Consider the following 72,089-nt stretch of genomic DNA (forward strand, 5'->3'; position numbering starts at 1 on the left):
AATAGAGATGGCACCGTCTTCCTTCCATATGTCACAAGGATGTGCTAAAGGTCATATATGATAATGTATCTGACTGCAATTTGTAAATTCCAGTGTGAATTATATAATTGTTTTGAAAAAAAAGTTTTGCTTTTTCATCCCAAAATCTCAACTTCCATTTAAATTTTCTTGAAGCCTATTTAGTAGATATTTCTTGAATATCTTCCTCATTCGCATTGCTTTCCTTAAATTGTCCTAGTCTCTGATGATGAAGATAAACCTAGAACTCAAAGCTTGCACCAAAAAAAAAAAAAAAAAAGCTTGCAGCAAGTGACTAAACTGAGTTAGGCATACAGTCCAGGCAGGCTCTGTGATCTTTCTCTCAAGAATTTGAATTGAATTAACACAAAGTACTTTCCAGATGATGCCCCTGGAATCCTAGGACTATATAAAGTCATGGTCAGAGTTGGCTCCATGTTTACCTAAATTTTCTGGTAAGCCAAAATCATGAGGACACTGAAACTAAGAACCTTGAGGATGAATGTCTTCCAAACAGAAGGGGAAAGAGCAAATGGAGAGATAAATAGAGACTGGCTGCCTGGGGGTGTAGCCTAAAGAGAACTGCTGCCCCGTGACTGTCTACATTTGGGTTCTGTGAGCTGTCTTGCATTTTTAACATAGCTTCCCTTTTACTTAGGACAGCTGATATGGGTTTCAGTTCTTAGCAACCAAATGATCCCTAGCCGAACCACAACAGTTACTCACTGTACAAAAAATCCCTTGAATCAACACCAATAAAAAATAAATTTATTATAAAAAAATCCCTTGAATCATTTCAACTTTCTTTGATAAAAATATAGCATTAAACTTATTCTTTCGCTCCACTCATATAATTACTACATTCACGTCGCTGTACCTTAGGTTTAAGCTTTTACTTTCAGTAAGTGTTCAGAAAGAAGAGTATTGTCCATTCTTCCATATAAATCTGTGGCACAGACGACACTTAAACTATTATCGATATATGTATCTTTCAAATGATTATTTTGGTGTACGCAGAAAAAAATGGATTTCTTGGAAATAAGAAAATATTAGGATTCCGGTATTTTTTTCCTAGTAGGACAACTTATTTCTCCATTCCTAGTTTTCTCTTGCTACAAAGTTTTCTGTTTTAAAGATTGCCCGGCTAATGCAGCACTTGCTGGGAAGTTGAGGCTTTATCCATGCAGCTTAAATATTTATGAGTAAAAAGAAACTACAAGCTAAGGGTGTGCCATTTATGAAAGCTGTAATGGATGTCGTTTAGCCCAAACTGAAACCTGTTTGGGGAGCACAACTGCATTTGTTTAATGATACATGAAAATATTAGTCTATACTTGGCATAGCATCAGCAAGTAATTGGAAAGCAGAAAATGCCTAACTGTAGTTGGTGAGACTTTTACTGCTGGAAGAAAAACTGCTATGATTATAGCAGAGGACTATGTTAGCTAAATAACTGTGCTTCTGGGGCTTAAACGCAGGGAATATTATTGCACATATGTCATGACAATGCAGTCCCTGTCTTCTTAAGTGTGGGTTTGGTCCCACGTGGGCAGTGGTGAGCAAATATTGGATAACATTGGCACTTGGCAGTGACACCTGCAAAACACAGACGTCACTGGCAAATGTTGCACTTATTCTAATTCAGAGCCACGTTGGCTTCTAATTAGACTTCTGAGAAACAGTGGGATGGTGGATATTCACAGCTCCCAATTAGACTTAGGAGAAAAGGGAAACAAGAATGTAGAGCGATTATTTGGGAGCCTTTGCCTTTGTTGCGTTGGCATACTCTATCCACGCCCTCCTTCCTTTTATTTCTATTCGGTTACTTGAGAGACAAAGACCAACTCAGGCTGAGTGAGTCTCAGAGATTTGTTGCAAGTGTGGGTAGTTCCTAGTCACAGCTGATTGAATTTGCTATTGTGTGTTGGTGGGTTGGTTGGAGGCTGACAGATGATAGAGAAAAGAAAGCAAGAGCCACACTGCAAGGGGCTGAGGGTGAGAAGTGTCAGCTGGGATTTCCTTTGCAGTCTGAATGGAAGGAGATCACCTCCACCAAAACCTTCTTCTATTGCCCAGGAAGAGGAACATTCTTGAAGTACATCAGACCAGAAATGTCAGGTCAATTCCCCTTACCTTGTCAGCTTCCAGTCTTCTAGGACGAACTGAAAAGCATGTAGCTAAATACAAGACATCTATCCTGGGAACAGCCTAACTCTTCATTAAATGACTCAAAAGCTCACCCTAATTTAGTAACTAAGGATTTAAACGTGATAAACAATGATTTTGATTTGATCTATCCAAGCATAAAAACCCTATAGATTGTAATCTACGCGTGTAGATATAAACCCACATGTTGAAATTTTCTTTTTCAATTCAGTATCAAGTGCACGAAAAAATATTAAAGTTACAAAAGTTATACATACACATAGTTTCAAATAATTCTGCAGGGTTTTTGAAAAAAGAAGCAACAGGACCTTTGTCCCCTTTCCAATAGTAAATCCCAACTCTCCCCGCCTCCCCTTACCTCCAAGGGAAGCCATTTAATTGTCTCTTTAGATATTTACTTCCATGTGTTTAAAAACATGCTAATATTGCTATGTTTTGATTATTTTTTAAGGCATATTGCTTTCCCATGTGTAAGATTAACATTTATTTTCATATATGCCCATTAAAATGTATTCTGATACTCATTGAAACAGTAAGGAAGAGTTTTTCCAGGACTATTGCAATAGGTGTCAAGACCATCACAATAGGGAAGAGACATCCAGCTTCACTCTGAATATAGTGAAGACAGCTGGGGGTTTGTAACCGAGGAGCAGAATGATGGAGTCAACAGATAGAAGATTACTAAAAGGAGACACGGAGTGTAGGAAGTTTATTGCTAAACTAAGTTAACAGGACTTTTGCTGAAGGCAGGCCAGGGTGACCAAGTGTCAAGAGTGGGGATTTGGAATTTGATCAAATATCAAGAGTAATAAGACATCAAGGATGGGAGGAATTCTTGCAAAACTGACTTAGGGATTCTTTCTACAACTGGACTAGGCAGGCTGAGGACAAAGCTAAGGAGGAGGCCTAGTAGAAAAGAGAACTCCGAGGAGCCTGCCTACACTTTGGCCCAGAGAGCCTTTGTCACACTCTCTTCCCTCTTACACCTAAAGAAGTCTTCTCTTCCCACGTGGTTATGTGATAATTTTTAGTTTAATCACTGTGTGCCTTATGATTTCACAAATGTGCTTGATGGCTCAGCTATGTCAAATGGTTTATTATGATAATATTTCCTTTCTTTTACAAACCTGTTGATTTCCCTACGGTTAATAATTACCTCATTTTTTTCTATAGTCAAATTATTCCCCAATCTTCTTCATAAGAATAAGTCTCCCCCCAAAACGTTCAAACATGATTTTCTCTCTCTTTCCTCGCCTTCCTCCCTCCCTTTTTTTCTCTTTTCTCATCTTCCCTTTCTTCCTTCCATCCATTTCCTTTCCTTTTTTTTCTATTTTCCTTTTTTCTTTTCCTTCCTCTCCCTTCTCTTTATTTTCTCTTTCTTTGCTTTTCTCTTCTTTACGTGTAGTAATGCTAAGCATTTTTAATCACAAAGAACAGGGACCCTGGGACCCCACTGAGTAGGGCCCAGACCCTTCTTGATGACACAACAGAAGCTCACCCTGCACACAGCACTGCTTTTGTTCCATGTCTATTCTTGTGGACACTTGGGTGCAGAGAACAAGCTGCTGTAGACAAACATTCATCCTGGACCTTCTAGATGCACAGCTAGAATGTGTACTCCACATCCAAGGTGTTATGTGCGGCCAAGTGATAGGCTCAAGGTCAGAGAAAGTGAGCAGGAGAGATGCTTGCCAGGGCTGACCTGTAAAGCCTCCCATGAACAGCCTCCCACTGTGTTTGGACTTTCCACCAGCTTGACTCAGATCACCAGGGAATTTGGAGGCCAAAAAAATGGAACTAATGGAACCATAAGAAGTAAGTGACTTGGGCACCTGAGTTGTCCCTGGAAAGGACACACCTTCAATCAGGAGCTCGTATGGTGGACTTTGAGTGACACATAACTAATTTCTTGTTGACCACTAAATAGGTGAATGTTCATTCCAGCAACTTGCGCTGCCTTAACTTATTCATTCCACCCCACCATGGTCCGTGGAGCAGGATGGCTTTTAAGGGGTTCAGGGTTCAACTCTTGACCACATTCCACTCTGGGTAAGACCAGAGACCGGGGACCTGGCCAGAGTCAGATCATGTACGGATATGTCTGACACCATGTCAGAATGTCCCAAGCAGGTCTTAGCAGTAAGTTTTATGGAACCTACCTTTCACAGGGAAAAGACTTTGCTAGCAAAAATGGATTTGTACCCAGTCCCAAGGATCTTATAACATCTTGGGACTCCAGCCTCTGAGCATAGGAGGTCCCACTCAGATTTTGTGTGTGGGCTCCTATCCTCGTTCTCTGCCTGTTGTTTTTTTAATTGAAATACCATCACCTGTTAGATCATGGGACAAGGTATCTCCTTTATGGGCTATAGACAGACTACCCATTGCAGGTTGATGTCAGACTGTAGGTCCTGAAGACCATGTGGGACATGAGGAGCTGACAGGTGACATCGGAACAGCTGGTTCAGGATATGATGTGGGACGTGCAGATTTGGCAGATGTAAAGTATGGATAGGACAGTGATTGTGGGATGCAAGGATCTGACAATGTTGGATGCAGGGATCCAGGAGATGATTTGGGACAGTTAGATCTGAGAGACATAATGCCTGCTGGGAAGAGTAAAGATCATTGCTGGCAGAGTGTTTGCTATGCAACAAATATCCTGATCTTATAACCTAATCCCACAGCCCCCTGTAGGACATAAGGTAAAAGTAGATGCACTGACTGTAGGAGCCATTGAAAGTTTTCTGGGCCAGAGTGTAAGGGTTAGGGGCTATGAAAGGAAGCATTAAGAGCTCTTTTTTTTTTTTATTTCCAACCAGCCAACTGTGGATATGGCTCAGTAAAGGAGTCAACATGGAAACTATTGGCCATTCCAGGTCTTTGGACTCTTTGAGGACTAAAGTACAAGCCAAAGTAGAGAATGTGGGAGAGAATAGGGAAGGAAGGGAAAGAAGGAAGACATATGATAAACAAAAGGAAGATGAAAAGCACATAGCAGAATAATGTTCCTGTGGACCAGGGAAAATCATGCCATGCCATTGAATAAGAGTTCAAAGAGCTGCATGATACACACAGCCTCTATGAATCATGGACTGATGATGGAGACACAGGCTTAAAGATAAAATAGAAGACAATCAGAGATGATGAAAAGTAAGTTGCTGGCACTTAAGAAAGAGGAGGAAGAAAAAAAATTGAATAAAAAGTGAGGTGAAATTAACTACCGAAAGAAGGAGAGAGGATATGGATGAAACTAGAGCAGCAACAGGGAGAATGTATTTGAAAAATGGGCTAAACAAAAAATAATTTTAAGAAGAATTAAAGAGAAAGTCATTGATACGAAACACAAGGAGTTACAGGGTACGCATAGTTTGTGTCCCTGAAGAAGGGGAAAAAAAGAAATGGAGAAGTAAAATATTCAGAGATATAATTTAAGGAAGCTTTTCTGAAATCAAGGAAGGGTTGAATTCACAGATTAAAAAGGTATAGTGTATTCAAATAAAACCAATATGGATTTATTAACCCCAGGATATGTCCTGATTTTATGAGACTTCAAAGAGAAAGAACTACTCCCATAAGTTTCAAGCAACAATAATAACAGCGAAAATTACAACAAATATCACATTACTTTTAGGAAAAAATTCACTTTTCCAAGCAAGATGAAACACCTGAAATGCAACCATTGTGGATGGAGGGAAGCAAGTGCAGGACATAAAGAGAGGGAGAGGTATAGAATAAATGCATAGAAGGGCAGGACCCAGATTATGCTTGATTTTAAGTTGCAATAAGAGATTTAGATTTTAATTTTAAGTGCACTGGGAAGAATTTGGGAGATGCTGTTGCGGTTGTCCAGGGGAGAGATGGAAGCAACGGAGACTGGGGAGACAGCAAGGGTAATGGAGAGAAATGGATGGATGAAATACATATTTTGGAAGTAAAGTCAACAGGAATAAGTGGTATACTGGGCGTAAGCAGCCATAGAGACAGTAGAGTAAGTGAAGAAATGAGGGTGAGCAGGTTTTGGGATTGAGCAACCAGGTAGTGGTGATGCCATTTCATTGTGATGCAGAGACTGGAGGAGGAACAATTTTAAGAGTGAAGAGTTTGGTTTGGGACATGTTAAATTTGTGATGTCAGAAGTGATATTAAAATAGTTAATAAAAAATAAAATAAAATAGATAATAGGTGATGTTTTCATAGGAACTGTTAAGAAGAAGGGCCACTTTCCAATGAGGACCGTATAATTCAGTATACATAACTGATTTGTACAATGGCTGGAGTTTCCTAACGGAAATTACACTGTTATATTGAGTAGACACTATGTGAAGTGAATAGGAAACTCAGGACAGAGATCAGGGCCGAAACGAAACAAATGTAGGGTTTGTTGGAATATAGGTGATGTTTATTGCCTCAAACTGGTTGATATTTCTAGGGGCATAGAAAGGAAATTCAAGTGGTCCTAGGACCAAGGCCTTGGGGTACATTAAGATTTAAAAATCAATAGAGGAATAAAAGTAAACCAAGGGATAAGAAGAAAACTAATTATGAGTAATCATGGAAAATAGGAAGAGACAGTGTTTAGGAAGATCTAAGAGTAGTCAGCTGAGTTGAACTGTGTTAAGAGCAATAGTATAAAGACAGGAGGAAGTCATTCGTTTGTCAACATGGAAGTCCTTGGTGACTTTGATGAGAGTAGTTTCAGCAGTGGAATGTGGCTAGGCTCTCTCTCTCTCTCTCTCTCTCTCTTTTAAAGATTTTATTTATTTATTCATGAGAAACACAGAGGGAGAGAGAGGCAGAGACACAAGCAGAGGGAGAAGCAGGCTCCCTGCAGGGAGCCCGACATGGGACTCGATCCCAGGACTCCAGGATCACACCCTGAGCCAAAGGCAGGTGCTAAACCACTGAGTCACCCAGGGATCCCCCGGGTAGGCTTTCTTGACTGAAGAAGGTAAAGGGGAATACACATGAAGTAAGTTGCAGAGGCAGTCACTAGACAATTTGATCAAGAAGAAGAAATAAGAAATGGGGTGGTATGTGGAGAGAGATTAGCGAGCGAAGGAGATTTATTTTTTTTAATATGGCAGATATTGAGACACATTTGTACACTGGGTGGACAGGTCCAGTATATAGAGAGGAGCTGATGGTGCAGTAGATATAGGAGAGGGTCACCAGAGAAGGACCTGGAATAGGCAGGAGGAGGTGAGATCCAGGACAGAAGTGCAGGATTAGACACTGACAGGGGAAGGGACACATCAAACATTGCACCAAGACAGAAGGCAGAGGGCATGGGTGCAGAGATTGCAGATTTGAAGGTTGAAGATTTGATGGTAAGACAGTGAGGAAGCTATTGTCTATTTGTTTCTGTTTTCCCCATGAAACATGAGGTCAGGCCATGAGCTGAGAATGGAAGGAGGCAAGTGGGAAGCTTGAAAAGAGAAGGCAAAGTGTGAAAGCGTCATTTTTGAGAATAAAAATGAAGTTCACCGGGAAAATATGGTGGTCAAAATTAAGATTTTGAAGACTAGAGCTTCAATTTCTAAGAACATCCCTCTCTCTTTTAAAAAATAATATCCTGTTTCTTTTCTATTGTCTTCAACACATTCTCTTATCTCTGTAAGTATGTTGCTTTTCTTTTCAAATTTTAATCTTTGGGCCTAGTATTTTTCTTCCAAATTTCATATACCCATTTGCTTGTTCTGGGTTCTATCTTTCATGTTCCTGGCAGTCTTTGAATGATTAAACTTACCTAAGAGTGGGAAATTAAAAGACATGCAAAAATCTATAAATGTCTGGATGGGTCTTATCAACTGTAATCTTCACTGTAGGGTGATATTCCCAGACGTTCAGTTGGGATTCATCCAAAGTCAGAACCTTTATATTTCCTCCTGAGCTGTTTAGATTTCCCAGAGGGTGAAATTCCCAGCAGTGTTCTGGGACCCAAGGGAAAGAGCCCTTAGGATGGGCTGAGGTCCCATGCACCAGTGGTGCATATAATCACTGAACATCCCTGCAGTATAGTACTTCTACTCTCAAATAAACGAGGTGTCCACAAGTCCAGAGATCCTTTAACAAATGCTCAGTCTACTTCCAGAGTGCTAGAGGGCAGTTTGGAAGGGAATCTGAGAAAGTAGTTTATTCTCACACAGACTTTCAACTTTGCCTCTTATTATAGCTTTCTTTTTTCTCGATAATCCCTTCCTAAGGTAATGGTGCTACCACTTTGTGAGTCTTTTGGGAATTCTGAATTGCTCATAAGATTATCTCTTGGTCGCTTTTGGCTTAGAATTTAGTTTTCTCGTGTTTTTTAAGCTCCTAGCTATATCTTTTTTTTTTTTTTTTCCAGCTTTAAAAGTCCTATCATTCCTTCCATCCTCTTTCCATCCTGTAGTTTTCACGAGTGAAACAAAACTGGCTTAGTATATTTTGGTAGGGAGCATTTATGTTGTCATTTATACCTGGAAGTCCTATCCACTCTGCTTGATATTTCTGGTCCAATAATAAGAGCTATGTAGTGTCTCTCTTCATGCTTTTATACTAAATACTGTTGGTCGCCAGACTTAGCGCCACAGGGATTTTTATTGCTGTCTCCTTATTCTCTCTCACTCTTGACTACATTGATCTTCAGGGATTATATGTATATAAATAAGGGCTTTGCAATTAAAGTTCTTTTTTAAAAAATATTGAAGTTCAATTTGCCAACATGTAGTATAACATCCAGTGCTCATCACATCACATGCCCTGTTGAATGCCTGTCACCCGTTAACCCTATTCGCCTAACCACCTACCCGCCTACCCACCTCCCTTCAGTATGCTATGAAAGTTCTATTCAGTTTCCCATTGTCCATTCCCCTCCCCAATTTACTTATATAGTGCTTCTTGTCAAATTTTTTGTAACACTAAAACTATCACTGATTTCATGTTTAATGAGATTAAGATTTACTTAATAATGGGATTTGCTTTTGTAAAGCCCTTTATATTGCATAGGATGTGTGTGTATGCGCGTGTGTATATGTGTGGGTGTGAAATCTCATTTAGCACTCAAAATATATCTCTAGGGCTGAGAGGTTATTATTAGAGTTATTATTCCAATATTAAAAATGAGGTAACTGGGTCTTAAAGAGGATGGTAGTTTCGCTCAAAGTTGCAGTGTCCAAAAAAACCTAGGACTTGAACTCAAATCCTTTGATTTAAAATTACATCCTCTTTCTACTTAATTAATTTACTTTTTATTGTTCAACAAATATGTCTTTTTGTTCTTGTTTCTATCTGGCAGACATTAGAGTAGTTTACAAGATTGTTAACTTCTGTGATTTTATAGAGCTTATTCTTGGTGAGAGTCAAAATCAATGATTTTACAAATAATTATTTAAGATATCAACAGGCTTTCAAGTAAAGATAACAATTTGAACACATTCATCTATTTTCCTCCCTCCCCACATTCTACAAATTACTCTGTGTTTTGTTGTTGTTGTTGTTGTTATTGTTTTTTGTTTGTTTGTTTGTTTGTTTGTTTGTTTTGGAAGACTCCATGGATGAAATTTGAATTAAGACCTGAATATGGCCACTGTGACTGGCCTATATAACCAGCACTATAACTCTGAGCTTAAACTTATATGAAAAATCCAGGTATTCTAAAATTCAGGGGAAGAATATTCCAGGGAGAGGAAATAGTATTCTGTACAAAGGAGAAAGTTTCTCCTAAGCTAAGATAGAAGGAATGTCAGTTTGATTGAAGCACAGAGAGAAAAAGGTGCCCACAGAAGTAAAAACACGAAATCAGGATTTTGTAAGCCAGAATCAGAAATTTATTCTAAGTAAATGTAAACATTCTAAGCACAATGTAAAGATTCTATGTGATGATAAGGGGTCGGTCACTGAAGTAAAGTGTTTAAACTATATGTATGGCTATATAATGGGGCTTGGCTTAAGTTTTAAAAGAACGCTCTCCCTGCTAGGTAGAGAGTTGAGTGAAGGGAGACTATATTGTCAGGATACATTTTGGAAGTTACATCACAGGATTTGCTAGTGGATTAGATACTATGATGAGAGAAAAGAGAAGAATCAAGAACAATTCCTAGTGTTGGCTTGGGCAACTGGGTAGGTAATGGTGGCATCAAGTGATACAAAGAAATGAGCAGAAGATGCATGTTTTAGAGTAACAAATATTTTTGTTGGGTCCTATTAAATTTAATATGAATACGTCTCACCCAAGGGAGATAATTGGATGGACTGCTTGGAAATGAGATTACAGACTTTAATTATGGAGAAATAGATTTTAGATCATATTGATATTATTTAAAGCCATTGCTCTTGATGAGATTAGTTATCTAGAGAAAAATTTATTTGAAGCAGAGAAAGGGGCTTAGAACTGAGCTCTAGGTCACTTCAACATTATGTATCCAGTAGAAATACAAGAAAGTAGCAATGAGATTTGAGAAAGAGAAGCCAAAAGAGAAGAAAAAACTCCCAGGAGAATAGTAGAACTGAAGTCAAAAGAAGAAATTAGTTTAAGGCTTATCAAGTGTGTTGACTGCTGTTCAAAGATCAATATAAACTCATACAAATGATAATAAATTTTGCAAAGCTACTGTTATAATAGTAGCTTCCATGAAAAGTAGAATGTGGAGTCATTTGGGGATGATTTTAAGAAAAAAAAATAGAAGAGGAAGTGAAAATGTGATTGAAGACAATTTTTTCAAGTGATTTGTAAAAAAGAATAAAAAATGTGAAGACAATAAAAATATAGCAGTAAATGGGGAAAGAGATGAAAAGAGGATTTTTACTAGTTTGTTTGTTTGTTTTAATCTGAGCTTCTGTACATATTTCCATGTTAAATGAACTGGTAGGGAGGGTAAAGAGAAACCAATCTTGAAAGAAAGAGGGGTAATCAAGAAGCGAAATCCTTGAGAAGGAAAGGGGATGGCATCCAGAGCAAGAGAGGTTAGTATTTGATAAAAGTGGTAACATTTCCTGCAATTTTAACTGGAGAGAGCCAGAAAGTATACAAATGCAAACGAGCTGGGAGATTTAATGGAGATAAGTGAGCAAATTCATGTTTGATTGTTTGTGTAACATTAAAATAGGAACAAGTTTATCTGCTCAGATAGTGAGGTGAGGAGCATATTGGAATTACTGCCTTTAAACTAAAACAGACTATGTTAAAAAAATTACAAAAGCTGAATCAAAATGCATTTCTCAGTATTATTTTAGCATATGCCAGAATTAAAAAATGAAGATTGTGATTCTTGAAATACATATCACTAATCACAACAACTTCTAACTCAGATATAAGTCCTGATATGCTGCTTGTACTCACTGAACTCCAAAGTTTTCATCTTGGGGTCAAAATATAAGGATACTGATATCATAACCACATTGAGTTATGATCACTGGTAGAAATTTTTTAAATAGTCGTACTTTTTGTGCACCATGTAAATCAACATTTTCTCAGATTTCAGGCATATCTATAAGTGTATAAATATTTCCCACAGTGTGTGTAGGCAAGTAATGCAACAATAATAGCTTAAATCCCCACTGTGGCCTATATCAATCATCATCATCCACTTGTATTTAATAAGCACTAAGTGCTATATTAGAAAATACTTCTGTTACTATAGCCCCAAAACAATGAAGTATATAACTATTTAATCCTATTTGAGAAAATGTTTCATTTTCCCAATAGAGCCTCTCAGGCATTGCATTAACAAGAAGAGAATAGATGCCTAAGGATATAGGAAATAACTTCCGTGTATCCTATTTGTAGGTTAGTTGAATAAGATGCCAAAGCTGTACAAAACAGAAGACCATATTGAGCTTCGAGATTTTGCTAAGTAATATTTGTTTCAATAAAAATACATACTCATCCATTTTTACTAATAATGTTTGTTTTAAAATGAAAAAGTAGAAGATAGCAACTCACGTTGTCTAGATCTTCTACTTAGGGAGCCTTTTAGCAGAAAGTAATTTATTATAATAAAACTGTACCATTGTACATAATATCTCACTTAGTGTTTTAAGGAGAAGGATATTGTCTGGGAGAAAATAAAACAAGTGTAATAATTTGTATGAAACTTCATCTATATAATCAATTAGTTAATAATAAATGCGTGAATGACTTTTTTCCCCTTATAGATCAATAGTGAATTGTCCTCAATTCCAACATGGAGATTATCATTTTTTGTTTTGTTTAGTTTTTTTTTTAATAAAATGAGCTTATGGGGTACACAGCATTTCAACTATTCCTAAACATGGAATTTTAAAAAATGTTCAATAAAATTTCTCTACAGAAAAGTTATCACTTTGACATTGAAGACCTTAGGAGTACAATAATTAAGTAGGTAAACTGAGGCCATAAAAAGGTGAGTTATGCAGCATCACTAAAGAAATATTCTCTAAATAATTTTCTTAGACCCGTTAATGTTTTACCTCACTTTCCCTCCAAATAATTCTTCACTACATTTCCCCCAATCATTCTTAAAAAAAAAAACAGGTAAATAAAGTAGAAAAGAACAAATAAAAATAAGTTGAACACATCATCTTTAGAAAGCCATTCCAGAATGTACTTATGTTGCTTTAATGCCCTTTAACCCTCTTTCATGAACACTTATCATGAATAAGTTTACTGATTGAATGTGCACAGGTCATCAAATTCGATCATATTTTCTCCAATTATAAAATGAGATATTTGGAATCTTTTATCTCTAAGAGCCTTTTGAGTTATTAGCTTGTATTTTTTGAATCAGATTACCCAGTGGAATGATAGGATTACAGTAGGGCTAAACTAGAATTGGTTAGGAGGAGGGGGAGGCAGCAGCAATCACACAGTTATAGCACTTACCACGTTTCATGAGGGTCAGTCCATTCACATGTACACAGCATTTTGAGAGCTGTCATTCACTCCCTTACACAGTCTTGCATATGACTACCACAAAATCTAGGGATTTCAAAAAAATGCTCGTTGGATTGGATTGGACTGTATCTGCACAATACAATTTTCCCAAACTGAAGAGGTCAGATTCGAGGTCAGGGAGCTCCAGGGGGAGAAGACAGCATCATAACCAGTGGTATCATTACCCTCTTGAAATGTTACTTTCTCCATCTAGTTATGAAGCCATGTTAATCTAGTTATGGAACCGATAACACCTTTTGAACTTTCCATGTACATAGATTTAGCCTTGCACAGAGAAGTGAAGCTTGAAATGAGTTTAAAACACAGACTCGTAATTCTTAGAAAGGTTATTTAAAATCAAATAAAGGGATGCCTGGGTGGCCCAGTGGTTGAGCACCTGCCCCTGACTCAGGGCGTGATCTGCGGTCTCAAGATCGAGACCCACATCAGGCTCCCTGCATGGAGCCTGCTTCTCCCTCTGCCTATGGCTCTGCCTTTCTCTCTCTGTATCTTTCATGAATAAATAAATAAAATCTTAAAAAAAAATCAAATAAAGAGATTGTTGCTGGGGAATAGAATAGGAGAGGTGGTAAAGTGAGGGGGAGGACTGTCACTTTTACTGTATATACCCCCTGTGTTGTTTGGTTTCTCTTTTTCTTTTTTGCAACAAGTGTGTTTTCATAACTAAATAATTTACCAAGCTCCTAGATGACAGATAGACAGATAAATCATAGATTAGATGATAGATAGATAGATAGATAGATAGATAGATAGATAGATAACAGGTAGGTAGCTAGATAGATAATAGATACATACATACATACATACAAAGATACATGATGGATGGACGGATGGACGGATAGATGATAGGTAGAACCAAAAAACAATCACTGGAACAGCAAGTGAGTAAAGAAATTACAGAGGAGAAATGACTTTAAGAACTTTGACCTAAAATAGTCATCTGTTCCTTATTCATCATCTGTTAACATCTTTAACTTCCCTCTCACACACCTCTCTTTAATTCCTTCATACTCTTAGGTGGTCAGGGATCCTTTTTCTGTAATCCTTCTTAGTTGTATTTAATGGAGGTGAAACCAGCCAACCTTCCTACCCTAGTGAGTATTTGGAAACTTGGTTTATGTGTTGAGAAAGGGCATTTTTCATCACTGACTATGGAACATTGGCTGTTTAATAACAGGAATGTCAAATATCCTGCAATGCATGGGAAAATCCCAGAAAATGAAGAACTTTTGTGGCCTACATGCCTACTGCATACCTTTTAAGAAACAGTGTGTGATTTTTTCTAGTATAGCTGTTGTCCCTCAATGCTGTGTGATTTTCTATAAAGATCCAAGTTTATGATTTAGGTGAATATTCCTTCTTTGAAGTGACCTTAGGAAAATCTATTACATCAAAACTTAAGAGTATTCTTTTCCTGTGTGTAAAACATGCATCTTTATAACAAGAATATTTTGTATAGTTAAAAACAAGTTCTACTGTCAGAGAAAAGAAATTAAAACATTTAGAATAAATTCATAAAACTGACAAGTATTTCTCCATGCTTCCAAGTCCCTGATTTTTGTGCTTCACTTAAGATAACTCACCTGTTCTATCCTACTACCTGTTGGAACCTACCACCTCCACAGATAGTATTTTTCATCTACTGCTCCCAACTCTAGCTTCTGTTATGCCACGGGGCCTCTAGTTTGAGGGCATTTGGGAATATGCAAACTGCTCTGGGACAGTTCACTCATTTTCAGCTATGTATTCACCTTCCTCTATGATTTCAAGTGTAAGAATAGCTTGGAAGGGAGAAAGAAAAGGGCATAGGGAGAGAGAGATGACTAGGTTTTTTTACATTACTATTTATAATTTATTTTTTGAAACAGCAGGACCACTATTCTAACATTAAATATCACTTTTAACTTCTTTTGTAGGTCTTCTCCTTCATCAGGTCAAAGATCTTGTTCTCACTTTTTCCCTCCTGGTCCAATTCCATTGACACTTGTGGTTAGGCCCATCAACATGCTTGATCTTCCCTGTTGGTAAGATGATTACAATTGCAATTTAGCATTTATCAAATCTTCATGACCACAGCCTTTCCATGTGGTAAATATGTAAACTTAATAAAATGACAGCTTCCCATTTACTCTCACTTTATTTCAGGACAAAATGGAGTATCTTCATGCAAAGTCTGGTTTCAACGTTCAGTCAAGATTTTTTTTTCTCTGTCTGAATTTTGTTATGCCAAATAACTGGCTATATGAAAACTTTTATTTTTATTCAGTTTGGCTTTGCAGAAATCCAGTTATAGTGTACATCTGTGGTTGAAAATACATTTACTTTTATATTGCAGTTTTCTCAAATTGTGTTGAAAACCATTCTTTACTCAAAACATCACAATATGTGCTCTTTGGTTCTTCCAGGAAGAAAAATATATCATTGATTTTGGCAGCATATATACGTATATAAATTTATATGCGTATATATTAATTTATATATTTGTATACATTATTTATATTTATATTTATTTATATATATTTATATTTACATATATAAATATATATGTACGCTTAAATTTAGTGAACTTTACTTGAGTATATTTTGTAAGTATTTATAGCTATAAAAAATCAGGAAAAATCTAATTTAGGTTTTATTATAAAAATAAAACAGGTGAAGATGCCATGTTTGTGATCATAGTGAATTGAAATGGTATAATTTCACAAAATAATGGATCTGGAACTTGGCCATTCAGAACTAAAAAATTTAGAATTTATCCCATATAGTTTTATGTTGGTTAAAGATCATGTCTCTTCTATCTTCAGTATCTTGAAAATCCTGAACAACTTACTTTTTTTTTTATGATACCCTATGTTCCAAGGCAAATGTTCAGTGCAAAATTGAGTGATGAGTGAATGAATGAATGAATGAATTATGGACCCAGAAAACAACTAGAGAATACACAGGTCATTGGACAATTCATAAGTATTTAGGCTTGGGGAAAGACACATCAATTCATTATAGAGACTTAAAAGGATGCCTAGAAAAAATGAAAGGGCCTAAACTTTGTAAAAGTAAGGTGCAATGCCTTGAGTCAGGATCTGAATTTGTAACTATGAGAGACCTTTGGATGATGCCAGGCACCTTAGAGTAATGCTGTCCAATGGATCTTTTGATTATATCAAAAATATCCTACAACTATGCTACCCAGTAAGGTAGCCTCTAGCCATATATAGATATTGAGCCCAAAGTAACCAACACTGGAAGTAAACAGGAGTAACCCTCCTCTATTTCTCATCAATGTTGGCTGTTTGCTCTTCAATGAATACACACAAATATCACACATCATGTGCAATGACAACAGAAATCAGTTATTATATACACAAAGACATAGAAATCATGCCACCCATGAATATTTTCTGAAAATTTTGCATGATGAATACTCCAGCTGGGAGATGAGTCAGCCAAACAAGCCAAGATATAAAAAGTTTGCTGCTACTAATGAAGCAAGTAACATAGCTTTGTCCAAACAATAGCTTTCTATTTAGTGATGAAACACTACATATGCCAAATGAGCTTGCTTTATATTTATAACCAGAAAAAAAAACAAGATTGTAAATGCTTAAATAGTAAAAAGTGGTGCTACATTTTAGACATATTATATTGAGTGAAATGAAATTATTGTATTCTCTGAAGTTATTCTAGCATAAAACTCAAATTTTAGGCATATAAAGGGGACTTAATTCCCATTTCTTTTATAATGAAAATATAATATTGTTTGAAGTGTTTTATGATGCATTTTTAAAATTGATTGTTGTAAGACTGTGAGTTTAGTAAGGCAGGCATTATTATCACTATTTTTCAGAAACAAACAATGCAGAGGATTTATGGACCTAACCCAACACCCTGTAGTTATAAGTGAGTAGAACCAGAACTTGAAATGGGTTCTTGGGAAATGAGTGCAGTGTTTTTCCTACTGTATATCCCTGGCACATTTTAATGATGATGATAACTATAGTGAGAAAATCATGGTATTAATGATTAACATAATTTATAAGGTCTACAGATGTCCTTATAAAGATATTTACACACATCATATTATTCTTAAATTGGGGCACTTTCTTGAACTGGTTGTATGATGTATCATTTGTCACATTTGCTATGTTTGAAATTATAGTCTCCTTTAAAAATTTTATGTTGTATTCAGATAAGGTTTTGAAGTACTGTTATATTTTTCTCTACCCTATGCTATTTTTTCATATTCTGATTTGCAATATTTTCTTTCTTTCTACTTTGTTGTACTTTTTTCTAATGATTTTAATAGTCAGAAAGGTGTTTTTTTTTAAAAGCTTAAGTATAACTCAGTTTTACACTATTTGTTACAGGGTTCAAAATATAGAGTTAGTGTCAAATATTGTTGTAATCCACTACAATTGGTGAATTATATTTTTAAATGTATTCTATTTTTTAAACTCAAATATGACTTGAACAAATCAATTGTGAATGAGAATTTTAAAAAATACTCAAGGCACATAATTCTCATGCTATTACACAGATAATTATCTTTGTGATGAAGCTTTTTATCTTTACCATCTATTTCAATAAGATTTAACATTAGTTTTGCTTTACATCTATTCTGACACAGGGTGCTAAAATTAATGTAATTAGCAAGTTGAACTGATACAATTAAGGAACAGAGATTAAGTATTTTATCATTATTTTTAATAATACAATGATTTTCCCCAAAAGAGTTTTCTTGATTTAACATATTTTATATTCTGAGTAGTTTTAAATAATGGCTTATTTCCTAAAATATCTAATAAAATGCAATTGCTAAAAAAGTTCATCTGTTGAAAAGTAAGTATTCTAATTAGGTTTCATGTATGGATTTATTGAATGTTTGTATAATTATCAAATAATGAGACTATTACACTGGCATTTCCCATAGTGGAAATATTTACTGTGTATGAAAATATTATCTTGAAAACATTTGCATGCAGGATCATTCTTCAAGGATGTAGAAATCATTGAAAAACTATTAATAAAATCACATTTTTTCAATAAAAACCCCAAATATCAGAAAAACTATGAAGATCAGATTTTTTTCAATTAAAAATCATCCCAAATCAATAAAAAACTCAAATCAGGTTAAAAAAATCATTAAAAACGAAAGGCAGGCTTATATTAAGTTTAATATATTTAAAGAAATAAATGCTTCCCACACCCCAAAGGAGTAATAAAACAATAACAAAAAGAAGTGGGAGAAAGTCGTTATATGAAGTTGGTGAACCTTAGTCACTTTCTACTTTCTTAGTACAAATATACATGCACCCCCAACTATTACAAAATAATTCAATATATAGCTGTGAATATAATATAAGGGAACTCCTGAATGCCTGAAATAGAGGAGGATAGAGAAGGCAGTCCAGGAACCTACAAGAATGGACCAGATGTTGGCCCTCATAAACATATGCTTCAGTGCCTACACAAGGACTGTAAACTGGCCATGGGCCCAAAAATTAGGAGCAGCTGGAACTGAAATCCTCATCTAGCTCCAGCACACTGGAAGAGATATCAAAGGGTAAGTAGTGAACAATGAACTGGAGAACTCTTATCTGAGTACTAGAGAAATGGCTCAGGGCAGTAGCAGGGATGTCTCCATTCATGGTTGGAGACACAAGTGACTAAAAAGCTCAGGCCCAAACTACATGTGGATTTAGAATGTAGAGTATCTTGAGGGAATCCCTAGCCTAAAATCAACACCATCAATAAAATAGATCAAGCCAAGTTTAGGACAAACCCTCTGAGATACTCTATAGAAATAAATGTAAATTGCTTTTTCAGGGAAAGTTCATCATCCCAGGTTTCATGTGAATCCCACAGAAAACAAAATAACAACTTATCCTTCTCAGGCCTGGTATGCAACTCTACCTCTCAGGCACACATTCACGTAAAAAGTAGCTGCTAATGAGCTAAAAGAGGGGAAGAGAGAGAGAGAGAGAGAGAGAGAGAGAGAGAGAGAGAGAATGTATAAATATTGTTTTAAAATGATTAAAGATATAAAAAAGAAATATAAGCTATGATGAAAATAAAACCTGTTATGAAAAAAATAGCAAAAGGATCTGGAAAAGTACCTACTGGAATGTCTAGAAATAACATATGTAGTCATTGAAATTAAGAACTTAGTGCATACTTTGAATAACTTAATTTAGTTAGGCTGAAATGGATTATGAAATAATAGTGTTATTAATAAGCATAAGTCTAATGATATACATGTATTCTATGTGAATGTACACACTGCCAACAAGACCGTTTCCCCAAGGCCTTCAACCTTATAACCACAGGGATCCAGGGGAGACCCAAGCTAAACAGATTACATTTTCCAGATGTCCTCAACTTCATCAATCATCTTTAAGAGGGAGTCATGTTTTCTCCAAGCAATCCTGCCAGTCAGATCAGCAGTTAGCACCGTGGGATTAAATCAGCATTTAGCACTGGGATTAAAATCAGGTTTCCCCAATATAAACAGCATAAATCAAAGGGGGAAACTTTTAATAAATCTGAGGCATTCCTACCAGAGATAAAGAGTGGACCCCGCATTTGGGACCAAGACCACTCCTCCTAATACTATTTTCTCCCATCACCAGGGACCAAAAGAAGACAATGCATTCAGAATAAATTCTAACTTTCCCACATATTCTTAACATAGGATGAACACAGGTTCTAGCTCACCTGAAATAGTCTCAGTTTGAGCTTCTTATCCCAGGAATTATAATGCCTTCTTCACTCCCCAAACTATCCAAGAACTGTCAATATATTATTTGATTACCCTATATAAACTTCATGAATACATCCTTGTATTTGTAGATTTGTTTCTTCCCCAAAAGCAACAAGAGTGATTCCCAGATCATAGCTTATCTTCTGGATTTCACCCCATGTAGGGATTTTCATATTTCCTATTTTGTCCTCTTCTTTGACTCTTCCTCAAATTGTGAAACTCACCCATAACATCCTCTAGAATTCATGGACTATTATTATCAAAATTCTGTATATCCTCCACTACCTCTCTGAAACTCTGAAAACCTGTATCTCTCCTGACAACACTACTCCCTCAAGTGGTGATTACTCTACATTTCCATTAGGTTACCTAGTACATGCAACTAGCAGATGCATCCAAAGATTAATTTCTGACCTTACTCTCAAATCTCTCCTCCTGCAGCCTTCTTCCAATGCTCAGTCCAAAACTTTGGAGTCATCTTTTCTCCTCAATTTTTCTCTTATACTAATTCTAAACTGTCAACAAATTATGTTGGCACTATCTTCAAAACATACCCAGAATCTGAATATGTCTTGCCATCTTCTCTTATATCACTCTGGTACAAGCTATAATATCTTCCTCAGCTTTCTATAATATCTGTCTGATGTGTTACCCTTATTTCACTCTTTCCCAACTCTGTAGCCAGAGTGGTCCAGTTGTGCATTAAATCACGCCACTTCTCAACACTCAAACCTGAAATAGTTCATTTCATTCAGAATAATTTGTAACTTCCTTAAAAATCCCACATGATATTTCCATTTACTCTCTGACCTACCTTCCCCTTCTGTTTTTTTGATTCAACTATGGACACATGGACACACCTCCTTACACTCTTTAAATGGCTATTACTTCTGCTTCTTGTGCTCTGCTTTGCATATTAACATAACCAACTTCCTACCTACCTTAAGTTTTTGGTCAAGTGTTCCTTACACAATGAAGCTTACCCTGAAGACACTATTTTAAAATAGCACTTCAAGGATACTCTCAGTCTCTTCTATCCTGCATGATATTTTTTTCTTTTACATCACTTGTGGTGACTACTCCCTAAATATACCAATGTCCTATTCCCTAGAACCTGAGAATACCTTATGTAACAGAAGAACTTCACAGATATAATTAAATTGAGGATCTTGGGATGGGGATATTATCCTGGATTATTCATGTGGATCCAGCCCTAAATGCAATTACAAGCATACTTATAAGGAGACAGAGGGATATTTCAATACAGAAGAGAAGATGTGATGACAGCAGAGATTGGAGTGATATGAGAAAGGGGTCATGAATTAAAGAATGTAGGTCATCCCCAAAAGCCAGAAAAGGCAAAGAAACAAGTTCTCCGTTAAAGTTCTGCTGACACCTTGACTTTATCCCTTCAGACATCTGTTCTCCAGAACTATAAGAGAATAATGTTTCAAGCCACCAAATTTGTGGTAAATTATTACAGTGGCCATAAGAAACTAATATACAACCTAACATAGAAATTACTTACTGTCTTTCTTAGTGTTGTGCCCCTCTCTTCACTAGAATGTTCCAAGAAGATATTTTGTTCATGAGTGTAGCCCTATTTGTCAGAAAGTTCTTGATGCAAAGAAGCTGCTCAATAAGTGTGAATGGAATTTTTTAAAAATCCCAGTGATTAAAACCATGAAACATCCCTAATTTTAACTTATCTTGTTTATAGAATCCTCAACCATATATTTCTGGAATGTCATGTTTGTTATTCAGTTGTGTATATTCTTTCAGTACCCATCACATAGTTTCTTTAAGTCTAGTTAGTTTGCAAATCAAGCCAGACTTAAAATTTTTGGCACATCTAGATTTATAATTTTGTCTCAATTATCTTAAATTTAAATGATATGTTTCTTTCAGTTAGTATCATCACTTCAATCACTTCATTTTCTATTTCTTAATTATTTTACTAAAATGAGTTTCTATGTTCCAATGCAACATATTAAAGGAAGGCTGCTCTGGTTGAAATCAGGTAGGGGCACTTGAATTCATCCAGCTACTACTTCATGATATCCACCAGACATTTAATTTTGATCTCAAGATTCTAACACTTCGTGTACAAACTTTCAAATTCCTTGCAACAAAATATTACTGACGCTTGCATATTTCTCTGTACATATGATGATGCTGTTTGAAATGAACCTAAGGGCAAGGAAAATGGTGAAGTAGAATCTTGAGCTCACCTTGTTCCATAGACACACAGAGTCAACAACTATGCATTGCAACTAACTCTGAAAACAACTTGAAGACAGGAAGAACAGATCTTCCACAGCTACTTGTACAGAGAATGCCATATTGAAAAGGGTAGGAGGGGTAGAAGGGTGGAGGTGCAGCAGGGATCCAAAACTGCTGGCATAACTAACCACAGACATGAAGGACATCACAAGTGTGGAGGACTAAGAGGATCATAACCCCACACATTGTGCATCCTCAGCCTTGCGGATCTGCAATGGGAAGATTAGTCTCTGTAACACTCGGCTTTAAAAATCAATGAGGCTTAATTCTAGGAGAGCCAGAGTGCTATAGGAAACAAAGTCTCCACTCTTAAAAAACTAGAACACTAAGTAACTTAGCCTATACATACCACAGAAGCAGAAGTTTGAAGAGAGCCTAGGGTACACATAAAGAAGATTTATTAATTTTAGTTTGTGTGTTGGTGGGGCAAGAATCTGTAGATTTCTCTAGGAAAAGGAGGGTTCATGGGTGCCATTTTCCTGCTGTCCTCCAGACTAGATGGCTGGAAATTTGCAGGAATCAGTTCTAACACTCTTCATCTATCTTGCTAGCACCATGTGCTCCAGCTCAGCATTGTCGCATGGCCCAGCTTCACACAACCTAGCTGCCTCAGCAGGAACCCTTGCAAAGTGACCCCTGCCCTGGAGAGAGAACCTATAACTTCACACATAAACATGTCTATACATGCTTACAGTCCCTGTAAGTATGCTTAGTAGCTGGCTGCACAGAAAGCAAGCCCTGCCCTTAAGTGTGCTCACAGCTGTTGCAGCAGCTTATTGCAGATAGCAAGGTTGAGGGCAAGGCAGATATACCCATTGCAACTTCAGTCAGGCTTCCCAAGGGCCCAGGGAGCAACCCATGTTCAGTGTACTCACATCATGTTAAACAAGTCATAGCAACCAACTGGGCTGAGAGTATCCTCACCCAGCAGTATGCCTACAGAAATGGTAGCTCAGCTATACAGGAAGGTTTACAGAGCCCATACAGAGGATACCCTTGGAGCATCTGGTTCAGGTAATCAGGAGAGTTCAGGGCACTACTGAACATCTTCTACACAAGGCCACTACTTTCAAGATCAGGAGATCTAAGTCTAGCAAACTTTCTACTCAAAGCCACTACTTTCAAGACCAGGAGATCTAACAAACATAGTGTTAGAAAAAAATTAGGGGACAGTAAAGTATGTCCCAAATAAAAAAACAAGACAAAATCACAGAAAATGAACTAAACACAATAGAGATAAGCAATATGCCTGATAGAGTTTAAAGTAATAGTCATAAAGATTCTCGCCAACTTCAGAAAAAAAATTAATTCAGTTAGACTTCATTGAAGAGATAGAAAGTGTAAAAAAGACCTAGTCAGAGCTGAAGAATATAATAACTTAAATGGAAAATACATTAGAGGAAATTAATAGCGGATTAGAAGATACAGAAGAATGGATCAGTAATCTGAAAGGCAAGGTAATAGAAAGCAACCAAGCTAAAGAGAAAAAAAGAAAAAAACCCGAGAATAATAAATAAGAAGAAATTAAGGGACCTCTGTGACAGCACTAAGCATAATATCATTTGCATTATAGAGATCACAGAAGGAGAAGAGAGAAAGAAGGGGACAAAAGAACTTATTTGAAGAAACAATAGCTAAAAAATTGTTTAATCTGGAGAAGAGAACAGACATCCAAGTCCAGTAAGCACAGAGTGGTGAGCAAAATGAACTCAAGGAGATCTACACCAAGACACATAATAATTGAAATAGCAAAAAAAAAAAAAAAAATTTGAAATAGCAAAAATTAAAGAGAAATTTAATAGCAGTTACGTTCAAGGGAAACCCCACAAGGCTATCAGCTGATTTTTCAGCAAAAACTTTGTGGGTCAGGAAACAAAGGTATGAGAAATTATGAGAAATTCAAAGTCTGAAAAGGAAAAAACCGGCAACCAAGAACACTCGACCTGGCAAGGTTAGCATTTAGAATTGAAGGAGTGGTAAAGACTTTCCCAGATGAAAAGAATATTAGAGGAGTTCACCACCAAAAAACTACCCTTAAAAGAAGTGCTAAAGGAAATTCAAGAGGAGATAAAAGGCCATAATTAGAAGCAAAAAGGAAAAAAAAAATTGTAAGTAAAAGCAAACATATGAAAAAGATAGTAGATTAATCACTTATAAAGCCAATTTGGAGGTTAAAATCAATTATATCTATAAAAGTTAGTCAAAGGGCACACAAAATGAAAAGATGTAAAATATATCCTATACATAAAATGTGGAGGGAGGAGTACAAATTTAGTGCTTTTAGAACATGCTTGAACTTAAATGGCCATCAATTTAACAAACTGGTATGCACAGAGAATATTTATTATATGTGAACCTCAGATCATAACTCAAAAACCTATAATAGATACGCCAAAAAAGAGAAAAAAATCCATGTATAACACTAATGAAAGCTGATTCTTTGAAGAGATAAATAAAATCAATAAACATTTAGCATGACTCATAAAAAAGAGAAAGAAAGAGGTTTCAAGTAAATGAAATTAGAAATGAAAGAGGAAAAATAATAGCTGACACCACAGAAATACAAAGGATTATAAAAGACTACTATGAAAAATTATAACAAATTGAACAACTTAGGAAAAAAATTCCTCCAACACTGAATTGGACATAAATAAAAAATGTGGACAGACCAAATTCTAGTAATAAAATCGAATTAGTAATCAAAAATCTCCCAACAAACAAAAGTCAAGGACCAGATAAATTCACAAGTGAATTCTACAAAACATTGAAAGAGTTAATACCCATTATTCTCAAACTATTTCAGAAAAATAGAAGATGAAAGTAGGAAAACTTCTGACTCATTATATAAGGCATACATCACTCTGATAAAACCAGAAAAAGATACTACAAAAAAGAAAACTACAAACCAACATCCTTGATTAACATAGATTCAAAAATCCTCAGCAAATTATTCGCGAACCACATTTAACAATACATTAGAAGGATCATTGGCCACAATCAAGTAGGATTTATTCCAGGTATGCAAGGCAGTTTATTATTCACAAATCAATGTAAACACATTTACAAGAGGAAGTATAAAAACCACATGATCATCTCAAAAGATGCAGTAAAACCATTTGAGAGAATACATTTGTTCATGATAAAAACTCTCAACAAAGTGGGTTTAGAGGGAATGTATTTCGACATAATAAAAGCCATATGTGACAAATCTAAAGCTAACATCATACTTAATGATAAAAAATTGAACGTTTTTCTCTAAGATCAGGAACAAGACAAGGGTGTCTTCTCTCACCACTTTTATTCAACATAGTACCGGAAGTTCTGGCACAGCAATCAGGCAAGGGAAAAAAAGGCATTCACATTGGTAAGAAAGAAGTAAAACTTTCAAAATTTGCAGATGACATGACATTATATATAGAAAACCCTAGAGATTCCACCAAAAAAATTACTACATTACAGATATTACAATAAATGAACTTAGTAAAGTTGTAGGATACAAAATTAATATACAGAAATCTGTTGAACCTTGATGTATCTAACAATGAAGTAACAGAAACAGAAATTAAGAAAAAAGCCCTCCCATTTATAATTGCACCAAAAAGAATAAACTATATAGGAATAAATTTAACTAAAGATGTAAGAAACCTATGTTCTGAAAACTATAGAACATTGATGAAAGAAACTGAAGACACGAATGAATGGAAAGATATTCCATGCTTATAGATTAAAAGAATTAATGTTGTTAAAATGTCCATACTATCCAAAGTAGTCTACAGATTCAATGCAATCCCTATCAAAATACCAATAGCATTTTTCACAGAACTAAAATAAAGAATACTACAATGTGTATGGAACCCAAATGACCCTGAATAGCTAAAGCAATTTTGAGAAAAAAAGAACAAAGCTAGAAGTATCACAATACTAGATTTCAAGGTATAATGCAAATGCAAAGGTCTAGTGGTTAAAACAGTATGGAACTAGCACAAGTATAGACACATTGATCAATAGAACAGAATGGAGAGTCCCTAAATAAACCCATCAATCAATCAATCCATGCTTATGTGGTCAACTAATCTATGATGAAGGGGGCAAGAATATACAATAGGGAAATGACAATATTTTCAATAAATGGTGTTACAAAAACTGGACAGCTACATGGAAAAGAATGAAACTGGGGATGCCTGGATGGCTCAGTAGGTTAAGCATTGACTCTTTAGCTCAGGGCATGATCTCAGGGTCATGAGATTGAGCCTCAAATTGGGCTCCACGCTCAACCTGTACTCTGCTTTAGATTCTCTCTTCCTCTCTCCCTCTCTCTTAAATAAATAAATAAATAAATAAATAAATAAATAAATAAATAAATAAAATAAAATCTTAAAAAAATAAAAAAAGTGAACCTGGACCACTTTCTTACACCATATACAAAAATAAGCTCAAGATGGATTAAAGACCTATATGTGAGACCTGAAACCATAATATCCTAAAGGAATGCATAGACAGTAATCTCTTAGACATTGGCTTTAGCAATGTATTTATGGGTATGTCTCCTCAGAAAAACAAATCAAAAGCAAAAATAAACTATTGAGACTACACCAAAATAAAAAGCTTTGCACACCAAATGAGACCTTTGGCTCAGGTCATGATTCCAAGGTCCTGGTAACAAGTCCCTCATCAGGCTCACCACAAGCAGCCTGCTTCTCCCTCTGCCTATGTCTCTGCCTCTCCTCTGTATCTCTTAGGAATAAATAAATAAAATCTTTAAAGAAAAAAGACAACCTATTGAGTGGGAGATGATATTTGCAAGTCACATATACAATAAGTTACTAATATCCAAAATATATAAAGAAGTTACACAATTCAACACCAGAACAACAATAAATATCCAATACAAATATGAGTGGAGGATTGAAAAGATAGTTTTCCAAAGAAAACAATCAGATGGCCAACAGGCACACAGAAAGATGCTCAACATCACTAATCACCAGGGAAATGCAGATCAAAACCGCAATGAGAGGGCAGCCTGAGTGGCCCGGTGGTTTAGCGCCGCCTTCAGCCCAGGGTGTGATCCTGGAGACCCGGGATCGAGTCCCACATCGGGCTCCCTGCATGGAGCCTGCTTCTCTCTGCCTGTGTCTCTGCCTCGTTCTCTCTATATGTCTCTCATGAATAAATAAATAAAAATCTTAAAAAAGAAAAACGCAATGAGATACCACTCCACACCTGTCAGAATGGCCTGTATCAAAAAAGGCAAGAAATAAGCCTTGGCAAGGATATGGAGAAAAGGGAATCCTTGTGCGCGCCGTTGGTGGGAATGTAAATTGGTTCAATCACTCTGGAAAACAGCATGAACTTTCTTCAAAAAATTAAAAATAGGAATATCATATGAGTAAGCATTCCACTATTGAGTATTTATGCAAAGAAAACAAAAACATTAATTCGAAAAGATATATGCACCCCTATGTTTATTGCAGCATAGTTTACAATAGCCAAGAGATGGGAGCAACCTAAGTGTCCGTTGATAGATGAGTGGATAAAGAAGATATAGGGTAGATACATAATGGGGTATTACTCAGTGACATAAAAATAATGAGATCTCACCATGTGCAACAACATGGACTGAGAGTGTTCTATGCTGAACGAGATAAGTCGGTTACATAAGGAAAATTAACCATTAACTTATAAGTGGAATCTAAAAAGCAAACAAATGAACAAACAAAACAGAAACAGATTCATAAATACAAAGAACAAAATGGTAGTTGACAGAGGGGAAGGGGTTAAGGGACAGGAAAGTAGGTGAAGAGGATGAAGAGGTACATGATTTCCAGTTATAAAATAAATGTTACAAGGATGAAAAGTACAGCACAGGGCATAGAGTTGGTAATAACGTAATAACACTGCACGGTGACTGGATTTGCCAGGTGAGCATTAAGTGATGTATGGAATTTTCAGATCTCTATGTTGTATACCTGAAACTGAAGTAATCTTGTATGTCAACTCAACTTCAATAATGATAAAAAAATGAATCTTTGGAAGAAAATGACATCATGAATAATGCCTACATCTTAGGATAGCGTCATGTGATGTTAATGACATTGGCATTCAAATATGTAGAACTAAAGATCACATACAGTAATTTTGAAAAATATTCTTTCTTTAGAATCCCTAGTAAGTTGTCTATAGTTGACAGAAGCAATACAATATAAGCTGTACTACTGAAATTTTAGTAGAGATCTTCAGACTAATTTTGTAGTTTCTTTTTATTTAATATTTTTTAAAAGATTTTATTTATTTATTCATGAAAGACACACACAGAGAGAGGCAGAGACACAGGCAGAGGCAGAAGCAGGCTCCATGCAGGGAGCCCAATGTGGGACTCAATCCTGGGACCCTGGGATCATGCCCAGACGCTCAACCGCCAAGCCACCTGGGCACCCCATCTTTGTAGTTTCGAGTACATTTTTATCTTGTGTCTTTATTTTTAATATTCAGATGGAAAGAATTATTTGTATTTAAAAGTCCAAATTGTTTATGTGAATTCTTTAATGTCTTTCTCAGTGACTTCATCTCCTCTGCAAATTGAGCAGAATTTATTTTTGTTCTCATTTTCCCAGACTCTCTTACTGTAGCTCTTGACCCAAACTTCCTTTCTTCAAACCTGCTACCAAATTCTCAAACTAAATCATTTGATATTATATCCCATCTGTTCCACTTCCTATTTTGAAGAAAATATATTCAATGAGGAAATTTTTAACAACACTGCAACAGAGGCACTTGAATGGCTTGGTCGGTTTAGGCTTCCAACTCTTGGTTTCCACTTAGGTCATGATCTTAGGGTTCTGCGAGGAACTCTGGGCTCAGCATGGAGTCAGCTTGAGATTCTTACCCCTCCTCCTTTTCCTTCCCCCCAGCTCCTTCCCCCTGCTTGTGCACTCTCACAAATAAGTTTTTAAAAAGCTTAAAAAAAAAAAACACTACAACATAGACAATAGCATCATTGATTATTTGTTTCCATTTTAAATTGGAAAGAACATATTTTGAGAATGTGCAGTCCTGGTTCCAGTTCTGGTTGCACCTCTCAATAGTTATTTAGCCTCAAAAAAAGCATCTGATCTTCTCTAACATCTAGTTTTAAAATCTTTTTTCACAAACCATTAGCTTCCTGAGACCATGAGTTATATCTGTTTTGTTAAACTAGTGCCATAGCTCTCTCCCTCCAACACATATACAAACATCTTCATATACCACACTTGAGTCTGGATATTTTATTTGGGAAGGAGCACACTAAGGAACTGGGGAAAATGACATAAAGAAGGAAGTTCTTTGTAGAGTTGGTCACTGATGTGGACAACTGAGGTTCAGTAAATGCCAAGAGATTCTAAAAAGCAACGTTATGTTTTTCAGAAATGTTTGCTGCATTTGGAACTTTTACCCACCAGCTCCCAAGCTCCCTTGGTCAAAGGTCACTCCATAAAATAAGGTAACTTCTCCACATTTCCAAGATTGTACCTGCATGAGTGTGAGGTATCCAAGGCTGCTGAAATGTAAGTAGTTGTCAGGTTCCACCATCTAGAACTCTGTTGCCATTAAAATGATTATTGTTACGAGGTAAGGCACAAGAGCCTATTACTATTATTATTATTATTATTATTATTTATTTTTAAGAGCCTATTATTAGAGGGAGTATCTAGAACCTCGTGCAGATTTAGGCACCTGATGCCCTAATACATTTTTAATTATGAATGACTGAAAAGCAGGGACCACTAATACCTACAATATGGTTTTTGTGAGGTTAATTGAGACTGTAAGTATCAGCTCTTAACTATCCTAGAAGTCAGTATACAGGTTTGTTGAGTTTGAATAGCCAAGGGTGCAATTGAAGTTATTTTTTTCTACTTTGCAACTGGATTTTTAAAAATTTTCAAGCCCTATTCTACTTGATGACCAAAAAAAAAAAAAAAAAAAAAAAAAAAAACCCTAACTCTACCATTATGCAATTCGTTTCAGTGCAGGGTCAGTTAGGTCTGAGGCCATGCTCTGACTTGCTGGAGTCCGCGGAGTCTATAGTTTTGAAGATGTAAAGGACACTTGTTCAATTTTGTATTTGTATTTGCTGCTGTTTTAGTTCACCCTCATCATATCCTCAAACCTCCCAATAGTTTCTTCCTCTTATTTTTTTAATCTTCTTCTTCTTAATTAATGCCTGAAAATTTGTTGGAGATATTGCAAAATTTGTGGGGTTTTTCCCCCCCCCATGATATTCTGGGATGCAAAGAATGTAGAAAGATCATCTATTCCCATATGCTTTCATCATCCCAGTCAGGTATCCTACTACACTACTGAAACTTGTTCTATTTCTACAAAGCCCCCCCAGAGGCTATTTCTTTTACTTTTTTTTTTTTTTTTTCTAACCTCTCTTCATCTCTCCTTAGAGAGAGTATCTTTACCTATTTTGGGTTTGAGAATGAAAGGTTTGTAGAACAGGTGGGAGTCATTAGGTTCCACAAGTAGTTTTTCTTGGAAAAGTCATGACTTCCAATGCTTAGGCTGAGAGATAAGATCAACCTAAGTAAAGGAATTCCAGGAACCCAAAGTATGAAAACTTATCAGTTATTACTTTAAGATTGTTTTCCACTATACCTGATTACATTTATTTCTTGTATTTTCAATACTGAAAGAATGTATGACATGTAAAAGTTTGTAAGATTATTTACTGAACAACTTAAAGACTTTCTTGTGACATAGAACACCTGTTCACAAGTATTTTGAAGCACAGGAATTTAATGTAATGTAATTATGACTAGTTCATAGGCTCATTAATTTCTATCAATATACACACATGGGCAACTATTCTCAAAATATCAGTTTGCTGTTATGTAGGTGAGATAGAGGGTTTCCATAACATTCTTGGTAGTTCCAAGAATGTTATTATTCTAATTTACAGATTAGCTCATAATGCAAGACATGTGGGGGAAAGAAAGTTAATATTATCTTCATTATAATACATCTGTCCAAACTAACTCTTAATGCCTCTTTTTAAAGTTATTTAAAATTCTTGATTTTAATCTTGATTTTAGATCTTGATTTTAATCTTGATTTTAGAATTTAAAAATGCTAAAAGAATCTTACAACAAATAGTTGTAACAGCACTATTTGTAGTGATGGCAACAGAATAACTTTCACTCCCTCTGTGCTCTTCTGTATTTTCTAATATTATTTGTCTTTTCCCCTTTTTTTTGCACGGAACATTTGTTACTTCTAGTTTTTACTTTGGGCCTTTCACCTCTTTCTCCTTGTGTCTGGCTCCTTTGTATTTCTATTTCCCACTTGCCATAACTTTAATAAGTATCTGTGCCATCCACCTGCCTGAAATTCCATCCTCTGCAGTCTGCAGCCCACATTGCCCTCTCATGGCTCATGTTTTTAAAGACAATGTCTATGCTCATAACATTAAATATGCTGATGAGTCCTGGTACTCAGTGGGTTGACAATCCCCTGGCAACATCAATTGGCAGACACAATGCTCTCCATCCTCTCAAATGGCTCTGCCTGCCTCCCCATGCGGACTGAAACTGTCATTTTCACCAAACCCCCATTGTTGCAAATTAGCTGTTGCTGGCAAAAGTTCATGGTCTGTTTCCAGGCATTAATTCATGATCTGCGCATCTATTTCTCCATTCAGACCAGCGTAGCACAGAAGCTCTTCTGAGTTTGAGTCATTACTTATCTAGGCAACTTGATTGAAGAAACAAATCTATGTTGGCTTTTAGCAACTTCTACTATCTTGCAGTCATCTTCACAATAAGAGGTAAGTATGTCTTGGCTTTATTCCCTAAGTAGGCTCATTTTTATTCATTGCATTGATTGGGATTATACACAGAAAGGAGGCATTTTTTTTTTTTCTGTATCTAGATTTACCTCAACAGTCATACTGAATGACTGACAAAAGCATTAATAAGACAAAGAGTGGGGATGAGATCAAGACGTCAACATTCTTCTGTCTCACCTATTATCTTGTTAATTGTTAGAGACCCAAAAAAGAAAACTATACTATTGTAATGGAAAAGAACTAACTAAATCTAATAGCAGTGCTTTCACTCTAGTGGCTTTTTTTTTCTTTTTAACTCCTTAGGAAATGCCTAAAAATATTACTACTTGCTGAAGCAGTTAGTTTTAAGACAACATTTATTTATCATACCATGAAAATAATGAGATAAACATACAAGCTTTTCCACCTTATATCCTTAGTCCCTCTCAGAGTCCCTGTGGGCACACAGCAGATGTTCAATAAACACTGTGTTGATGCAAACTCTGGGAAGATGCAACTATTCAACAAAGAAACTCTATCAGAATTTATCATCTCAATATTATCAACGCAATAATTCTCAACGCAAAGATTTCAGAGAACCTTTGAGTAAAGAATAGCTTTAAATGTTAAAAAAATGGATCTCAGTGAATACTCAGTTTCTCTTTATCTCTCTTTCAACACACATGTGCATACACATATTCATTCATACAAATACTCTTTGAAATTCTAGATAAATATTTAGATTTTCTTTTTCACTCACTCACTCACTCACTCACTCACTCATTAAACAGATATGGATTGAACCAGGTAGCATCCTAAAGACTTTTTATATAGACATGATTATGCTGGGCAAGGCCCCTGCCCTCATGGAGCTTATATTTTGATGGGGAGCTTTAAGATGACCTTGGTGTTGGGGTGAGAAATAAAACTTTTTAAAAAAGTATTTGATTTATTTATTCATAAGAGACAGAGAGAGGGATCCCTGGGTGGCGCAGCGGTTTGGCGCCTGCCTTTGGCCCAGGGCGTGATCCTGGAGACCCGGGATGAATCCCACGTCGGGCTCCCGATGCATGGAGCCTACTTCTCCCTCTGCCTGTGTCTCTGCCTCTCTCTCTCTCTGTGTGACTATCATAAATAAATAAAAAAATTAAAAAAAAAGAAGAATACACATTAACTCTTCTTTAAAAAAAAAAAAAAAAAAAGAGACAGAGAGAGTGGCAGAGACACAGGCAGAGGGAGAAGCAGGCTCCCTGAAGGGAGCCCGACGCGGGACTCGATCCTGGGGTCCTGGGATCACAACCAGAGCCGAAGGCAAAGACTCAACCACTGAGCCACCCAGACGTCCTGAGAAATAATAAAAAATAAAAATAAAAAATCACATTGAAAATCATTGATTGGTTGAAAGCCTTCCACATTAATACTGCTTCATCTTAGAACAGCAGAGATTGTTACTAGATAATACTTTATCTGTTACACTTTGGGTGCTAGAATTAGATTACCCCACATATCTCCAAATCATTCAATCTATGGTATTCAAATAAACTAAGCATGAGAATGAGATTATTTATAAATAGCCAAATGCTGTCTATACATGTTACACAAAGAAAAAAAATATAGTTTCCATTAATAAAACAGCTTGGCCTTTCGCTTGGCTGGCAGCACAGAGGCCACATGATGCCTGGAGTTACTGTAAAAGATGTAAACCTGCAGGAGTTCATCAGAGCTCTGACAGCCTTCCTCCAAAAGCCTGGGAAGCTGGAAGTCCCTAAATGAGTGGACACTGTCAAGCTGGCCAAGCATAAAGAGCTTGATCCCACAATGAGAACTAGTTCCACACAGGAGCTGCTTCCATAGCATGGCACCTGTACTTCTGACGTGGTGCTGGGGTGGGCTCCATGACCAAGATCTATGGAGGATGTCAGAGAAGTGGGGTGAGGCCTAGCCATTTCAGCAGAGGCTCCAAGAGCATGGCCCACAATGGCCTCCAAGCCCCAGAGGGGCTGAAAATGGCATAAAAGGACCAAGATGAGAGAGGCAAAATGACATCTGAGGGACAAAGATCTGGAAAGAATAACTGGACAGGTGGCAAATGCCAATAAGAAGCATTGGAACAAATGATGATGGGTTAATAAATTGCCTTATTCATAAAATAGATAAATGATGGATTGATAGATAATAAAACAAAACAAAATAAAATAGCTTGATAAAGGTGAAAATTATTATATTTTTCAGGTTGGCAAATACTATCTAAATAATGCAGTGATGAATTTACAAGCAGGATAAATCTGTAATCCTATTCACTCTGTCTCATATGCATTCAAACAAATGTTTTAAGTAAACACCTGTCCAACATGTGGTTACTTTGCAAGAGCCATGATTTTTCCCTAAAGTTCTTTAGCAAATTTCTTTTAATACAAAGTCTGCCTTGTGGCTTTGCATAATAATCAAGGCAAACAAAAATATTATTCTTTAGACATATGCCAAGTGATGAGAAACAGTCTCCTCTACTCCCAAGCTAGGATAAAAATACTCACCTTTTTGCAGGTGTAAACTAGCATTGCCAACTTTAAATGAAGCTCATTTGATGGCTAGGTTATATATAAACCATTAGTATAATAGAGCAATTAACACTACTCCCAGGGTGGATGAATAAATCACTGCTATAAGACTTTGTAAATGTTGTTACTAAGTACAGGGTAATGGGAACATATATAAACATATATGAACATATATAAAATAAACATATATAAAATATATAAAATATATATATTACATAACATTTATCAATCTATATGCATGTACAAATGAGTGGAAACACACACACATACATACGTATATGTGATATATGCCATTGGCATATCCTGCTAATTCTCATATGATGATACATGGGTAAGTGGAAAAACAAACATCTGCTATAGTTTATTTCTTCTCCTGAATGGTTAAAGTAGCCCATCTATTGCAAATGAGTTTATACTCTGGCCTAATATGTCTGGTCCAATCACAATATAAGCCTTTTTTTGCTCAATGTTATGAGGAAATGGTAAAGGCAAATTGATACAGTGGAGTATGGCACCGATAGTTCTTACGGCGTGATGGTGTTTATAGGAAGAACAAAAACAAAAATTATGTCTATCAGAAGGCATATGAATGAGACAATAGATTCCAGTTCCCAATTCTTGCTTTGTGGTTTTGCCTCTATTTACAGAGGAAGCATCTGACAGTGGAAAAAAAAATACCTCGTTTTTGTAATAAAAATCTAGAGGGAATGTTCTGTTTAACAGATGGCTTCTTACAGTAGTAGACAAATAAGAACCAGCCTCAGCTTGCTACAATGGGTTCCCCTATGTAACAGATGATGACAAAAGTAAAAAGGAGATGAGAAGGCAGAGGGTTGGAACAGTCTTCTGGAGTTCACCCTAGGGATATGAAGTAGCTCTCTCCAAATGAAAGAAAAAAAAAAAAAAACACTTTCAAAAAACAAAAATAATTAAAGGATCTCTCCTTGTAGAAATGATTAATAGAGAGAGAAGAAGCAATAATAGTATTAGAATTGAATTCATTGGATGGAGTTCACAAATATTGCAAAGATACCTTCTAAATGCATGATACCGAGGAAAGATCAACCTGAGTGAAACAATGGATTCCCTGGTGACTAGTTGGGGACTGAGAGCCATTAAAATGTGCACATTAAAATAAAAGTGAGTTTATTTTTACCCCAAGCTAGTAAAATTATTCATTTTCTTTACATATCTGTATGAATCACAGGAAGAGCAAAAATCATCTTGTAAACCAAAATAACTAATTCTTTTGTTAAAAGATTGATTGATTGATTGATTAATTGATTGATTGATTTTGGAGAGAGAGTAAGTGGGCAGACGGGCAGAGGGAGAGACTCTCAAGCTGAATCCCCACTGAGGGGTGGACCCTATCCTGAAATCATGACCTCACGGGAAACCAAGGGTTGGACACTCAACCAACTGAGCAACCAGGCACCTGGAACTAGTCCTTTTTTATACTATCCCTGTTTACAAAATGTTTGTATTGCTGATTTTTTATTTATTTATTTATTTATTTTTTTTGCATAGAGACTTCGGTGTGTTTTCCTAATATCTCATAGTCACTGTTGACAACAAAGGTATTGTGGCTCTTCAGAATCTTTAGAAAAGGAAAGGGTTTTGTTGGGTGTATGTCCCTAGCTGTGTGCTGCAGCACAGGGTAAAAATAGTTCGATTATACTGGTAAAATGAAACTGAACTAAATTCCTGTTTCTACTGGCAAAGGGAAGGGAGATCAGAATTCCAATGAAAAGAGTCAAAGAGTGGAAATGTGCTCAAGAAGAGGCTTCAGACTTAGCTCCAAAGAGGTCTAAGGAAAAAGCTGGCAATGAACAAGATCCTACTTTTGTTACCACCTGTTACTGGTTATTTCCCTTTTCTCAGTTTGATGTGTTTTTCTTTTCCTGTCTGTGCCAGTAGAGAGATTTTGTTGTTTTACCTACCTACCATTCTCTCTTCTGTTTAGTACTATCTATCTGATGTTTTCCTTTAGGGAGCCACTGTCCTCTAGTCTCAGGCTATGTGGCCTAGAAGGGATTGAACTGAAAGCCAGTTCCAGGGGTAAACACATGACCTACCTTTGGTCATCCACAGTCACCAGGATTAGTTTAGGAATAGGTCAACTGGCCCAAGACACAGAAGCTGGTTCCAAGACTTAACTGGAACCAGTATGTATCAGGCCTTGTCTTTCTGCTGAAGTCCTTAATTTAATATTGTGTAAGTCAGGAGCTTTGCAAACTATATGGGGAGGGAGCCCTTCAGAAGAAGCCTATGACGAAGAATCAGAGCCAAGATATAACAGATGTAAAAAAACCACAAATTCCTAGTGATACTGTGTGAGAATTTTAATCCAGCTATTCTGGAAGTTAATCCCAAATATTTCAATACTGGGAGACATTTACTTCCGTTTTATTTAAGGTAGACTTAGTTGTACTTCTGTTACATGTAATCCAAGAATTATGTTAATATTCCATAGAACTGATACAAATAAAGTAGGGTTAAAATATAGAAATTTGTCCCTAGGTAAGCAAAAAAACCAAACCCAAAGAAAAATATCAAAGGCACTGAATGGTAGCAAAAAGCAAGGATATTCAGGAGGGAAATCAACACGGATAAAGAGAAGGCATAAGGAGAATTTCTTAATTTTGCAGTTTTTCATCTGAGGGTTTCCAGGTTATGCCCTATAGGGTGGCTAACTCTCTGATAAAAAAAAAAAAAAAAAATTCCACAATCTTTCTGGTTTCAAGCAATCACAACTATTGGAAAATGAGGGGGGAAAATCCCAGAAAAAAAATGTAGTAACAAAAAGGGGCCTTAAATTCTGCATAGAAATATGCACACATTTCTGCCTGGCTCTTGAACCATGCATTTGGGGTAGACTTCAAGCAACCTGGGACAAGCATAAAAGCACTGAATTGACATTTGGCTGCCATCCAAGATAGAGCTTGCAATTTGATTCCAACCACATTAATTGATTGCTAAAAAAACTACAAAAATCAACCCTCTTCAGGGGAATCTAATAGAATCTAGAAGTTTCACAGCATAATATTCACAATGCCTAGGGGTCAATACAAAATTTGAATTTCAATGGAAATTAAGGTCAAAATTTAAGATTTTTTAATTTACAGGGAGAGATTTTAAATCATCTGTTATAGCTGTGCTCATAAATTAGAAAAAAAATTTGCTTATAATGATTAGAGAAATTAGAAAAATTAGAAGAGAAATATAAAGTGTAAAGGATAGCTCAAAGAAATTAGTATAAGGGAGTAAGAGTAGGATTCCATAAAATGAATGAAGGATATGAGTAAATTAGGGATAGAAAATTCAACATTTCTTATATAGACTGGGAACCTATCTCCTTATTCCCGCAACATTTAATTATGATCAGAATTTTCAGGTGATTACCTAACAAATTCTTCATTGAATACATCATGAGTCCAGCAGCCACTGGATGCAGTAGTCTGCAAACAAATTCTAACTTATTACCTAGGATAAACTTTATAAAGAAATAAAAGAGTAAAATTCACTTAGGACAGAACTTGTCATTTTAATTTTAGTTGTTTTTATATATTAAGTTGATTTAAATCCATTTTAGTGCAAAGTAGAAGATAAAAAAAAGTCCATATTTTAAAGTCCATTAGAGAAACTAATTTTTATTTTTATTTTTATTTATTTTTTTTTTGAGAAACTAATTTTTAAATATCCAAAATATGACAGGACTTAAATGGTAATGGAATTTCTCTCCTACAGCATAGAAAGAACTTTTGCAAAATTCCAGAAAGAAAAAAAAACAACAACAAGCAGTTCCATGGGAAAGGCAAAACAACACAGTTCTAAAACACGTGGGCATTAGAACCAAACAGATATAGATTTAAGCTCCAGATCTATTATTTATTAGCTATATAAACTCGGGCACATTCCTTAGCTTTTTTGAACTTCAGATAGCTCATTCCAAAATGAGGATTTTGATATTAGCAGTTTCCTCTTTCCCGTCCTAATGCTTATTATTTTCTCAGGTTACTTTTAGCTACATTAACTTACTGGTGGCAATGTTTATTATTATCTGTCATGATACAGTATAGACAATTATTTGGAAATACTTTACCGGCCAGTGATTTAAAAAATTATCATTTTTTAAAAAGAGGTCAGTTTGAAGATCAAGTAAGGCAAACACGTCTTCATCCCAGAGCACATAGCAAGCCACGTTCCTTGTGATGCTGTCAATAAACCATTGTATTCTTGGTGAAGAGAAATCCACTATATTTTTTGCATTAGTAAGGAGTAAGGCAGTAGTGAATTCGGTTTCAGCACAGGGATTTTCAGATATATTGTTCTTTTTGCCTGTGTTCCATAACTGCTAAAAGGACACAGTTCAGTGTGTATAATTCCTCATAAGATTTACCAGACTTTTACACATTTCTTTTTGTCCTTGACTATCTGCCTTTCTTTTTATCAATGGAATAAAAACAATTTATAAAACATTTATAAATAATCCTATTTCCACTTTCTTCTATAACATGGGCCTGGCTAATTCTACGGGGATTCCCTCCATGCATCTCTCTATTTTGGAATCATTTACAATATTCTTCTTCCCTCTTTGCCAATAACTTCAGAGCACTGCTACTCCTCCATCTGGTATGAGAAATAGAGAGTTTTTCTTTTCGAGAACACTCGTGAATGGAGAAGCCAAAATTCTCATTCCCCCCTCACACCCTGGAATTTTAAAAAAGAAAGAATTAGTAGTCTACTGAAAATATACAAGCCGTTTGAGATTTTCAAAATTCTAGCCATAGCGTTGAGATGAGATTCCTTCAACTATGTATGAATCATCATTTTTGTGGAGGGTAAAGGGAGACAAGCAAAAGAATATAGTACTTTCTCTGGGAAATGACCTAATGGCTCGACAACTCTGCCAGCCTGTCAGTTTCTGCCTTAGAACTTTTCAAGAAAACACAATAGATCATTTATCTCTGCCTTCAGATGGGATGATTGGCTCTTGAGGTCTTCTGTGTAAATTAGAAGCGGTGCTGGCAATGAAATTGTCTTAGTCATTAAAAGGAAAGCAAAGATTGAAATTGACCCAAAGGAATGACTATTTCAATAGATCCCTTGACTCTGTGCTCAGAGGCTAGGTGAACTCTAGACAGAGTGGTAGTAAATTTTTATTTTGCCATGACAAGGCAGTGCTTAAAAAGAACATAAAAGCATGCAGCAGCAATTTTTAGAATATTTTTGTGTCCATGGGAAGCCACCTGTCTGTTATATATCAAATCATATGCATGTGATTCACGTATTTTCACACATACACACATATTATGTTACAAATATATGGATATATATTAGCCAAGCGTGACATAATTAGATTGTGTGAGTCACCATTTTTTTATGAGCTTAAGTTATTCAAATGCATTTTCTACTCAATGACAGAGCCAAAAATTATTAAAATAGACATAAGAGAATTAGCTCACAGAATGGAATGAAAGCTATGAACATAAATATAATGATATAATAAGTACAATCATAATTATAAAATTATAATTATGAAAGTATAATTATGAAAGTATAAATGTATAGAAAATTATAATTATAAATATATATATACCATTTTAATGAATTTAGAAATAATTGTTTTACTTTCCTTATTATGAAAGTGACTCATGCTTATTACCAAAACATTCCAATGATACAGAATCTTATAATAGACAAGGTAAAAATCTCCAATAATCTTTTCTACCTGAAGTAAATTAACTGTTAATAATGTGATTCATATCTTTCCTGACTTTTTAAATTATCAAACAAATATACATATTATCATTTTAAAACCAAATGAGATCCTGCTGTAAGTAATGGTTCCCAAAATCTTTTGCGAATCCCAAACTAAACATATACACATGCATGCACATGTACACATACATAAATAACCATTTTTTTTAATTAAGAAGATATTTATATATTGATGTAAAACCTTGATATTTCCTTTATCAGTACATGAGCATCTTCCTAATTTTTTGACAGATTGTACTGTGTTTAGTTTTATGGCTGATATAGAAAGTACTTCATTGATAGTAATGACAAGTTAAGTCATGTATATTTTTATTTTGAGTTGCTGTATATTTAAAGGAAAGCATAACTGAAATTTTGGTATTGTCAAATTACTACCCTAAAAAGATTGTATGACTTCAAAAATGTATAAAATGGCCTACTTCTACATAGCTTCCCAATCATGTGCATGGATCATTTTTCACTTTTGCTAATCAGACAGGTAAGAGATATCTCAAATATATCTTTTATAAATTTATGGATATGTCTCATATTATCATTACAATTGAGAATCTTTTTGTGGTGCGTGGGTTGCTCAGTCAATTAAGCATCCAATTCTTGATTTCGTCTCAGGTCATAATCTCATGGTCGTGAGATCAAGCCCCAGGTCAGGCTCTCTGCTGAGTGTGAAATCTGCTTCAGATTCTCCCTCCCTCTCCCTCTGTCCATCCCCTGCCCCTCCCAACTCCTGCTCTCTTCCTCAAAATAAATAAATAAAAAATCTTAAAAACAAACAAACCCAAGGATCTTTTTATGTACTTCTTTAATGTTATAATTTATTCTGTAAATTTATTTTTACCTATTTTTTCAATATACATTTATTTTAAAAGTGAAACACTGATCGCCTGATTTCCCACATAAAATTTGATTTGATATACATAATGCTGTTTTTCACTGAAAGTGGATGATTAAAAATTTGATATCAGTGAATTCCTTTTTTCATTTGTTAAAAACATTTATTGGGTACTGATCTTATCTTAGAAAGGTATTTAAGTGATGAATATACAAATGTAAATAACTCTAAACTGGAATTAGGGAGGCCTCTCTTGAAAAATTGATTTCTCACCTTACTCAAAGAAGAGTAACTACTAATTCCTGAGTTGCCTAACAGAATCTAAGAGAAACACAATATTTAATTTTGACCTTTTATGATGTCCTGTAGACATTGTTTGCAAAGCTCACACACTATCTGCTGCCCTCTGCCTTCATGGAATTGTATTTTATAACTCATACAAATGAACCTGCCTCAGCATCCTTGTCAGGCTCAGATGTTGCCTGAGATCAGCCTAGAGGAAGTGTGGTCTCTCTGTAAACTTGGTGGTTGATTCAGACCGTAGTACCTGCGCTGCTACAACAAGGGATTATGCCCCCAACAGGAGGTCTGAGTGGTGCCTATTCATGGCTGCAGGGAGCTACCTCTCACCTTTTGTTGGTTGTGTCCTGAAAAAGTGTGATGGTCAGCAAGTTTAAAACAAAGTGGTTAACATCAAAGCAATATTGGGGAATTGGAGTTAAAGTAGCATTCAATGACAAGGAAGGAGAAACCAAGAACTCTAAGATTGAACATATGATTATCTATACAGGACAACAGGTAGTAGTCTTCTATCCTGGAGGTCAGACTGGGAGATATTGATGATGGTCTCAAGTCAAGCTTATATGGCTGAACCTTACAGAAGACCCAATAGATAGAAAATGGCATGTGATGCTGTTGAGCAGTTTTTAGTATTTAGTTCTAAGTGCAATCTAGGCATAACTAACCTACTGGTAAATAATCCCATTCTAAGCATTGTTTTTCTCTTGCCTTCTAGTTGAAACAAGTTCTCTTTTCATTCTCTTATCCATGGTTTTGGAGCAAAGATGGGAGTAGGAGTAGGGTAGGAAATAAAACAAAAAGCCCAAGCCTGTTCTGTGATATAAGTGAAGCTACCTGTCTCTGGCAGCAGGAGTAAAGGACTCCATAATCAAGCCTTAAACAGTTCTTCATGGTTACAAAAAGGATAGTGATAGTGCTTTTAATTCTGAACATGCTATCCAAGTACTCTCTCCCCATTGAGTTGATGTCACTGCCACAACATGAACACCAGGACCCAGTGTTATGTTCATAGGTTTAATTATAAAAAAAATACACCAAAACATCTGTGCTCTGCCATTTTACATTATATTAATTTAAGATGACAGCTTCTTTGATGAAACATTTTTTTTTTTTGTATTACTTGCATGCTGTGCCTCATGGTGATTATTGTAGACATTATTTCACACAGGGTGGTCCACAGTCATTTAACACCTTATATCACATTGGGATCTCTGCATAAAGACTCATTAATTAAGTGGACAGAAGATAAATGTATCTGTAACAATGGCAAGGAGCCAAGGCTTACTCTTCCCAGGTGCTCAGAGAAGTTACTAGAACCCGATCCATCTTCAGAGAATGACTAACATGGGTTCAAGAGGGGAAGACACTGACGTGAAAGAATGCTGTTTCAAATAATCATTAAAAATGAGATGGATTTACGTATTCAGATGAAATTCTTTTAAATAAATCTCCCCCAAGAGTTACTAAGCAAAAATCTTGGAGTATTTCCAATTTGGGGCTGATACAGCTTCCTGGAGAGTCTAGTAAATGTTTTGAGGAATCCCATTTTAGGGTCATTTTATTATTTCAGGATCTAACAGCAATGAAGGTACTCATAAAATATACTAGAACTGGTATTCATTTGGAGAAAATTAGAGGGCCTTTTATGTCTAGGAAATGAAATTCTTTGAACAAGAAATGTTTTCACTCACATGTTTCTCTTTACTGAGGTCTTTTATATATTTCAAATAGTATGACTTTTTTTTTTTTTAACTGTCAATGTCTGTGATGTTTTGAATCAATTTTTGTTTGAAGATCAGGACAAAAAAGTTTAGTCCATGATGATTCATTTTCTGTGAATTTTTTTTTCCTAAGATGTCTATCCAAAATAAGGCTTTACCATGACCATAGGGTAACTTTTGTGGTAGTTGGTGAGGTAGTTGGCCAGGAAAAAAAAAAAAAATGTGTCTGATTAGAATGTTGGCTGATAAAGTCAGCAAAATGAACTTTTGAGGATTCCATGGATTTGCGTATATCTTGTAAATACATTCTAAGTCATAAAGCTTACTGGAAAATTTTTTTAGAAAATCAAGTTAGAACAACTAAAAATGTCAAGCTATTTGGAACATTGCATAACTAGGATGAGCACTGTCATGGCACAACATGCACACAGGCATCGGGTAGAATGGGGGAATAAAATTGTTTTGATATTGAAGAATATATTCTTACTCTTTACCTTACATTGGAGTATAAACTAATGTGTTGCTACTTACATGCAACTGGGATCACACATCATTCTTAAATGTTATAAATGAATCAAGTACTAGCAAAAAAAAAAAGCTATAATTGGAAAATGCCTATTAGTGATGTCCAGATATGTTTTCTTTCACTTCAAATGTTGATTATACAGTATTTGAAATAGGTATGTGTGTTATTATCAAGGGTTGTGTATTATTGTTAGCTTTTTTGTTTCATCTGCACTATGCCTTGGTTACCCACCAGAATAAAAACTAAAGGATTAGCAATTGCATGCCAAATCCCATGTCTTCCTTTGGTATATAAGAATAAAACTTCCCAAATTTTTATAGCTCACCATTTTCAGCATTGACTAATTATATTTTTGGCATATATTTTTACCATTGAGGAAGTGATATATAAAAAAAGCCATAATAATTAAAATTTCTCTTTCCCTCCCCTTTTAAAAGTACAACTTTTTGTAAAAAGAAATCATACATGCCTTTTAAAATATCTCTATTCTTTTGAAAAAAGAATTTCCTTTTTCATGCTGCCAATTATATTCTTATAAGTGCATGATGTTGTATACGTTTTGGATTTATTCCTACCAGAAGAAATGCTCTGGATTAACTTCTTTTTGGCTAATAAAACAGATTGTGAAATCAAAGTAAACTAAGAGATGTTCTTTAGATATTTTTCTCCTTCAGAGCTTATGAAAGCGGTAATGTCTGCTAAACATTACAGAGAATTCTGAGGATCAATAGGAAGAAGAAGACATTCAAAGTTAAATAAGAACTGGACTTTGGATACAAAGACACAATAGTTCTTTTATACTTTGTCATACGTTAATTTATTTAACTGATATTTGGTGAACTCTCACTAGGTGTCAGGTACTACATAGGCAATAAGTTCTCTAGTAATAAAACCAAGATTATATCTATATTAATAGCTTAGATGAATGAATGATACAATAAATATGTAGTAAACTGCAAAGGTTTTGCATTTTTTGATTGTGGTATTAAATCCTTTCTATGATTTTTTTTTAAAACATTGGATTGTTAGTCAAATGTAAACCTATTGCTTGAGTCATTAACACTTAACAGTAACATTTATTACTATGATTTTCCTGAAGTCACTTTTCATTTAAAGTATGACATATTGTCAGACTTGCAAAATAACAATACTTTTTTTTAAATAAGAGTTAAGACCTTGGATTAATTTTCCATGAAATTCCTGCCAGAGTGATTTTTAAGTTTGTTTTACTTTTTTAGAATTAAAAGCATATTTTCTCTGGATATCAACCCAGACTAATATATTTAGAAGTATAGTTTCCATTTGGGTTACATAGCAGCTGATGGATAAAATGTAAATGTGCCATCCAGGTTTGTTTCTTTGTATATGAACCAGATACCAGAATTATGCATATTTTCAGATCTATTAATCTCTGACCAGAACACAATCTCTCATGATCAATATTTAAAATTCTAATGTGTGCAATGCTCATTGTTACTTTCTCCCAATATTATCTCTTAGCTAATATTTAGATTCTTCTATTATAATAGAAATTCAAATGCTTTGCTTTTGCTCCATTTAACTTCATCCCCTGAACTTTGACCTTACACTGTTTGTGTGTGTGTGTGTGTGTGTGTGTGTGTGTGTATTTTGTTTTTGTTTAAATATAATCAAGGTAGTCATCAGGAAAATGGAAATCAGAACTATAGTGAGATGTCACCTCACACCTGTCAGAACGTCTAAAAAAAACACACACACAAGAAACAGCACATGTTGACAAGTAGACTAAGGAAAAGGAACACTTGTTTATAGGAATGCGAACTGATGCAGCCACTGTGGAAAGTAATATGGAGGTTCCTCAAAATTAAAAAATATAACTATGATCCAGCAATCACACTACTGAGTATATACCCAAAGAATACAAAAACACTAATTCAATGGGATACATGCACTCCTGTGCTAATAGCAGCGTTATTTGCAATTGGCAAGATATGGAAGCCACCCAAGTGTCCATTAATTGGTGAATGGATAAAAAAGAGGTGGTACTCTGGAAAACAATATGGAGGTCCCTCAAAAAGTTAAAAATAGAACTACTTTATGAACCAACCATTGGACTACTAGGTTTTATTCAAAGGATACCAAAATAGTGATTCAAAAGGGCACATGTACCCCCAATGTTTGTAGCAGCAATGTCCACAATAGCCAAAATATTAGAAAGAGCCCAGATATCCATCAAAAGATGAATGGATAAAGAAGATGTATATAAAAAAGATCGATCGATCTATCATCTATCTATATCTATCTATCTATCTATCTATCTATCTATCTATCTATCTATCTATCTCCTGAATATTACTCAGCCATCAAAAAGCATGAAATCTTGCCATTTGCAATGATATGGTTGGAACTATAGGGTACTAAGCTAAGTAAAATAAGTCAGTCAGAGAAAGACAAATACCATAGGATTTCACTCACATTTGGAATTTGAGAAACAAAATAAATGAATAGTGGGGGGAAAAGAGAGAGAAACCAAATAAGCAGACTTAATTACAGAGAATAAACTGATGGTTACCAGTGGGGAGCGGGGGAGGGGGATGGTTGACGTAGGTGATGGAGATTAAGGAGGGCACTTGTTGGTGATGAGCACCCAGTGATGTATGGAATTTTTGAATCATGATATTGTATACCTGAAACTAATATAATATTGTATGTTAACTAACTAGAATTAAAATAAAAACTTAAAAAAATATAATCAAGGTAGGGACTATTTCTAAAGTAAATTAACTGAATATTTTATCGTTATTGTTGTTAGTGGTACCTCAGATTTTTTCTTGTCTTTTATCTCACATTATCTCTTTAGGTCATCTTGCACTATACCTATCCTTGTTTGAGCTGTAGACTTAATGTTACTGATACACAAATCAGAAATTCCTCTGCAGGGGAGTCTTATTTTTTCAACATCAGCATATATCCCATTGCCAAAATTGAAGTCATTACTTTTCTCTAAATGTAACCTGGGTTTCTTTCAGTATTTCCCATTTTGAGATGTAGCCCAACCACAGTGCCTAATCACAAAGCCAAATGACTGGAACTCATTTCTTAGTAAGGATATCAATTTATAAGTTAGTTGACATAATTAATACAGCCCTCAAACTTCATGCTTAACTCAATGTAATTCATGTCTCACTCTCATCACAGTCATAAAACAGGTATTCCTGGTTAGTAGCCTTCCTGCAATATTGATGCTTTTAAATCTTTCATCTCCAACTTTACCCTTCTGCTCCCCAGGTCACTGTAGAGGACATCTCCATCCAGGAAGGTAACAAGGTAGAAAGCACAGCAATTCACTCTTAAGGGGTCTTTATGTAGCAAGCCTAGAAAAGCAGACATTTTTTTTCTGCCATAATTTTATTAAGTAGAATTTTGTGCATGGCTATACTTAACTGCATGGTGACTGGAACATTTAGGCTACCTGTATGTCCAAAAGGAAAATAAAACAAAATGGGTTTTGGTGATTATATAGAAATGTCTACCCCATCATGGAGTCTTCTCCAAAATCTTGCCAGCCCATTTCCAAATGTCTTTATTGATGTTTAGCACCTTCTACTCTCTCTGTCTCTCTCACCACCCCTCCTTACCTCAATCTCTCTCCCTCCTCTGAAAAATTACCATAGGTTCTTAATCTACGTATAAAATTGAATGGTAATAGTGTCAAAATTTGCTTAAAGGAAAGGAAATGAACATTCTTCATCTTCACAATATCTGTTTAGTGTCAAAATATAGTTTGGTAGTAGAAACAACACAGTGACACTCACATATGTGAAAATAATAATTATTATATTTTTTAATATTCATCTCCAAACAGATAAAGGCTGTCAAATAGATATTTGAACCTGAAGACTGAGTAATAGCAATCTAGAGCTCTAGGGGAAAGCTGATATATAGCAAGAGGGAAGAGGGATATCAAGGTTTCCAGGGCTTCCTGGCTAATTTGAATAATTTTTCAGGCTCTGGGGAATGAAGGTTCTTCCTAGTTTTCTGGCACCTGGCCGAGGGCAATTAGAACAGGTGTATGGTGGCTCCAGTGTGAGAGGTTGATAAGGGAAGTTGTTGGGGTGTGTATCTAATCAGCTCCTCATGAAGAATTAATTGGCCTCTACTCAGGGTTTCAAAACTAGGTTATGAAAATAAGTATATTTAAATATAAATGCCTATAGAGTCATTGGTAAAAATGTACTTCATTAAATGGAACAAAATTAATATCTAAGAAAAATATTATTTAACATTATTTCTTAGATCTAGTGCTTAGTATTAACATTTGGCTTTGGCCATTCTGACATCAAGACGAATTTGAACAGTATTACAATTCCTTTGATTAGAAACCTATTTAGGATACAGTGTTATAAACATCAACGTGTTTAGTTTCCAGTAGCCTTCTACAACTCCACAAGTTTTTGAAAATAGTAAATTTTGGATCTGACCTTAAGTTGACTCAAGACCTTTTGTTTTACGTTAGACAATGTCTCCAGATTCTCACCTCCATCATCTGATGGAGGAAACATCATGTGCAAATTTGTTCTTCATATTAGTATCATTCATTTTAGGTTTAAAAAATCTAAAAATATTCATACTAAGTCTCAATTTACCATATATTTTGTAGTAGTGGTCATTAGGAAAGGAAATAGTCACTTTCTGGTCTCACCATCTGTGAAATGTAATGGACATTCAAGAAGAAGGCTAAGAGTTGTTTTATTGAGCATCATGAGTCCCCGTTTTGACTATTTTTCATTCTTAATCATTTGGGATGCTTTGCACAATTCCATCTGCAATACAGAGTTGGCATGATGCTCTTCTTGGAATCAATATGTATTCCTATTATATCTTCCTCATCTTGATAGCAGAGAGAAGAGAAACCATTTTCATCTCTCCTAATGCCAGACACCTGCTTCAATTGTCTGGTTTGGTTCATACAATTTACTCATTTCCAGGATTATTATAAACTTACATTGGGAATGATTCTGGCAAAAGACACACTTTCATTTGAAATGCTTGCTTCTAGCTTCACCTTTGTACCATTTACTCTTCCATTGTTGCCAGCCCTTTCCCTTTGGTTTTCATCCATTTTGTTGTTGTTGTTGTTAATTTTCACTACTGAGTTATGAAAGGGTACTCTAAAGATTTCCTTGGTTCATATATGATATATTCTCTGTTCTGGTGATGATGAAATTCAGCTGAAAAGATCTTGGTTTAGATTATGCCCAAGAAAACCTGATACTACTCAACAATTTGCAGAAATCATGGCAGCCTGGTTAATAATAACTAGGTACTATAATGTGCTTTTATATAAATTCCTTCTATATGTATCAATTTATTAAATCTTTATAAAATCTTGCAAGCCAAGAAGTCAGTATAGTTATTCCTGTTGATAGATCATGACTCAGGTTGGAAGAGGTTAACAGAGCTGCTGAAAGGTCACCATGCTTTCTCTAGTAGTTATCACAAAATCATACATAATTCTTCATTATCTTAAGAAACCTGAAATAAGTATACAAAATTATTTTTAAACAATAAAACATAATATTTTCCTATTAATGTCAGAAGAAATAGCTAAAATGGAATATTTGCAATTTAAACTGATTCTTAATATTCCTCAGTCAAAAAATAAGCAGAAATTCTATTTTTAAGATATTTACCCTATGTCTTAGATTGATAGTAAATAAATGTAGGTCCTTTTATTTATAGTAAATAAATTATAAAATGTAATTATGAGTTTCTCCTCTATAGATGTTATTTTTTAATACTTCTTGGAATTAAAAAGAGAACATAATGTTATAAAGAAATGAAACACAATACTATTTATTGTAACTCACATTACCTGTCAATGAATGTAATTGTTGATACATTTTCAGTTCTACATTTTTTATGATGCTATAATTTATTTATATAACTGATACAATATTCTATTTGAAAAATTCTGTTCTCTATACTACTATAATCACATAAAGCCAAGAATTTTTGAGCATATAATTTAATAGAATCCCTAGATTTATTAAAATTAATACCAGGGCCAAACTTCTAATTTTAGTAAACACTTGAAAAAGAGGAATAACTTTAGCAATGTTGAAAATAAAATTTTCTCGGCCATCTTTTCCACAGAAAATAACTTTTTTTTTCAATAAAGTCTGGGTAAGTAATAAGTATGTGGAAAAGTTAGCATTGTTCATTGTGCATATTCATTTGTCAAATATGTGTGGCTACCTACCATGTGACAGTGCTAGCTTAGATCCTCAGTGCTCTGTTAAATCATGACTCCAACAAATAAAGCTATAGACGATGATGGATCAATAAATAGTTGTGACGGTAATGTTCAAAGAAAAGCCAATAGTCTTGATATTTTTATGAAAAAATTACTTTAAACATTATTTTCACCAGTGAATATAAAAGAGTATTAAAGTCTCTTGAAAATCTGGCTCCTTAGCATCTTTAAGTTTGCTATGATCTTCACTGAAAGCTCTGCCTACTTCCCTAAATATAAAATTTCAGCCCAGGATAATTTTCCTACCCTATGGCACACCACCTCAGAGTGGAAAAATCTCATGTATCCATGTCTAGAAACATCTCTCTTATCCAAATTATTACATTTGTCTAGTCTGTGATAAAGGAAGGAGACAAGTAACATTTGAAAGCACTATGGCCTTTTCTTTTGAGGATGCCAAATTAGTCTGCTTAAGTTATCACAACAAAGTATCATAGACCAGATGGCTGAAACAACAGAAATGTATTGTCTTACAGTTCTGGAGGCTAGAATTCAAAATCAAGGCATCAGCCTTCTTCTGAGGCTCTTTTCTTGGCTTCTAGATTGCCATTTTCTCCCTGTGTCTTTACCCAGACTTTCCTCTGTGTATATCTGTATCCAAATTATTTCTTCTTGTAAACCACCATTCTTACTGGATTAGAGCCCACCCCAATGACCTCATTTTAACTTAATTACATCTTTAAAAACCATGTATCCAAATACAGTCACATTCTGAGGTACTAGGGGTCAGGACTTCTACACATAAACTTTGAGGGAACACAATTCAACTGAGTAATAATGTTAATATCTACCAACTGAGATACCAAGGATCCATTCAGGGAACTTATCAAAACATAATTTCTTGTCTTTCCAAATCTAAAAAACTCATTTATTTTTTGCCACTCCATTTGTAGACCTTAAGTATTATCATAATGGAATTCTATATGTTATAGTGATTTTTTTTATTTAAAAAGATTTTATTTACTTATTCATGAGAGACGCAGGGAGAGGCAGAGAGAGAGGCAGAGGGAGGAGAAGAAGGTTCCATGCAAGGAGTCCAGTATGGGACTCTGGGATCATGCCTTGAGCTGAAGGCAGACACTCAACTGCTGAGCCACCCAGACATCCCAGGGATCACATTGTGTATTGATTGTACATCTGTATGTATAGAATTCTTTGATAGGTATTTGTCTATTTTGTGTTCCACATTATGCAAGCCATTACAAATCACAGTTGCTTTGAGAAATAAATCCTGCATATTTAGAAAAGCCTGTGTGTCTCTCTAGATCTGAGTATTTTTATCTATTTTCCCTTGGAAAGCTGATTCCCTCTCATTTCCCTAGCAGAATCAGAATAATAAATATTTTAAACTCCCTCAACACTTAAACCGTGTGTGTGGATGTGTATGTGTGTTGTGTTTGCACTTTTTGGCTAAAACTTTTCTTATATAAAGAATTTAGCTAGTCTGCTTTCCACTCCAACTGGTCTCACTAAAATGGCAGAGTTAGGCTCCTTACCTTAACCACCCCCTTCAAAAGAGTAACTGTTTACTGCCTGACTATATTTAGAAATTTGCAATTCTCTAAATAAGGCTTTTAATAATAAGGTGCTTCATTCAGTATTCATCTTGCTTAAATATTTTCCTATTCTATTTTCTCATTTTTTTATACACTAAGCAATTATTCACATACCCACTATACCTTTCATATGTTTAAGAATGAAAATATTTATATCTCACTATATTTTGAAATAAACAAGAACATTTCTCTGATCTTTTAAACTCCCATTGGGATTAAGCCTGCTGAAATAGTTCTTTCAAGACCTTTCTTTGTGTTTTGGGTTCTAAGTTTGTAATAATTAATTCTTATCAGTAAGCAAAGATATTTAAGGTGTTTGATCATTCCCATTATTAGCCAAAATACAGTTACACAAAGGTGAAAACAATAAAGTTTTAAGCATGCAAGGGTGGCATTTGTTTATATTTGCTGCTTATTTGGTCTGTGTTTTATCACTGTATTATTCTTAAATTTGTAAAGTGAAGCAGATATAAATTTATCAGAGAGGCATGAGATCTGGACTTCATATAAATTATTTCCTGGCCTATCTTTGAACATATATAAAATTAGTAGGAATTCAATCCAAATTATAATTTCCCCAATGCACTTCTACTCTCTGGTAAATATCCAGAATAATTTTAAGTTATCACTTTATATTTTTTTTTATTAGATCAGTTCTCATCAGGAAATTGGTTATGAAAAACCTTGACAGTGTAAAGGACTTTCAGGGTTCACAATGTATTTCCTACATTCTTGCTCCCTTCAGCAGGGTTCCAAGATCTATAGAGAAGCTCCTAAAAAAATATATCCCTATAGTTTACCCTTTCTACATTTATCAGATGACATTTTTACACTCCCTAGAGTATCACTCAATTCTGGAAGTGATCCTGGCATCCTTAGACTTCCATAATAATTCTTATTTCTATAATTATTATGGCAAATTTATTATTAGAAGTTACAAATATTTTATCAGCTCCTTCAATTAACTAATATAGTATATTGCTCTATTTTATCTATGCATTATATTGATCTCAAATTTCTCTTGCTATAGGTTTACTATATTAGACTTCTTGATACAGAAATATTGTCTATTAGAAGTGAAAACTTTAAAGGTCAGGAAGGATTCCAGTGAGCTATACTCGTGAGATACTACTGTACCGGAATCTTATATTGGGGCAACAAAATCAAGGCAACAGGATTTGTATAACAATTTAAATTGAAACAAAAAATGTTTCACCTTCTTTTCCTTTTATGGTTGAAGGAACTGCATCTTAGATCATTGAAATGACAAATTTATGGCCCTAGAAATAAAGGGAAAGAGATGATATTTGAGGCAATGTTTTCTGGCTACTTTTAATACCAGAGAATTAAAGCATTTGTGGGAAAGGTAGAAGTATGGTGAATGGTGTTAAAGAATAATTATTATCCGCTATGTTGTCTTAGAAATTTAGTCTCAAAAACATTATCAATAGTAACAATGATAAGATTTTAACATGTTTATAGTTAGATATTACTTCTTAATCTCTCTTATGAAGGATTCACATTGATGAGAACAAGCTTAGTCCAGTTTTCACAAATAATGGCTTCCTGTTTGAGATTGAAAGACAGTATTCCAAGGATAATATTAAATTACCAGCATGGCTCAGTGCTCTGTTCAACTTTCAATTCATTGTCAAATGAAATTGGTATAGTGTCAGAAACCATCAAAACCCTAACACAACAATTTCTCCCTGGAGAAACATACTGTAACTATTACAAGGCACTTTTAAGGTTTATTGATTTGGAGATAGGAAGCACAGCTAGATGGGAGAGATGACAGAGATAAAGTGCATTTTTCAAACAAGCATAATAAACATATTCCCAAGTCAAGAATCATAAATATGAAAACAGAGCATCACTTAATTGTCATATGTTCTGCTTTCACAGCTGCTATTTGCACCAGATTATAAATATCCAAAAGGCAAAGATATTGCTTTTCAAGATGTTACTACTATTATAATAATTGCTTTATCTGTGATAGAAAAATAAAGATGATAGTTACAAAATCTAGGAACTCTGCAGGTAAAGAACAATGAGAGAGATGAAATACTCTACCCAATATCATGATGTCAACTTCAGCAGAATTTAGAAAGTTTAACAGCCAACTTCCCATATTTGTTTTATTCCAATTTAGTATCTTTCCTGCAATGCAGGACTTTAGTAATGCATTTCTGAGTAGAGAGGACTATTGAATCGATTTTTCCTTGGTTAGAATTATCAATATGATTATACTTGTTTACAGTATTAAAAATAGTGCCAATTGGGGTAAAGTGTGTTCTTAAATAACTTCTAGTCAACAATGTGTTAATCTTTTACATGCAGTTTAGTTTAACTTCAACATTGATTGATCAAATTTGAATTCTATATAAAAACTGGCAAACAAAAGTGTCTTAAAATAAAGCCTATATTACCAATGCATAACCAGTTTCTAATTCAAAAACATTCATAGTATATTTTTTGCTATTTTATTATTAAGAATGTTATTTTTATAATAACTCTAAATATATTATGAATATACACTCATAATAATTCAGTGAATCTGCTTCAGTATTTTACATATTTGTAAATTCAAATGAAAATAGCATTATATAACTATCAAGTATGAAAAATGTATATGTCTAGTAAATTAACGTAAATAGTCTAAGGGTCCTTCAATAAACAATACATTTTGTGAATGTAGTCAATTTTTTTTATGTCATCATTAAAATTAAGATTTAAGGCTCTTGTAAAATCTTCAAAGGGGTTTGTGATCCTCATGTATTATTATTATTATTATTATTATTATTATTTAAAGATTTTATTTATTTATTCATGAGAAACACAGAGAGGAGAGAGAGAGAGAGGCAGAGACACAGGCAGAGGGAGAAGCAGGCTCCATGCAGGGAGGCGGATGTGGCTCGATCCTGGTCTCCAGGATCACACCTTGGGCTGAAGGCGGCGCTAAACCACTGAGCCGCCCGGGCTGCCCTCATGTATTATTAACTACAGCATCAAAGGCATTTTTATCCAATTCAGGAATAAGTAAATGATACTGAACGTCAACTGTATTATCTATGTTGTTCTAAACACGGTAGTTTATGTATGAAGACATAAAACAAAAAAATAAATGATGAGTAAATTTTCTTTTTTTATAGAAGTCATAGCATTCTACATAAATTTGTAAGTGATAAATTACTAGATTTGTAAAAAAAAACGCTTAGTGCAATAGGTAGCTATAAGAAATATTGCAATATGAAAATAAATAATTTTAATATACTGCAAAGATTAACTATACATATATAATGGAAAACGCCTTCATTCATAATATATAGTCACAAAATAGTAGGAATAACCTTAAGAGTAAAAGTATGGGTCATATGTGAAGAAAGCACTAAATCTATCAAATACCAAACATGTGAAAAAGAAAAAGAAAATGAGAGATTTAGCACATTAAAAAGAGAAGGTTTTTTTTGTTTTGTTTTGTTTTTAAAGAGAAGGTTTGAACAATTTCAATGTAAGTTCTTGAAAAATAAAGCAATTTCAACCCTAATATTTAACTTTATTTTAAAAATTTGAAAAAGTTATCTTAAATTTCTTTTTCAAAAAATCAAGTAAGAAAATAAAACAAAAGGGGCCAGGAACAAGACAAGGATATCCACTCTCACCACTTTTATTCAATGTAATACTGGAAGTCCTAGCCATAACAATTAGACAAGAAAAATAAATAAGAGGCATCCATATTAGTAAGGAAAATGTTAAACTGTCACTATTTGCAGTTAACATGATACTGTACACAGAAAATCCTAAAGACTGCACCAAAAAATTACTAGAAGTAATTAACAAATTCATTAAAGTAGCAGGTACAAAATTAATACCTGAAAGTCATAAAATTAGTACCTGAAAATCACTCCATGGTTCCCTATCTGCAGAGTCCCTAGATTTCATAACTATTATTCTAATAATGAAGTAGCAGAAATAGAAATTTAAAAAAAATGCCATTTACAATTGCACCAAAAAGAATAAAATACCTAAGAATAAAGTCACAAGGAGGAAAGGACTCATGTTCTAAAAACAACAAAATACAGATGAAAGAAATTGAAGATGACACAAATAAATGGAAAGATATTGCATGCTCATGGATTAGAATTAATATTATTAAAATGTCAGTATTATCCAAAGTAACTATAGATGTAATGCAATCTCTATCTAAATACCAATAGTATTTTTCACAGAACTAGAATAAGTAATACTAAAATCTGTATGAAATCACAAAAGAAAAAAAAAGGAAAATAAATCACAGAAGACCCCAAATGGCTAACGCAATACTGAAAAAGAACAAAACTGGAAGTATCACAATACCAGATTTCAGGATATACTAAAAATCTGTATAAAACAGTATGGAACTAATAAAAACAATAGACACATGGATCAATGGAACTGACTAGAAACCCCAGAAATAAATCCATGATTATATGGTCAATTTATCTATAACAAAGAAAACAAGGATATACAAGGGGGAAAAGACAGTCTCTTCAATAAGTAGTGCAGGAAAACTAGACAGCTACATGTAAAAGAATGAAACTGAAATACTTTATTATATTATACAGAAAATTAAACTTAAAATGGATTAAAGATCCAAATATGGGACCTGAAAACTACTGAAAGAACAGACAGGCAGCAATCTCTTGGACATTGGCTTTAGCAATATATTTATGAATACATCTTCTCAGGCAGGGGAATCAAAAGCAGAAATAAACTACTGAGATTACACCGAAATAAAAAGCTTTTGCACAGCGAAGGAAACCACCAATAAAACAGAAAGACAACCTACTAAATGTCATATATCCAATAAGGAATTAATATTAAAAATAGATAAAAAACTTATACAACTCAACACCAAAAAAAAAAAAACAGACTAAAAAATGGGCAAAAAACTGAATATACATTTTTTCCAAAGAAGACATACAGATGGCTAACAAACAAAAAAGACATCAGTAATCATCAAGGAAATTCAAATCAATTCATAATAAGATATCACCTTATACCAGTTAGAATGTCTAAAAACAAAAAGACAAGAAATAATAGGTGTGACTTTTTGGAGTAAAAGGAACTCTTGTGTGCTGTTAGTGGGAATGCAAATTGCTACAGCTACTGTGATAAACAGTATGGAGGTTCCTCAAAACACTAAAAATACCATTTGATCCAGTTAATTCCACAACTAGGTATTTACCTAAAGAAAATGAAAACACTAATTTGAAATGATGTATGTATTCCTCTGTTTATTGTAACCATTTATAATAGCCACAATAATGGCTAATAATGAACCTAAGTGTTCGTTAATCAATGAATGCTTAAGGAAAAGGTGAGATATAATACATACATATGTATGTATGACATAGAAAAATGAGATCATGTCACTTGAGACAACAGGAGACAACATGGATTGACCTAGAGGGTACTATGCTAAGTGAAATAAGTCAGACTGAGAAGGACAAGTAGCATATGATTCCACTTATATGATTCCATTCACAAGTGGAATATTAAAAGAAGAACAAATGAATAAATAAACATAAATCAGAATAAGACTATAAATACAGAGAAGGAAGGAATGGTTGCCAGAGCTGATGGGGTTGGGGGATGGGAGGCTGAGCAAAATGGGTGAATGGGTGAAGGGGAGAGGGAGATACAAGCTTCCACTCTTAGAATGAACAAGTTACAGGAATAATAGGCACAGCATAAGGAATACAGTCAATGGCATTATATTAATGAAATGGAACATATGGTAGCTACACTTATGGTGAACATAGAATAATGTATAAACTTGTCAAACCACTAAGTCGTACACCTGAAATTAATGTGCCATTGTGTCCACTATCCTCAAAAGAAAGGCCATAATCCCACAACACATTATAAAGACAGAATAAGCAGAAACTAATTTCTGTTTTCAAAACTAATAGTATTTAACACATATGATTTAGAAAGCAAAGTGTTAATTAGGAAATAAACAATTATGTAATAATTGATGTTGGCACTCTTTGGTTAGCCATTTTATTTTTTTACTAAGGTATGTGAAAAGGAGTACACAGTACTCAAATAGCTTTTCTCTCTGTAACTAATATAAAAGTATATGAAATTAGAAAATTTATTTAACTCTTTTTTTTTAGAAAATTTATTTAACTCTTGCTACAAAAATATGCAACATATTTAAAAGTAAAACTAGCAAGGGTATTTAAGATTTATTAGCTAGAACAGTAATACTTTACTAAAGAGCCTAAGAGAGCTAAGTGATGGAGAGGCATGACAAAATCCTGAGTCAAAGACTAAAAATTTTATTTTATTTTATTTATTTCTTTTTTCAAAGACTAAAAATTTTAAAGATGCCAATTCATCCATATAAATCTCTATATTCAATGTACTTCTGAAAATACCACAATAGGAATTTGTGTGAATATGATTATATTTGAAAAAGAAAGTGAAGTTAAATATCATAAACAATTTTGAAAAAATAAACAATGGAGAGAACTTTTCCAAGGATCAAAGATTATTATGAAATGATAGTAATTAAAGGAGCAGAAAATTGCAATAAACAAACAAGAAAACCTAGGAAATAAGCCTACAAATTGGTCTTTTTCTGAAAATTACTTAATAAAAAAGGTAGAATTGCAAACCAGACCAGAAAAAGAAAACCCTGTAAGTTATTCAATAAATGTCCTTCTAATGATTAAACCATACAGAAAATTCCAGATGGGTTGAAAAATTAAGTCCATTTAAAATTGTTGTTTAATACACATAAGTGTGTATAGATACTAAGAGTTTGTGTATGAACATATTCAGAGGGAGAAAGTTTAGAAAAATAATTTTGGGGTGGAGAGGGCTTTATAAGTAAATACTAAACCTAAAAAATCATAGAAAAGGTAATAGATGTGATGAAATAAATATCTATTGAGGGCATTAGTTTTGTAAAATATTTTATTTATTTGACAGAGATTACACAGAAGCAGGGGGAGCAGGAGCCCATTGAGAGGCTCCATCCCAGGACTTTGGGATCATGACCTTAGCTGAAGGCAGATGCTTGACTGACTGAGCCACCAAAATGCCCCTTGTGGACACTATTCTATTTAATGTTGAAAGGTCTTCTAGAAATCAAAAAACAAAAACAAAAAAAAACCTACTCCCAGAATAAAATATGACAAAGGCCAATATATTTAGTAAGTATGACCTAGCACAATTATTCAGGGAAGCTTAAATAAAGCAACACTGATATGCCAGTTTTTTTCACTCAGATATTAAAGTATTAATCATGGGAAATTAATATGCTACTGCATTGTTAATAATATTATAAATTGAAATATTCCCTTTTAGTGAACAATTTAGCAGTGCCTAGAAATTTAATTAGTTCAAAAACATTGACCTAACAATTTTATTTCTAGCTATCTTACACTTTATTTCTATTCTGCACATAAACATATAAATATGAGTGTATATATAAAGCATGATTTTAATTATTGATATATGTGAAAATAATTGCAAAGAAACTATATTTCCCTCATCAGTATGTACCTAAATAAATTACAGTGTGCCCACACAACAGTAGAAAGCCAATAGAAAAAAAAAAAAAAAGAAAGAAAGCCAATAGAACAAGGTTGATCTCTTTGTACTGACCTAAAATGAACTCCAAAGTATACTGGTAAGTAAAAGAACAAATGAAAGAACAATGTATAAGACATATGTCCATTTATGCTAATTAAAATAAACTTAAAAAAACATAATTCTATGAATTTTATTTCATGGAACATGTTAGAAAAGAATAAACATCAAACTTTTAACTATGGTTGTCTCTGGAAACAGTGGTGCCTGAGAATCATTAAGAATCCTGGTATTGGTAAAATTGAAAATTTAACTGTACTTATCTATTGCTTGAAACAAGAATATATCTAAGTATTGTAAGTGATTTTCATAAATCAAATATTAAAAGTTTGATGAAAACAATGTGATAAAATCATAAGTCTACAGTAGATTATATGTAAATGTGCCAAACTAAAGAAAGAGAGCTTTGGGGGCACCAGGGTGGCTCAGCAGGTTAAGCCTCTGACTCTTGGTTTCAGCTCAAGTCATGATCTTGGGTCCTGGGATCCAGTCACATGTCAGGCTCCCTGCTCAGCGGGGAGTCTGCTTGAGATTCTTTCCCGTTACTCCTCCCCTTACTCATGCTCTCTCTCTCAAATAAATACATAAATCTTTTTTTTTTTTAAGAGAGAGCTTTCTAAGTTTTACAAAATTTTTAGAAAATAGCAAAGCAACAAAGGGAAATATTGATAGATGAAACAAAATTAAATTAATAATTTCCCATATTCAATAATAACAAAATTAAAAAGCAAATAATAAACTAAAAGTATACTTAAGCCAAATACATTGTAATAAAGGGTAATATCTTATTTATTTATTTATTTATTTATTTATTTATTTATTTATTTATTTATTTATGAGAGACACGGAAAGAGAGAGAGAGGCTGTGACATAGGTGGAGGTAGAAGCAGGTTCCCCATGGAGAGTCTGATGCGAGACTAGATCTCAGGACCCCAGGATCATGTCCTTGAGCCAAAGGCAGATGGTCAACCACTGAGCCACCCGGGTGCCCCAAGGGTAGCATTCTTTAAAAGTAAGAATCTGTACAGAGAAATAAGACAACATGAAGTGTCCAACTGGCAAGAAAATGAAAAATATAAAGAGAATGATGATATGAGAAATAGTAATGTCCAAAAAGTCACATGAGAAATAGCAATTTTTAGCAATAGAATATATTTTCTAAGAGGGAGAGGAAGGAATGGTCCCATTTACCCCTCACCCCAACAAAAGTCACCTGGAAAGCCTCTGTCAAACACCCTGGATTTATTCATATTGTTGCCTGGCAAGAGAAAACACTGCTAAGAACGGAGTTACAAACATCTGATAAAGGAGACTACAAAATTTTGTCTTGTTTTGTGTTTTGTCATCGCTGCTCACAGAGATAAGGCTAAGGCTGGAACTTGCAAGATTCGGGAAGGTGAGTTTTGGAAGAGTGATGAGGCACAAGTAGGATATGGGTGAAACAGGCCAGACCAAAGTCGCTTTCAAATTGTTGGACTTTTCGAACCAGTAGTCCTCTAGGACATCTTGTGATCTTGTCTCTCCAGAGCCAGTTGTGGCCTCAAAGTTTGTTTTTGCAAGTTTATAGTCTTTGCAAATTTTCAGGCTTTATTTCTCAGCACTGACAGACATGATGTGGAACAGATTGTGTGTGTGTTGTGATTTCTTAGGAAACTGGTTTGTTAGAACAAGTGTAGCAGACACTTAACAATTCATCCTAATCCTTGCATCCTCCTGAGTTAACTTGGAGCTATGAACCATCCCCCATATCCTCAAAGCTTCCTATATGAAGCAGTTGCCTTCGTTTTCTCCACCTGAGCACCTTCTGGCTCACCATGTGCCCAGGACAAACCTCTACCAAGGGTGGTGGGAGCACTGGCCTCAGCTTCGAGTGTGTAATTCAAAGCCAATTTCTACACTGTCTCAGTTCCTGGTCAGACTCGCTCGATGGCTACTTAAGATATAAACATAGCCATGTGACCATTCTAGGTCCTTCTTCTATTCTGTATAACTGCAAGGCCTTTATCATTATTCTTTTAATCATACATGATTATTCTATCATGAATAATGTGGTCTTCCGGTTTTACCTAAGCAAGTTCGTTTACTCTGTATCTCAATTTTTGAAATTTTAAAATAAAATTTAATATAGTACCTATAACAGAGAGTTATTACAAGGGTTAAATTAAGGCTAAATTAATGCAAGTTTAAGTAAAGTGCTTAGATCTGTGTCCATTAACAGTACTACTGATTATTACAGTACCTGTTAGAATGATTACAACCATTATTATAATTACTGGGATTATTATCATTCCCTGCATATATCTGGACTTGAAGAAAAAAAATTCTTCATTTCCTCAACCAAGAATAACCATTCACTATTCACTATTATTCTCTTTAACCACTCACTATTTTTTTAACCACTCACTATTAATCACTTTAAAGAATCTGCTCAAAAGATTCCCTTAAGAAATACCATATTTAATCTCAAGCCGATTATTTGTGATTTCCTCGATACATTAAGAAGTTTTTTGGGATATACAGAAAAACAAACTTTTATCATATAATAGGTGCATATCTTAATGAATATTTCCAAATGCACATAACTGTGAAGCTAATACCCAGTTCAAGAAGCAGAATATTGCCAACACCCTTCCTTGTGCCATTTTCTGTAACAAGCTCCTCCAAGAGTAACCACTGTTCTATCTTTTCTGAAGGATACGTTCATTTTGCCTGTTTTATACTTTCTCAATTAAATCATGGATATAAGTCATTCTTTTATATTTGGCTTCTCTTATTCAATATTGCGTTTAAAAGATTTATCTATATCATCACTGCTTTCTCAAGCTATTGTTTTCTTGTATTCCAGATGTATTACAAGTTTTTTAAGAGTCAGGATCGAAAAAAAAAAACCAACCAACAAACAAACAAAAACAAAAAAAGAGTCAGGATTGAAACTTGTAACCCCTTGAACCCTCAACATATACCATACCTTGACAGATGCTCGAGGCTACCTTCTTGAATAAGTATTTTGGCTCATTATTTTGTAAAACAATAATTCCTCACAAAGATTTTTCACCTTCCCACACTGCCATACTAACCTATTTTTCATAGTTCTCTCTTGTAAATTATCATCGCCAATGTCCCCAAATCTCCTACTTCCCTGCAAATATTTTTACATGATACATACTTAAATATAAGTTTATAAAAGAAAAATATAAAGAAATATTCAAAGTCACACATTAAATAGAGACAACCTGGCATGTAACAAGTGGTATCATGCTTTTATTGAATTCTCTATAAATTTTTACTTGGCCACAGATACCTCTACAATTGAATCAGGTTAACTCCTGGCTACCATTGTGTCACCATTTGTATCATCTCTCTCTTTTCCATTACTGGGTAAAATATGTAGATCATCTTCTTTATTATCCACACCATTCATCATCTTTGATTAAAATTTCTAGCTGGTTGATGAAGAGACATGGGAAATTCTTATTTTTAAAAAAGCTATTCCTTACAGATGATTTTACTTTCCCTTTTAGAACTGCTTTTAGAAGTGCAGTCCAATTTTGGTTTGCAAACTTGTCAACAAGTTTTTATCTGTTGCTTCTTAACATTTTATAAGTCCCTACTGAACTTTGGAAAGGAAAATCAGGGAGAGCCAATGATAGGAGAAAAAAAAAACCTAGAACAAAGAAGAATATAGTTTTTAAACAAATGGAAAATTAAAACCATGTGGCTGAAAGACAATTATTTTTCTTTTCTTTTCTTTTTTTCTTTTTCTCAAAGAAAAGATAGAAATGTCTGAAGTTGGTGGAAGATGTTTTACTTTACTGTGAACATAACAAATGCACCACTATCCACAAGTCTGTTACAGCACAGATGAAGAAGTTAGTTCAAAGTGACAGGGGGGAAAAAGCACCATTAAGATTTCATAACTCTACTAACAAACTAACATTCTGCACACCTGGTGAACTTGCATATTTGAGGAAAGATAGGAAGAACTTCTAAAAAAGAAACAGAAAAACTTCTGATTACATGCAGGTGTAGCAACCATATTATGAAAAATATGTGCATTTTCAAGTATAGGGTTCTTAGAGATTAGGTCATCATTACTTATATCATCTGTAATATTGTAGGAGCTCAAAAACTTAGGTACTTGTGGAAAAACTCCTTTAATTATATTACTGATTCTTTTAGCTTTATTTTGAAAATAATATGATTTTTTTGCTTTAAAATTAAATAAAAATAGATTATGTTTTTCCTCTTGTTTATGAATTCTAAAAAAAAAGACTTTTTAAAGTCGAGGAATTCACATGCATAGTATCTACTTATATACACACCATATGAATAATGTACAAATAGGAATATTCATTTGATTAATGAGGAAGAAAATCAATGTGTTGTTGGTGTTGTTGTTATACCTAAATATTTCTACAATCTTATGCACATTGGCATCATCACATGCCTTCTGAGAGTTAACCATATCAATGAAAATTTTACATGTTTATATTGGGCTTCATGTTAATCACAATTATTTCTTGTTTCTTATGTATTTATGCTTTTTATCTATATGGGGCAATATACCTCTGTTCCTTGAGACAGCTGTGTTCCTTGAGCTAGCTTTGAAATGCACACAAAGTTGAACTTCAAGTAGCTGGAGTTCATTCTAACAATTTATTTTCTCCCCAGATCAATATTTCAAAAACAAGAACTTCTCTTTAAATATTGACTGCTTGTTTGAATGTGAAATATAGTAGACTTTCAATCTGTCAACACCTTTTTAGTCAGATGCCTACAAAAATTTACTCTGGTTTCAAATTGTTCATATTAAGTATCTCATCCTATTTCTTATATCTACTGCCTTACATGTTTGAAAACATTTGGATTTTCTCAGAGAAAGCAATTAAAACAATAAACCAGTAAACATTTTGAAAAGCTGATTTGAAGAGTCTAACAAGAGATGTAAAATATAGATATAACTTGTTTTTGAAATGTTTCCTATAGTTTAGACATAACTTTTAAGTTGGAGTCATCTCCTCTTGAATTAACATACTTAATTATGTCAATAAACAGTACAACGAATGGTTGTTATGTAGCTTACTCTTGTCCACTGCCTCTCATTTTCAAAAGAGAGCTACATGGCATCTGAATTGTAAAAGAAAGGATGCTTTCATACAACACTGCATTATGACTGTGTTGAGACTATAAATAATGAAACAGTGAGAATGTCTTACCTGTTTTATGTTACCATAAGGATAAAAACAATCCTTGGTTAAACATTTGAATTTGGAGCTCAAATCTAGTGTTATGGCTAACTTGATTTCACAATAGTATGTGTGTGTGTGTGTGTGTGTGTGCGTGCATGTGTGTTACTAAACTATTGTAATCTTTCCACCTTTAAATTAGCAAATACGTTACTGATTACATCCAAGTTCATGGAGACAGCCAAGGGCACAGATCAGCTGTTTTTCTGCTTTATCAAGGTGATCACCTTAATACTAAGATTTGTAATCTGAAATGAACTGAACATGGTTGAATATGGAGGTGGAAGTTAGAGTAATCTAGCACATACTAGCTTAAGTCCAGGCACCCAATAGAAATAGCCAGTCTAATGAAATCATCATCTTACTTTCAATGCTTTTATTTTTGCCTTTTCAAATTCCATTGTAAATGGTTAAGAATATTCCAACCAAATGGCTTTGTGAATTTTTGTAAGTTACTTACATGTAATGTCTCAGGATCTATAATTTTTTTTTAGTATCTATAATTTTTAAATTGATGTGGAAAATATCCATTTCATAATTGTGATGATTAAATTTAAACAACTTAGCCTACTGCCTAACAAATAGTTCAAAATAATACTCAATAAAAGTTGTTATCATTTTTAGAACAGCTTCTTGTTGTGATTGTTTACCATAGCTTTCAAAACTCTCTCAAATAACTTTGGGAACAATTTTTTATGGGAATCTATAATTCTGAAAGAAGGATATTATTATGTTTGTGTTTTGCATCCCCACAATGCCAAGCACGTTTTTTGGCACATTATAGATATTAGATATGCATTTGTGCAAGTGAATAATAGTCCCATAATTGCTTTATGTCTACTAAAATCTAGTACTAGAATTAGAAAGATTTACATTCTCTAAGGAAGAGTTCATGTTAGCATGGATCTGGTCATGGTGATTCTAAGGACAACTACCAACATTTAACAGAAATAAGCTAAGTTTATTAAAAGTACTGAGTAACCACTGTCTCACCATTGATAGATTACCTTTCAAGGACATATAATGTTTAAAACATGACTAATATACACTTACTATTCTAATTCAATATTCTATTCATTGGTTCAAACATTTAAAATCTTGTATTTATAAGAGACATTGTCCTATATTTGCTGAGAGTCTATAAACAAAAGATATCTAGAAGTCTCTCAGAAAATATGACAGCCATGGGTAATTTTTAAAAGATTTCATTTATTTACTTGATAGAGAGAGAGAGAGAGAGAGCTTGAGCAGGAGGCAGGGCAGAGGGCGAGGGGGAAGCAGACTCCCCATTGAGGGCAAGGAGCTGGACTTGGGCTCTGATCCTAGTACAGTGAGATCATGACTTGAGCTGAAGGAAGATGCTTAACCTACTGAGCCACTCAGGTGCCCCAGCCATGAGTATTTTTTAAACAAATGTTTAATAAATGAAAGCTTTTTGACAAATTTTTGATATTCTACTCATATTATTGTGAATACCCTGGCAGCAACGTGTACATGGTTGTGATAAATTTTGTTAAATACATGTTGGTTCTGAACCAGTAGGAGTTCTATGAAACAGTTCTGGTAATTAACTTGTTAGGAAAAAAATGTAAATGACAGTCATGTTAGCGTAATTTGAATTGGTCTATTGATGCTCTAATGTTCTCTATCTACACATAATAGGGAACAAAAAATGGAAAGCACTTTCAAAAGGTTTCTTTTTAAATGGTCTATACCCAAGCTACAGTCATTTCAAGCACCTGAACTGAGAACTGGTGGTTTACAAGGGCCTCTCTTTTTTGTTGAGCCCCTAAAAGCCCTCTCTTGTCATGTCAAAAGAATGCAAATGTAAAACAAAAACCTCTGTTTATCTTTTTTTGCATCTTCAAAAGTGCTTTGTGCTTGTCTTCCACATACACAGCATTTGGCAAGTGCCTAAGGGAATAATTGCATGCAGCATGTTGGACTCACTTCACTTTGATTTCTATTTCTCAAGGATCCTGGTTCCTCAGGTCCTCCCTTCCTGGATGTTTTGGTTGTTTTCCAGTGCCCCTTTTAAAAAAATCTAGTTTTCATGGTTTTATTCAGATACTTAGTTTGATGCTAGTTTCTCCAAATAGGCTGCAGCAGCCAACTGCTGATATGACTTTTTTTTTCATGTTAAATGTATAGATATTGTATATTAGGGCACGGGAGTTGAAGATTGTCTTTAGGGGAGATTCTGATCTTTAGGGCCAATGGCTAGGAAAGAGCAGTCATTCTGCTCTTTATACTAGCAGTCTATATAGCTCTAGCTCTCTATACTAGCAATACTAGCAGTCTAGTATTGTCCTAGACTCTGGACAAATTCTTCAATTTTATTCTTGGTTTCTCAAGTTTTCCAATAAGGTGAATCATTCTAAGTTTATAACAATATAGACCTTTTAGGGATGGTCATGATACTTGAGGAAGAAATCTACTCTTTATCCTCCAAACACAATCTCTCTCTCTATTACATAGGCTCGCTGTCTGAAGACCATTGTGCATGTTTAATACACTTTCTAGTCACATTCCTTCCATATAAAGTGACACGCTTAAGCAAATATGCTGGAACTTAACACATAATTTCATTACCTTCAATTCTATAAAGATATTCTTTTTAATTTTTATTTTAATAACTAGATTTTTATATTGATAATTTATATCTTTGGTATAAGTTTCTAATTTTAATAACGTATTGGTGGGAGGAAGGTGCAATCTATTTGACAACAGTTTGTTTTATAAAGTTGATCTGAAAATATATTGAAATACAAGGTGGGATGGGCTTTGTTACATATTTTAATCTAGAAAAGTAATTTTAATCATATATATTCATCATATACAAAAATGTATCACATATAAAATATATAATATAAACTAAATACCACATATAAATATCACAAACATACATATAACATATGTATGTGTCACAAAATATCATAAAGTATACATATAAATAAAATATATAAAATGCGTATAAATTTTACATACATATATATAAAAAATATACAAACAAAACATTATAGATGTTAAACTGCCACTATTTGCAAATGGCATGACACTATATAAAGAGAACCCTGAAGATTCCGCCAAAAAAAAAGTTAGAATTAAATAAAACCAATAAAGTAGCAGTATACACATTAAGATATAAAATATCCTTTATTTCTATAAACTAATAACAAACTATCAGAAAAAGAAATTAAGAAAGTTAATCCCATTTATAATTGCACCAAAAGAATAAAATATCTAGGAATAAATTTAATCTAGGAGATGAAAGACCTATATTCTGAAAACTAGACAATGATAAAAGAAATTGAAGAAGACACAAATAAAAGGAAAAATATTTTGAACTTCTAGGGAACACAGTGGGGTAGAAATATCCTAAGCTCACCCTATCCCATGAATACATGTAGATAACACCCACATCAGGTTAATAACCCAGAAAACAACCTGGAGACCAGCAGAGCAGTGTCACCACAGTTAAGTGTAAAAATGAGGCTACATCAAAAAGGGTTGGAGATGTGGCCAGGAACTAAACTGACCCAGAAGATTGAAGGAGGAAGGGGTACCACAGGTACAGAGAAGGGAAAAGAGCACATTCCGTCCCAGGTATCCCAGGCATGGGAGACCCACACTAGGAAGACAAATCCCAGTTTGGCTCTGAAATTGGCTTTGAAACCCAGAGGGGCTTAGCTTTATGAGTTCTTACAAAACAGGACTTAACACCTGGACCTTTAAAAATCAGTTGGCTCTGCTCCAGAAGAACTGGAGGGTGACAGGAAACTGACTCCTCACCCTTAAGAAGACAGCACAATAAATAGCCCCACTGAGATACAGTATAGAAACAGCGGTTTGAAAAATGCCTGGATTATACCGGAAGGAAATATATTACTAATCTCAGAATTAATGCTGGGGAAGCTGGGATCTCTAGGAGACTTCTCCACTTTCCTCCCTTGGCCCCTGCCTAGACACACAGGCACTTGTAGGAACCAGCACAATCACAACACTCTCAACTTATATTGCTAATCATGTACCTTGCCCTCATGGTCTTCTGCGGACCTACTCCCTCAAAATCAACCTTAGCAAGAGTTGTCTAAAATGGCTCCAGTTCCCCTCCCACAGCTGACCTATGCAAACTCTACTAAAATCTCATGTGCCATCCCAAGGCTCTCCTGAGGATCCACCCCACCCAACACACCCTTTGAGGGAGTCCATTCAAAGCTGTGTGAGAAGCATCTTAGCAGAAAACATCAAAAGGGACCAACACCATTCCAGAGTGACTCTTGCCCCACGGAGAGGGGAAGATAGACACAAAAATTCAAACTGTGGCCCCAGCATTGGGCTGGAGGCAGACATCTGATCTGACTGGAAGCCCTGCCCACCAATGAAACCTTCTCAGGAGACAATACAAGGAGCATACCTTGCAGTTTGGTGCCACTGCATATCTGGCAAATGCCTGATCTGACCCAACTCAAGCCCTAGGTGACCCCAGACTAGTCCACTAACAATACAGGAACAAAACTCTGCCCACAACAGTCAAAGAGCCATGCAGAGGACTGGACTGAAAGGGAATGCACCTCCTCCACAGTCAGGTGCATGCAATAGACAAGGACACCCCCATGTAGCACATAGCTAAACATGTTAGAGGGAGAAGAGTAAAAATTTAGTGCTTATAGAATGGGTTCCAACTTAAGTAACCAACAACTTAATACCGATTCCTATATGCATAAGAAGTTATATATAAACCTAATGGGAACCACAAATCAAAGGCCAGTAGTAGATTTGTAAAAAGTAAAGAGAAAAGAATCCAAGTATATCACTAAACAAAGCTGGCAAACCATAAAAGAAGAGAGTAAGAGAAGAAAGGAACAAAAAAGAATACAAAAACAACCAAAACACAAATATCAAAATGACACTGAGTGCATATTCATCAATAATTACTTTGAATGTAAATGTACTAAATGTTCCAATCAAGAGACATGGGGTGATGGAATGGATATAAAAAAGCAAGACCTATCTATATGCTGCCTATAAGAGACTCATTTCAGACCTAAAAACACATGGAAATTGGAAATGAAGACATGAGGGACACGTGTGGGGCTCAGCAATTTAGCACTTTCCTTCAGCCCAGGCAGTGATCCTGGAGTCCCAGGATCGGGTCCCATGTCAGGCTCCCTGTATGGAGCCTGCTTACCCTCTGCCTATGTCTCTGCCTCTCTCTCTGTGTCTCTCATGAATAAATAAATAAAATCTTTAAAAAAAGGAAATGAAGAAATGGAAAAGTATTTACCAAGCAAATGGAAGCAAAAGAGAGCTAGAGAAGCAATATTTATTACATGAGACAAAATAGACTTTACCCTGACACTAAAACCACATAAGACACTACAAAAAAAAAAAAAAAAAAAAAAAAAAAAGCACTGCAGACCAATATCTCTGAGGAACATAGAAGTAAAAATCCTCAGCAAAATATTAGCAAAACAAACCTAATAATACATTTTAAAAAATCATTCACCATGATTTTGTGAAATTTATTCCCGGGATACAAGGGTGATCAGTATTCACAAATAAGCCAATATGACATATCACATCAATAACAGAAAGGATAAAAACCATATGATCCTTTCAATAGATGCAGAAAAGCATTTGACAAAGTACAATATCCATTCATGATAAAAACCTTCAACAAAGTAGGCCTACTAGAGGGAACACACCTCAACTTAATAAAGGCTATATTTGAAAAACCCATATCTAAAATCATATTAAATTCTGAGTAATTAAGAGCTTTTCCTCTAAGATCAGGAACAAGAAAAGGATGTCCACTCTCACTTTTATTCAACATACTACTGGAAGTCCTAGCCATAGAAATGAGAAAACAAATAGAAATAAAAGGCATCCAAACTGGTGACAAAAAGTAAAATTTTCACTATTTGTGGATGACATGATACTATCTATATTCAGAAAACCCTAAAGATTCCACCACAAAACTTCTAAAACTGATAAATTAATTCAGAAACATTGCAGGATACAAAATCAATGTACAGATATCCATTGCATTTCTATACACTAATAATGAAGTATCAGACAGAGAGATTAAGAAAAAAAATCTCATTACTATTCTCTAAAAAAAAAATCTAGGAATAAACTTAACCGAAGAGATGAAAGACCTGCCAATGTGAAAACTATAAAACCTTGATGAGAGAAATTCAAAATGAGACAAACAAATGGAAACGTAGTCCACATTCTTGGAATGGGGAACCTATATTGTTTAAATATACATACTACCCAAAGCAATCTACAGGCTTAATGCAATTTCTATCAAAATAGCAACAGGAGTTTTCACAGAACTAGACATAAAAATCATAAGATTTGTACTGAATCACAAAAAAAGTCCAAATAGACAAAACAGTCTTAGAAAAAAGAACAATTTTGATATATCACAATCCCAAATTTCAAGAAGTATTTACCAAACTGTAGTATTCCAGTATATGGTACTGGAACAAAAATAGGCACATAGATGAATGGAACATAATACAGAGCCCAGAAAAACACTATTACATGGTCAATTAATCTACAACAAAGGAGACAACAATATGCAATGGGAAAAAGTCTCTTCAATAAACCATGCTGCGAAAACTGGACACCTACATGGAAAAGAATGAAACTGGACCATTTTCTCACTCCATACACAGAAATAAACTCAAAATGGGTTAAATGCATAAATGTAAGTGTTGAACATACATAAAAATCCTAGAAAAGAGAACAGGTCACTTTTTCTCTGACATAGGCCATGGCAACACTTTTCTAGACATATTTCCTAAGGCAAGGGAAATCAAAGCAAAAATAAACTACTGTGCATCAAAGGAAACAATTAAAATTAAAAGACAACCTACTGAATGGGAAAAATAATTTGCAAATGGCATATCTGATACAAGGCTTAGTATCCAAAATACATTAAGAACTTGTAGAACTTAACACCATAAAAACAGATCATCCAATTAAAAGGTATTTACCCAAAGAATATGAAAATACTAATTCAAAAAGATATCTGTATCCCTATGTGTATTGCAGCATTATTTATAATAGCCAAATTATGAAAGCAATTGAAGCGTCCAGATAGATGATTGAATAGAAAAGATATGGAATATATATATACAATAGAATATTACTAATACATAAAAAATAATGAAATCTTGCCATTTGCAACAACATGGCTGGACATAGAGGGTATAATCCTAAATGAAATAAACCAAATAGGGATCCCTGGGTGGCGCAGCGGTTTGGCGCCTGCCTTTGGCCCAGGGTGCGATCCTGGAGACCCGGGATCGAATCCCACATCAGGCTCCTGGTGCATGGAGCCTGCTTCTCCCTCTGCCTGTGTCTCTGCCTCTCTCTCTCTCTCTGTAACTATCATAAATAAAATAAAAAATAAAAAAAAAATTTAAAAAAAAAAAAAAAAGAAATAAACCAAATACCATATGATTTCACTCATATGTGCAATTTCAGAAACAAAACAAGTGAAGAAAGAGGGAAAAAGAGACCAATAAAAAAAAACAGACTCTTAAATATAGATAACAAACTGGCAAATATCAGAGGGCAGAGGGGTGGGAGCATGGGTACCATAGCTGAAGAGGATTAAGGGTATACTTACGGTGATGAGCACTAAATATAATGTATAGAATTGTTGAATCACTATAT

General features: G+C 34.6%; 1 long non-coding RNA gene across 2 annotated transcripts; it reads left to right on the plus strand.

The window, feature by feature from the left end:
- Nucleotides 1-10,066: 10,066 nt before the first annotated feature.
- On the plus strand, nt 10,067-40,948 carry LOC111091046. 2 transcript variants are annotated; one of them, XR_005373748.1, is made up of 6 exons: nt 10,067-10,284; nt 15,013-15,120; nt 16,941-16,993; nt 29,538-29,613; nt 31,816-31,941; nt 40,890-40,948. It is a non-coding gene; the product is annotated as an uncharacterized LOC111091046 (long non-coding RNA). The 2 variants fall into 2 exon arrangements; XR_005373747.1 differs by lacking the exon at nt 10,067-10,284 and adding an exon at nt 10,295-11,127.
- The last annotated feature ends 31,141 nt before the right edge of the window (nt 40,949-72,089 follow it).

The sequence above is a fragment of the Canis lupus genome, chromosome 19 (assembly GCF_011100685.1).
Source record: "Canis lupus familiaris isolate Mischka breed German Shepherd chromosome 19, alternate assembly UU_Cfam_GSD_1.0, whole genome shotgun sequence".
Taxonomy (NCBI): Eukaryota; Metazoa; Chordata; class Mammalia; order Carnivora; family Canidae; genus Canis; species Canis lupus.